Below are 60,948 nucleotides of genomic sequence, written 5' to 3'. Positions count from 1 at the left end.
CCCAGCAAAAAATAAACTTGTGCTATAGAACAGAAATAAATAAATGTAGAAAAAAAAGTTATAAAATAACAAAGTCAGAACATAGGAAGTATTAACATAAAAAAACACTTAAAGATGCAAGTGCTTAGCTACTAGCATGTTAATATCTGGTTATTTGCTATTTGAACAATAATTTAAGTAGCACAATGTTAGTACATCATTTACTTTAGTTCAGGACAGTAAGTCATAAAAATGCCATTTTTAAAATAAGCACACTTTAGGAGTGAAACTACATTAAGTATGGGGACCAAGGAATGGAGTAGTATGCGGGCAATCAGAACATCAGATAAGAAATTTGTGATTTGCCATGAGATTATATGTAGACATGTTGCAGCTATAGAAGCTGACAAGGAATTCTTTTAAACACCAAAAACATATGAGAATTATGAAAGATTCTGGGATTTTGTATGTGTAAAATATTTCACTGAATCAAGTCTCCTTTCGTGCGGTTTCCCCTTCTGCCACTTTTCCAGGGGCTCACCTCTGTCATCAGGTCCCCAGTTCTGCCTGTCTGTCCCTCTCCTACCCCTCCTTCCACCTGGTTATTCCTCCCTGCAAAAGTTCTCCCCATCCTTCCCTTCCCATTCTGATAGCAAAGAAGGTACAGCTAGGGCAGTGCCTTCAGAAGATGTTATTGAGCACGCTCAGATCGCTGGAACATACTCAGTTGCAGGAAGCAGTGTCTGGCACTACGCCTGAAACTCTTCACTCCCTTGCAAGCTGCACACAGTAGCTAGTCCAGACCAAGCCACCGTTCTCACCAGCAGGGGCTCAGAGCATCGGAGCCTCTTCTCTCATGGAATGAAAACTTCCATCCAGCACAAGGTAAGAGAAACAAAGCAACTGAACGATAGTGTCTGTGTGTGAGCTGGGGAAACGATTTATGCCCTGGGTCTTTTATGTCATTTTTAAGTGATTTAATATGTTGGGTAACTGGGGTCTCTCTAGTGCCTTGTCTCAGAATCTTAAATGTGAGGCAAATGACAACAGTTATATTTTATTAGTAATTACCACAGTGTTCTAGGCTCTGTACAGAACATATAAGTAAATGTTGACTGTGCCTCAAGGAGTTTATACTCTAAGCGCTGATTATGCATTTCTTATGCTCCCCAAATTCCCAAGGAGCTGTGTATGTGCATGCAAATAATTCATGATTAAGCCCTAAATGATCAAACTAGTTATGTCCATCCTAGGACAACCTGTGAAAATGGGCAAAGAAACCTAAATCATGAAGTCCACTGCAGGAAATGCTATTTGAAGGGTCTTTTGAGGTATTTTTATGAAGAAGAAAAAAATCAGCAATCTCTGTGTGACAGAGAGGGAAATTCTCTTCCCATCCACTCCAGCTGTTCCTTTACTCTGAACTGTTTAATAATGTACTTTCTCATTCATCTCTCTATTTTTTTCTGCAGTTTGCATTATTAGTTGCTAAATATATTGTATTTACTGACGTGTTCTTTATGCTGTAGATTTGAGACCAATTAGTGTGGTTTCCCCCAACTCTCTTCTCTGTATATAAGTAATAGAATTGTGGAAATTGATCACTATGGTAGTGGCATTTTCTGACTGCCTGAAAGTTCAGAAAAGGATTTTTTAATTTATTTTACAGTCTACTTTTCCTTTTCTACACGACCACCATGGTACTAAAGTTTTTTAAGAGACTGTGTTTAACAAACAGAAACACATATTACATTTGGATTTTTGCGACCTACAAAAGGTTCACTCTTCCTTCCCAGCCCCATAGATGCTGAAGCCAGTGGGAGTTTTTCATTGGCTGCAATGGGAGCAGGATCAGTGCCTTAAATCTGATAGAGGATGGTGTGCTATCATGGAGATTTATTTTTACAAAAACCTCCTCTCCAGAAACCAGATGAAACAACTCTGGGGGAGGAGGAACTTCTGCTGCCTTTTCATGACATTCAGGAGAAGGTCACATTCAATTTAGGTTTCAAACTGAGGGAGCTACAATGTTCTTTAACTTATTTATTAAGTTAGTCTGGATAATCTCTGTATCTATATAGTGCTTCATTCTACCTGGATTCAGTTCACAGGGGAAATACAGTAACCTTTGCTTGTCTTGTTATTTGTGGCTATAGTAATCAGGAGTGAAGAGAGAGGCTAAAAAGCATGTCGGAGTTCTGGTTAATTTCTGCACCGGGGGATAAAGTAAATCTGCAAGCCCTGGAGAGAATGAACACAGTGACATCCAAAGCCAACCTGTCCAGCAACAATAAATTCCTCATCCCAGACCTCAAGGTAAAAGCAGAAAGAGAGGATAGGGTTTGGGTGGCATAACGAACACAAACAGGGAAATCTTTCTTTTTCTTTATGGGGTACATATATTGGGAAATGGAAGAGAGTTATGCAGGGAGTCCAATGAAAATGGATCTGAGACAGAGATGATCAGGAGAGAAAAAAGAAATGGGTCTTCTGAGGTTGCCTGCATACATTTTACTTTACTGAGAGGATGTCAGCAAGGAGTGGTACATGCCAGGGGTGGCTAAACAATTAAAACTCTACAGATGCTGGTTGATCTCTGTTGCACTCTGCTCACCGTTTACCCATGCGCTTCAAGGTAGTATACCATTACACACAATAGGCTCACTAATGCAATGGGAGTAGTTAGATATATGGATACCCAGGAGTGTGTTAATGACAAACTTGACGAAGAAGAAAATAGAGTCTGTATGATAAATAAAAGGAGTACTTGTGGCAATTGGTTAGTCTCTAAGGTGCCACAAGTACTCCTTTTCTTTTTGCGAATACAGACTAACACGGCTGTTACTCTGAAACCTGTATGATAAATGTTGCTCTGAGGAAACAAAGAGTTGTACACCAAGGTGTGCACATTTAGATATGATAATGAGCTAAATCTCTCATAGATAGATAGATGATTACACTTCAAATTTCAGTCCATTATTCATCCTTATTTTTAAAGCTCTGAGTCTTATTTTGATCTCAGTTCCAGCAGTTCCAGTCACTCCAGTAAAGTCAATGGAGTTACACTAGATTTAGGAACAGATTTTTTGAGGGAGCAATCCAAGTTGACGATGTGCAGCATTTCGAAGGAGAATCTCAGAACATCTGAGAATCCAGCCCTAAATCCAGAGGAACCACTTACCATCTACAAATTGAGTTACTCCAGATTTCTACTGATGTAGTGGAGATCAGAGTCTGGCCTTCTGGCTGTTAAAACACTGAAATGAAAAACAGTTTGTGCAACACAGGACTTCTAGACTGGGGCCAGCTTTTCAAATATATAGTTACCTACTATGAGCAACATCTTCAGCTGGTGTAAATTAGCATAGGTCCCTTGGCTTCAAAGGAGATTAGTTGGTGTAAATTAATAGATCTCCTTTGAAACCAGGGGAGCTAGGCTGATTTACATCAACTGAAGATGTAGCCTATTACTTTGATTACCATATTTTTGCTAATTACACTCCGTAGCATTTTCTTCCACTCAACCCTTCTTCTCTCTTGGTATGACCCTGCAGTAAAGTCCATCATGATGATTTGGCAACATTACAATAATAGATTGAGCAACAGACTGTGATGTCATAAACATAAGATTATGACTATAGTGTGGAATCATACAAAAAGGAGAAGCTGGGCTTGGAGAAAGACACGATCTTCAGTAATAGCAAAGAAAACAGACAAGCATTGCTCAAAAGCATTTCTTTAGTATAAATACTGTTCCTCCTCCCACACCAAGTTTGTTCCTGTGTGTATGTGTTAGTCTCTTAAATGCTTACAAAAATACAGTATTTTATTAGTGAAATGTCCAGCCTATTCTATGTGATGATTCAGGAATGAAAAATAGGAAGGAGGACATCAGTGCATGATCATGAGACTAATGTATGTATTTTTTCCATTTATCATAATGCGCTTTATAGTCCCAAAATCTAAAAAGAGCACCTGCTGCTATTTTCCATTAAGCGAACAAAGTTCTACTAAGTTTGCTGGTTTTATAATTGCTAAAGAGAAGTTGGTGCTGATAAAGCTTTTAAAGCATACGCCTTGCACAGGCTTGTGTACATTTAACTTATTTATGGTCCTTTGCACAGGTGGGGACATTGGATGCTCTTGTTGGTCTCTCAGATGAGTTGGGAAAACTTGATAGCTCTGCTGAAAGGTAAAATAGATGTTATTTACTGCATACAAATGAGAAACGGACGTTGTTTTCACAGGACACAGTGTCCTTGTGTTCATCTACCCTGACTTGTCTAAACCTGGTTCTAGAACTCAACTAAAGTTGATAGGTTTGGCTAGCCTATAGTGGGTCACCACAAATAAGGGGCCAGATTCTACATTCCTTAACCAACAGGCCCACTGAAGTCAGTGGCAGTTTTGTCCAAGTAAGAGCAGCAGGACTGGGGTCCTTGTGCAGAATTTGTTTGAAAGGTAACTCTGATTAAGGCTATAGTACTAGGAAGGAAGCTCCAATGAGAAATGTAGGAGGTTTTTAAAAGCAGGTGCTCCAATGAATAAAGGATTTCTCAAAAGACTCTATTCCCTCCCCGGTAAGAGGCAGGATTTTTCAGGGGAAGGTTTGTCTAGGCAAGAAGTTTGAGTTTTCCAGGAGTCTAATTCACATTCCTCAACTCCTGCCATGCCAACACTGGTCAGATTGTTGAGCCCTTATTTCCGCAGAGGAGCAACATGTACAGAAGCAAAGAGCCATGCTGATCTCATTGGGACTCACCTTAATGAATGAGTGACCGCTCTAAGGTCTGACCTTTGGACCAAATCACACTTGCACACAGAGGGCTGCATGCATCATGAAGGGAGCAGAGAGGTTGCCTCGTTACAAGGCATTCTGTAGCACAGGGCAAGACACACATGCTCACTTATGGGCTAGTCATGCTAACCCTCTTCAGGCTGTTTTCCTAGCCCAGGTACATATTTGCTGCCTGAAGGGATTTTGTCCAGCAGCTGAAGCTGTATGCAGGGCTACCTGTGAGGGGATATGAGGGCTTCTTACAGCTACATCAGGATTAAGCCCATTAGAGCAAACTGATTCCTGGTGTAATTCTCGACTTCAGTGGAGTTACAGCAGGGCTGAATGTGGACCATTGCTTTTAATCATTATATGGTGCACATGCAGTTGTACTTCTTATGGCTGCTTCTCTAGCCTTTTCGCAAAGCAGAAGCTATTTCATGCTTAGTTCAATGATCAGTCCTCACCCGCCATTCCTGTGGTGGCAGAGGGAGTCAGATTTTCTCCCCAGAATCTTTGAAAACCTAGTCACAGCCGTCAATGTCCACAGTGGTGTGGGGTGAAGAGTGGGCAAGAAATGGGGAAGATGGTTTTCACTTTGTAGTCACCAGCGGTAACAATAGGGTACCACTTATCCAAGTGAGCCAGTGGCCAAGTTGCTACATGGTTTGGGTTTGAATGTTTGTCAAAAGCACTTAGGTCCTGATTTTCAGAGGTGCTGAGTATGCACAGCTCCCATCAACTAGAGTGAGTGCTCAGTACTTGTTAAGAGTCAGGCTCTTAGAGCTTGGGCTGTGCACTGGAGTATTTCAGTGTGTGTAGAAATACCAGGTGTCCTCATCCCTCCCCCAGCCCTTCCCTTTGTATGTCATCTCCTTGTGTTTTCCTTGTCTTAACTTAGCTCCAGATTCTGATCCCTTATCAAGTCGCACCTGACTCCACAAATGGTCCCATTGACTTCAGCAGTCCCACTTGTGAAGTAACGTGATATCCATCATCAGCAAAGGGATCAGGATCAGGCCCTTATATTATAAGGTCTTTGGGGCAGGGCCTCAGCATATCTGTTTTGTAAAACTCCTGCTTGTCAGTGGTGCTAAGCAGTACCGAAGAATTAAACTGGTTTAAATATAAGACAGATATGTACAATATCAAAGCAAAGGATGAGCAGAGAAAGATATCAGTGGATACAATTGTGGTAAGGCCTTAGCACAGTGAAATACCAAAAAAAAAAAAAAAGCAAAAAAAAGCACATGTTTTATTCACTATATAAATAGTCCGGTAGGTTTTTGAGACTAGATTGTGTAATCCAAGGGTTAATGTACCAAGCACACTTGCCTCTGTAGAAGTAAACAATGTACAGTTGGTTATTAGTGACAGGCTATGAAAATGAACTGGACATTTACATTCCTGCTCATTGAAAGGAGCTCCCTGCTGAACTGTTGTTAGATAAACAAATGCAAGAAATGCTGGTTAAAGCGAGGCAGCACAAACCTGTCAGCGCTACTTCTCACTAGGACAGCAGAGAAGGGGCAAGAGTTTTCAGGGTCTCTTGTTTCCACATACTTTTATTATTTATTTACACAGCAAGACAGAGTGTTTTTCCATGTCACTGGAAGGCAGTGTTAGGCTCTGTTACTTTCTGATTGCTCACTCCCGATACGTGCCTTTACTCAGGGATTCACCAGCATTTTTGTTCCATGGACCACTCTGTAAGGGTCTGAACACATTCACATCCACTGGTTTCAAAGACTGTTGAGGGTGTTCAACACCTTTTCAGAATCGGTTCCTGAGAGAGATCCTGACATTGACCCCTGTCCTGTCCCCATCACCTATCTCCCCCACACCCCTCTGCACTGTTCAGTTCTCATAATATTTCATCCACATCAATTGAAAAGGAGCTGCAGATCACATACCATTTCCACTGCTCTAACCTTTCCATTAGTATCCTGTGGGCCTATCTACTAACTGCTGTTTAATGCATTTGTTGCCTACAAATCCAGTGCTGGGTAGTTTTCTTTAGGTGATGACATTGCAAACTTCTTTCACATGCAACATATTTGATTCTTCAAGTTCAGGGGTTCTCAAACTTCATTTCATCGCGACCCCCTTCTGACAACAAAAATTATTACATGACCCTGAGAGGGTGGACTGAAGCCTGAGCACTGCCACCCTGGGCAGGTGGGGCAAAGGCAAAGCCTAAGCCCAATGGCTTCAGCCCCATGCAGGGGGCCTGTAACTTGAGCCCCGCCACCCAGAGCTGAAGCCCTCAGGCTTGAGCTCTGGTCCTGAGTGGCGGGGATTGAGCTTTGGCTTTAGCCCTGGGCCCCAGCAAATCTAACGCCAGAGCTAGTGACCCTATTAAAAAGGGGTCACGACCCACTTTGGGGTTCCAACCCACAGTTTGAGAACCGCTGTTCTAGACCATTATAATAGACTACAAGATGGTTATTTTGAGAGAACACAGTTCATAGGTTCTGATTCTTATTACTCAAATAAGAGGCTTCATTGAAGCGTATTTTGCTTCAGTTTTCTCCTTGGCAGTGGAGCCCAGGAGAGTATGACACCAATGCCCAGCAAAGGAGTGGTGAGGAGCCAAGTGCTGCCATCTCTCTCAAGGAGCCAGAGGGAAGAAACCTAGACTAGAGGAAATAGCTGTGTTGCTAGTGAGCTGGAGAAGACAGTAGGGGGTTCAAGGAACTGGACCACTGGCACAAGGCCTCAGCAAGATGGTTCTTTGTAGCCAGTAAGTCTCCAGATCCCTGCATATCTTGTTGAACCTTCCAGTTTAGGAGGCTGGACTTGCTGCTTTTTCTGCAAGGAGGCAAGTGAAGGGGTGGGGTGCGGAAAATCCCCAACAGAAGTAAAATTTGGAGGAAACTCTGTACGGGGAATTCTGCACTCCCCCAGCTACCTCCCATGGATATTTCTGCAGGAGAGGGGCAGTTAGGCTCGTCCCTCTGTGGGACAATACATAGGGGGTGCACCTTTGTCGTACAGTAGGATTTTGGTTTTGTCCTTAGGAAGCTTTTTAAATCTTAGTGAACTACAGAACTTGATTTAGCATCCTATGAAACTGATTTATTTTTGTTCTAGTTGCACATTTGCATTACTTTTTTTATTTCAACCACAGTTACTTTGGAATACTCAATATTTAGAAGACAATCCCTTGACCATCCTTGGAATTTTATGCACACATACATTTTTCTAGGATTAAGTCTTTATGCATCGGTGTTATGAAGTGTAGTAGATGCACATGAGGTCAAATCCTAATCCCAAAGAAATCAATTGCAAGATTCCCATAGGTTTGAATGGGGCCAGATTATAGCCTCGACTAGAGAGTATTTACAGAATACAGTGTATTTAGAAATAAGCAGTGTAGTTATGCAATATGCCATAAGTCTTTTGTTCATCATCATTTGAATTACAAATTAAAAGCCTTGCCTCAGAAATATGTTGAACAAGTACCTCCTTGTTAATCAGATAATTGTTGTAACTGTTTTATCTTCAATTAGATTCTGTCACTAACAAAAGCTTCTCTTGTTACACATAAGCGTAATAAAGAAAGTAGCACAGTACATAGGAGAGGTTATGGAGGACTCGAAAGATAAAGTCCAGGAGAATCTTCTGGCCAATGGAGGTAGGTGCTGTGAATATGAATGTTTTTATTCATTGATGCTTTCTGTATCTACGTTAGAATTTGAACAAGTAGCATTAAGACATCTGTCTTTTTTGTGGGGGAGATGCAGGAAATTCTCTAATACTGTTTTCTAAAACAGATCTTAACCCTGGTCCTACTTCCACCGATGTTAATACAAGCTTTTTCCAGTTTATTTCAGTTTCACTTCCCCTTTCCATTGTCCAGTGTCCATTTTTCATTTAAGAGAGAACTTTTATCAGCCTGGGGAGGGGAATAGAAAAGAAGGTAGGCGTCATTGTCTGACTCATGACCCCTCATGGGCTGCGTGGTTTTGAAAATGTATGGACCACTGAGCCTTAATTTGTTCTGATTGACTATCTGACTGGAATGCTAGTTTGTGACATCAGTTAGCAAAGGCATATATGCCTCTCATTCTCCACTACAATACAGAGAAAGGAGGAACTCTCTGGTAACTACAGCTTTACCTACCTGATATCATAAGTGGACACGTCAGTCTGCCTCAGAGCCAGACCATTAAAAGTCACTTCATCTAATGGAGACTAAGTGCCAATTCTGGGCAGCAGGACAGCGGACATTGTATTTGTATAATACAGTAGTCTCAATACTTCAGGGGTAAGCAGTACTTTAAGCAGTTTTCTGTACCAATAACTTATAATGGTGTTCCTGCTTGATGCATAGGGCAAAAATCCTGCTTTATTCTGTACAGGAAGAGAGAGAGCAGATGAGGGGCTTTTTCCAGGGCATGAACTTGCTACAGTACTGAAAGTGTTTTGAGATGTTCTCTTGAGGACACAGTGTGTGGCCAGGGTACTAGTCTGCCAATTACAGGGCAGGTCCAACTCCAATGCAGCAGTCAGTGGCTGTGTGGTAGCTGGATACACACACATGCTGCTCCTGTTTGGAGTGTGTTCCCTTCAGTCTTCCCTGTGCAATTCTGCCCTAGCCAGCAGCATTTGTACTCCATAGAGTGCTCTTCATTCTCAAAGCACTTTACAAATATTACAATGACCACTCCTCATTGTACCTCTGCAGTAAACATCATTCACATTTTACAGAAGGAGAAATTAAGGTTACAGGCCATGCCCAAGGCCACAGGGAGAGTCTATGCCAAAACTGGAATGAATGTTTAAGAGCTTCTAGCTCCCAGTCTTGTGCTCATATCATTAGCCTATGAGTGTCTCAGCTGTTTAGAAATGTCTGTTCTCCTCATGTTTTCTTAGGCTACCACAGACCTGTAGCGAGAAATCCTTAGATACCAGAGGAATACTTTGGCAGTCATACTCTGTGTGTTCCAATTTTAAACAAGTAGTTTAGCGTTGACTGTTTGCATTGTTTTCTTTCCAAACCCTGTAGGAACAGTGTTGGGGTTTCTCTTTTAGAAAAGCTCCTCTTGCATATAATAAATCTGCATCTGATGAGTCGAACTCTGAAAGTTTAATAATCCCACTTATTATGTTTCAGGACTGAAGAATAAAATGAAGTGTCTAAAGAGTATGTTGAGTATTGGTTGTTGCTGTGTTTTTACAAGCATGCACTTGAGTGTGTTAATGCAAATGATGGGTCTCTCAGTCTGGTTGTAGGGATACAGTGATCAGGTTACGAGGGATTTCTCAAGTAACAACCTCATAGCTCGATCACGATATCCCTATGACTTAGATAACAACAGGTTTAACCCATTGTCTTCTTTTATTTCCTCATTTTGCCCTTTTCCTCTCCTCTTCTAACAGCTCTGCATGCACAACAGACAAATGTGGGAATGAGTTGGCTGTGCAATATTTGTTACAAACGTTTAAGTTCTGATGATTAAGATAATTCATTTCTTTCTTAAACTCAGGCTAGGAGTACTTCAGCCTTTCAAAGACTATTGCGTCTTGCAAAATGGAGTCAGATTTTTGTACACTAAAGAGTTCTCCTTATACATTAGGATGTCATGCATAGACGCCAGCTAACTAATCCTCTTGACACCATCTGAGATAAATATTATCCCCACTTCACAGTGGAAGAAACGGACACCCCAAAATTAAGGACTTGCCCAAGGCCACAGAGCAAGTCAGCATCAATACTATAACACTTGAGCTCCTGCTTCCTACTCCCATTTTCAGCCCACTTGACCATACTGGGTCAAATTCTCTCTTCAGTTACACCCATGCAATCCCATTGATTTCAGCTGGATCGTGTGTGATTGACGGAAATATGGCCCAGACTTTCTGAATTCAGAGAGTTTAAGGCCAGAAGGGGCCACCAGATCATCTAGTCTGATTTCCTGTAAATCATAGGTGACAAAACACCATCCAGCCATCTCCACACCAACCCAGAATTAAACCGAAGTATTTCAGCCATCAGGAGACTAAACTATCAAAATGGCATGTGTGTCTACATGACAGTGTCTTGTCTACATTCATGCAGGGAGGGCTGGGAATAGCACAACACACTGCCTTTTTAGTTTAGCCAACAGACATATGCAGACTTCATTAGGGCAGGAGCCAGTTAGTGTTGGGCAGGTGGGGTACGCCTTTTATAAAAAGCAAAATGAATATGCTACCAGGAACACTAGCCCATCACAACAGCAGGAAATGCCTTCTTGCGGCATAATTATACGAACTTCAAAAGCTAGGGAGTGAAAATAAAGCTTTTCCAAAGGTGCTAGGCCCAAATCTGCTGTCATTTATAGCAACATTGATTCAAGGTGACTTGAAATTCAGTGGAGTTATGCCAGCTTTACAAATTATGTTCTATAGTAGAAGGAGATCAAAACTCATAGGAACAGCAAGAGGGGATAAAACAGGGGTGGAAATACATATGCATTTTGAAGAATTAAACAGTGTGGAATAAAATTATTACAGCTGAGTGACTAATTCACAGCCTTGAAGGATAATAATTTCAATAATTTCCTTGTAGGATTTATCTTATAGCCTGTCTTTTGGCTCTTGGAGTGCCAACAGCAGCTGGATTGTAAGCACTTCAGGGCAGGAAATGTCTCTTTTCTTTGTTTGTACATTGTACCCAGCACAATGAAGCCCCTAATCCCAGGTCAGACCTCAGGTGCTACCATAATATGAATATTTACTACTACTAGCAGTGATTTTCCTCAAGGATTTTTAGTATTTGAATTAATGCAATTTTTTGAGGATCTTTCTCTTACCTTTGGATAGATTCTTTACAGTTTTCTGTAAATATCTGGTATTTTGTATTGAAAGTTTGTGATGGTATTGATATTCTGTTTACTTCCTAGGTGGATAAATGTAATTCATGATCAGGAGGAGGGGCTTGCAGAAGCTCTGGAGCTTTGAATCTCAGGGATGAATAGCAGCTTAATCAGTTTTAGAAGGGGTAATGTGTGGCCCATAAGAGGAAACAAAGGCTTGCCTGGAGTGCCATTCCTACTGAATGAAGTGAGCTGTAGCTCACGAAAGCTCATGCTCAAATAAATTGGTTAGTCTCTAAGGTGCCACAAGTACTCCTTTTCTTTTTGCGAATACAGACTAACACGGCTGTTACTCTGATTCCTACTACAATTAGCACACTACAGGGACAGAGCACTGATTGCCTGGGACACACAAAATCAGTGTGTGCTGTCCCAGCTGCAAAGGTGTGGTAGATTGTTTGGCTCATTTAGTAGCTCTGGTGAGGGGTTTGGGGAATAGTGTGTCCCTGTTGTGTCAAGCAGCGTCCCATCTCAAATTATCCCAGCTCCGAGTACTGTTGCACAACAACTTTGGAAAGACTTAAAGGTCACTTTGGAAGTACTAGTGTGAGTGAAATGCAGACATAAAAAGGGTCAGAGTGACTGTGAAGTTTGAACAAATGCTTGTGGAAGCTTGTGTAGAATTTGCTACATCTATTTACTATCCAAACTAGGCTGATTGACACCGTCAGATCATTCACAGACTATGTGGGTGACTACCAGTGCTCATCTCTTTCTTCTGACCAATAGTATCAAGCTGGATACTATTTTCTCTCCTGCTGCTCAAATGCCGACTTTCTTCCAAACGCTCTTGACTGGCTAACAGACTTGCAGGTTTACAGTAACCAGCTTTCATTAGCGTTGTACCTGCTCTAAGATGATTTTGAAGTCAGTTAACCCAGTGAGGAAAAGTCACACAGAGTGTTCACTTCTGTTGCCACAGAGAGACCCTTGAGGCTATTTTATCATACTCCATAGCATATGGCTGGAACCCATAAGCTACAATAATAAGAGCGTGCATTTCCTCAGGAAGGCAATTCAGTTTGTGTGCATGTTACCTGACCTCCTTCTCCAGGAAAGCTGTCAGAAATGAGTTTTAAGAGGCATCTGAATGTGGGAAGGAAGGTGCTTTGGTGAATAGGTATTGGGGGAGGGGCATTCCAGACATAAAAAAGGAGCAGAAAAGGGGGATCCTTGGCATCACTGGCAGGTTCAGAGATGATGGAGCAGCAGAGAACACAGAAGGGGGCCAGGTTAGATATCTGGGCAGGAACCATGTGATGTGGCGTGCCCAAGGTAAAGAGAACTCTGAATTTAATGTTTTGAGTGTTTTGGCTTGTTTGCCGCAGGGAGGGGGTTGGTAAAGTCTTCTTGGAACTTCTGTCTTCCATGTGTTTTCATGAGCAATTTCCACATCATTAGTTGCAAGTAGCTCCATGTTGTATTCAGGCACACCTTGCCTAGAAACCAGGTTTCAGTTAGGTTTGTCACCTGTAAAGCATTACTTTTCGCTATGCACATGAAAGAAACAAACTCCGAAGTGACTGTAACAGACATCTTACCTCTCCAGCACAGAGGTGCATCCACTGCCTCACTTTCCCTCCAGCTGCTAAGCTGATTTGGCATGTTGGCAATTTGGCCCTTCACCTTCTCAACTAAATCTCTGTCACAGTGAGCAGAAGGGAGCCTTGTATAGTCCTGCCCCTTTTCCCAATAGGCCTTGTTGTAGGCTGTAGTCATATGATCCTTCTGGGGAACTACAGGGTCCCAGAATGCCTGTCCTCAAAGGCCAGAACTTGGAGTAGGGATGGGCTGGACCCCTTGCCTTTCCACCTTGTAACACCCACATAAGTGCAGCCTGCCTCCACACAGAGCATGCAATATAATAAACATTAATGTGCTCTTAACAGGCAAAATCCTCAACCCTGCAAACAGGGCCGGGTTAAGGTTATGAGGGGCTTAAGGCTAATGGGAGGGAAGGGCCTAAGTATGAATTACATATTGCAAAAAAAATTATGAAGTCATCAAACATTTATCTACACACATATTTATATATTATTTATTTCTGTAAAATTAACAAGTTTATTTTACTCTCATTACACTCAATTCTTCAAACAGATACTTCTGAGTAAGAGGTAGCATGGGGGATGCTATACTGTCCTTTTCTTAGGCCTCTTTCCTCCGAGGTAGTGGAGGGCCTCATCTGTCTGAGGATGAAAACTGCAGCATTCCCCATCCTGCTCACCTCTTTCAACCTGGTGCTTCTATTCTCAGCTCTTCACATGGCACAGTGCAAAGCCAAGCCCTGAAGGTGTTTCCCCCAAGCATGGACTCTACACCACACACCCTGTCTTACTCTGATTGCAGTCTAGGAGGCAGCCAGCTTTTATTATGTATAAAAAAAACTACGCAGGTGTAAAATCCACTGAGTAGAGGAAGTAGTCGTGGGGAAATTACATTGGGATTGTATTTTAGGCTGTCTTGCTCTAAAAACTGCCTCCCAATGTTGCACTGGCTGAGGACAATGAATTACTGTTTTCACATTGAACCCAAATATTATTTGTGGGATGATACCAGTTTGTGGGTCCTTTCCCCTGACTCACAGCCTCCTGCAGGCACCTATCTGTTCCCTGTAGGTCTCACTCCCCAGGTCCTCTGCTGGCCTGCTGGGGCCTTTCTCCAATATATGAACTTCGAGCTTCCTAGCCTACAGGGTTACAGTCCCAGACCTGCTGCCTGAATACTGAAGAGAGCCTTTGTCTTCCTTCTTGTCTCCAGCCTCCTCCCTCAACTCAGGCTGCCCATTATATTCCAGTAGGTCCAACTCTGAGGCCCAATCTTCTACCATGTGATCACAGGACTTATTCTCTTCTGTTGGGAAGGCAGGCTGAGCCTGGCACAGGGTGCAGCCAAACCCCAGATCCCTTAAAGGGCCAGCTCACCCCATGACAGTCCTACAATAATTTCTAAAGGTTGCCTGAACTTTTGATGGGACACGGTAGAATTCTAATGTAGCATCATGGTCTTGTCACGTCATGACACAACCTGAGGACATGTGAGCTTATCACATCGGACAACCTTGCATAAAGACAACCCTACACTGACGTAACATCAGTGTACAACTTTTCTGGGTTGACTTATGCAAAAAATTGCCTGTTTCATAACAGCATTTGACATATTGATGAGCAAAAACATTCATTTGGTTTTGTAATGTCTACTCAACCTTTGATGGTAGCGGACACTAACGATCACTGTTTTCAAAGAGGTGCATCATGGCAAGAATCTTTTTCGCTAGCTGGGAGTCACTGGTAAATTTCTGCCCCATCACAGGAAGGAGTAGAGGCTCCCATTTCTCAGTTTCAGAGTGACTCATTCATGGGGGCTGTATGCGTAACAGAATTTGCTGTGAATTTCTGACTTTGGGTCCTGGGATTGATTTATTCTTTCGTAGAAACACTGTTGCACAGCTTTGCTTCCATTAGCTTGGGAACTCTGAGTTTATGCTTGCACTGGTACACTGTCAAAGCCAAATCAGGAGTTTCTTGCTCAGTTTTGACTCACTCCTTATTCAGGTTTGACTTCAGGAGGAGTCTGACAGAGTCAAAACTGAGTAACAGTATCAGCTGTATCAGTAGCAAATTGGGTGAAATACTTCTCTCAATGCAATTCCATTAACTCCAGTGTTTGCCCGAATGATATCAGCTCCTACTGATATGATTATAAACTTCAGCCACACTTTAATAATCAAAACTGAGGTGTGTTTCATGAGCATATTTGCCTCAAATGAGAATGACTGCAAAATCTGATACTGTTGAATATCTTTTTGTCCAGAACAGGCACAGCTAATTTTATAGTGACTCTAGTTTGGTGATAGATACTAATGCCCCGATCCTCAAAAAATATTTTCCACTGGAAGTTAGGTGTTTGAATATTGTTGAGGATCTGGGTCTAATTGATTGGGAACAATTTACCTCAGTGAGGATGTATGACTTGATTATTAATTAGTTGGGCCTGTGCTACAAAGTTTAATTCTGGATCTGAACTTTTTCCAAGTTTGGGGAAAGCGGGGGCTGCAGGGGAGGATCTTGAGGGTTTTTTAGAGTTGTGCTTCTGGTTTGTGAAGTTCAGATCTGGTGCGGAGCTCTGGGGTCATTCAGAAGTGGGATTCTGGGTGAGCCCCTCTCTAATGTTAATGAAAGGTATGGCTAGTGAAGCAAGTGGAGAATAGCTCCCAAAGTTGTATTTTACTTTCAGTTTTTGAACATAGTGTAGTGGATTTCTCAGCTTGCTTGTTTCATACATATATTTGTATCTTTTCAGTTGACCTAATTAGTTACCTGACCCGGTTTGAGTGGGACATGGCCAAATATCCCATAAAGCAGCCACTGAAGAATATTTCAGAAGCATTAGCAAAGGTAAATCGTACTCACCGACTTCTAAAAAGACATCCAAATGGGAGTATCATGCTGTTGCAGTTCTCAGGGCTAGTATCAGTGTCTGGTCCTTCCCCTGTCAGAGTCAATGGAGCTTTGCCATTGAGTTGAGTAGGAGCAGAAGCGAACCGTTTGTACTGAAATAGTCAGTGTGATGTTTTCATTATGAAATAATGCTGGTGAAATCTACTCAGAATAATATATGGTGAAACCTACTCATGTCACAGGAGGATGACAATGTGCCTTAACAGCTCTTCCTGTAGGGTTGCCAACTTTCTAATCACACAAAACCAAACACCCCTGCCCCGCCCCTTCTCTGAGGCCCCCTCCTTCCCTAACTCTTCCCCACCTTCACTCACTTTCACCAGACTGGGGTAGGGGGTTGGGGTGTGGGAGGGGGTATGGGCTCTGGGCTGGGGGTGCAGGCTCTGGGGTGGGGCTGGGGATGAGAGGTTTGGGGCACAGAAGGGGCTCTGGGCTGGGCCAGGGTGTTGGGGTGTGGGGGAGGTGAGGGCCCCGGCTGGCGGTGTGGGCTTTGGGGTGGGGCAGGGATGAGGGGTTTGGGGTGCAGGAGGGGGCTCCAGGCTGGGCCAGGGGGTTCGAGTGTGGGTTGGGGCAGGGGATTGGGGTACGATGGGCGGGGGGGGCGGGGTTCCTGGCCACGTTTACCGTGGCTCCGAGGAATCGGTTGCCAGGGTCCCTTTTTGACTGCATGTTCCAGTCAAAAACCAGATGCCTGGCAACCCCATCTTCCTAGAATATTTTTATATAAGCTTCCTACTGCTTTAATCTCCTTTATTATAATACTTTTGTTATTATTATATATTACAATGTTGTTGTCCATATGGAAAATATTGTATTTTTTTCCTACAGTATTCATGGCTTTACATTAAATCAAAACACATGCAGGATGGATGAATTATTTACACTGTAAACTTCTTGGGGCAGGAGCCATCTGCTATTTTATATCACTATACTGCCTAGCACAATAGGGCCCAGATCATGGTTGAGGCCTAACGCATTGGATATAATGGGAGGGAGGTGAAATGGAGAGAGCATGGAAACAATGAATTCTGTTCACAACCACTTTTCCTATAGTTATTTTCTTAAACCCAGGTGAAGCTACCTCTTTGCAAGTGTAACACCTTTCATTAACAAACATGCCATCTGATAACTCTCTTACTTGTGCTGGTGGATGCACTGAAAATGTCATGAAAATGTACCTGTAACGAATTTAGCATTTGGTCCACCTCCAGGCATTGTGCTACTTATTTGACAGCACTGTTGACTTTGTAAACGTAAATGCAGTCAGTTTACATCAGTTGCATTTTTGCTTTTGTATTTAGCAAATCACACAAATAGAAACAGACCTGAAGTCACGAACAGCAGCGTACAACAACATTAAAGGAAATTTGCAAAGCCTGGAAAGAAAAACTGTGTATGTACAGTATGTGCCTGTGTATGTTGAGTGTTTGTGCTGGGGTGTTGTTTGTATGTATGTACTTTCCTGCCCACTTTATAAAAGTGTACATGTTCTGACAGGAATGAGTATCAGGAGTAATTGTCAGAAGTGCTGAGTGCTCACAGATCTAGCGGAAGTTAAGTGAGAATGGGGATGTCCAGTACCTCTTAAAGTCAGACCAATAGATTCCTTCTCTTTGCTTCGGCTAAAGTTCACAACTCTTATCTATAGAGGCAATGTGACTGACTTGCTTTGTAATGCATCAAAACCTAATATCATTGCATTTGTTCTGAGCATATCGCATAGTATCAGCAATAAGAGATGGGGACGTTCTACTAAGTCAACCAGTGCAATCCCATGCGATGCAGATTGTATCCTATACTTGGTTATAGAAGTCACATGCAATTGTGTTTCCATTATTTCCCCTGGGAGACCATTACACCGCTGTCTGCATCTCACTGATGATCAGCCTTCCCATTCTTAATTTCATCCTGTTACTCATAGCTACCCCCGCTTGCTTTTGTAAATGTTCTCTTTCCTCTCGTCACTGGGTTAAATAAGTTCACTCTTTAAACATGTTGAGACTATTATAAATATAAGGTATGTTGGGTTCCCTTGATTCACTACTTTTGTAATTTTCCTTAAACAAGCAATGAGATTTGACTGGCCAGCTCCATTCTTTTTAAATTCAAGTCTGCTTTTATCATCTCCCCACTGCCAATGGGAGTTAGAAAATCCTAGGTAAGGTGAATTTTAAGCAACCCATTTGAGAAGAAAACATCTGTAAACAGAACTTTTGGCGCATCTTAGAGAGTGCCAGGCAAACCCACTGTCAGTGCCAACACAAGTCTCAATGCTAATGTGAGCTCGCCTTTCCTGTGCAGGTTCTCTAGTTCCATAAACAGCCTCACAGCTGCCACTCCACACTGCTGGGACTGTTCCCAGGGAGCTGAACTGTACCAATGAAAGTTACCCAGGCCCTGTGGGAGGGGAAGTAGGGCTCCAGGAATGGAGAAAAGTGCCACATGCAATGTAGCTTAGCACTTTGGAGAATGGTTAGGATGAGAAGTAGCCAGGCATTTTTCATCTTAGTGGGTTTTTTTGTTAGTTTGTTTTATTTCTGTCAAAACCAAAATGTTAGCAGGAACTGGTCTGTTTCAATGCATTTTTTCGACACAAAACATTTTTGAAAAAAAGGTTTTGAAATTGTTGAAATGTTTCATTTTGGCATGTTTGAACAATTCCGGTTTTCCATTTGAAATGCCCTTTTGCTTTGAAATGTAAGCTAATTATAGTAAAATAGAACACAATCAAAGTCTTTTGGAGTTTCAGTTCACAAAAATTTGAGATTTTTGACTTTTTATCCAGATTTAGGATGTGAAAATTTTTCAAAATCTCAAAATTTTTGCTAGAAAGAGAAAAACTGTTTCCTGCCTAGTTCTATTTAGGATGCAGCCCCCTGCCCCCCATTGCAACAAACTGGTGGATTAGCATCTTCCCTCCCCCAACGCCCTCTTAATTGTTTGTGGCATACGCTGGCAGGGTTACTCTGTCTCTCCTTTTGGGTCTGCATTCTTTATTCCCTTCATGCCTCTCTCCTTCCCCCCCCTTGTGCTTTTGCTTTTTGTTTTATATTCATGTTTGTTCACTTGAGTTTTGCTGTGCTCCCTGGGTCTTTCCTCCCAGCCCCAACTCAGCAGAAGAGCACTTGCCGCATGGGACAGAAGATACCCATGGGTGGCTAAGTGGAGCTGGGACAGATGCTCCCAGACTAGCTGTCCCCTCTCCAATTCCTCAGAGGGATTGACCTCCAGTATGGGAAAGACAAGGCGAGAAATAACATGGCTGTGGTGGTTCTGTTTCCAGTTATATATTGAGCTGTAATAAGAGATGAAGCAAAAATATGAAGAACCTTAATGAAGGGTATAGTGAAAGCTTCAGTTCTACTCACCATCACAGACTCAGGGGCATGGAGGGTGTCTTTCTATACAGTATGTCCTGGCAATGCGGAAGGGCTGAAGGGCTTCTCTACACAAAACTTATACTGCTTTAACTAGACCTAGTTAACGTGGTACAACACTGCTAGTGTGGGCACGGTGGTACCGGGGTAATAAATATTCCCACATGAGCAGGGGAATAAACTAAACTGATATAAGGCAACTTTATATTGGTATAACTGAGTCCACACTAGGAGTTGTACTGGTATAACTCATGTAAGAAATCTCACCCCCTTACCAAAATAGATATACTAGTACAAAACCTGTGTGTAGGCGAGGCCTTTAGACATGTCAGATCTGGAACGTGCATTCCTCAGTATGTAACACTACTTCGCAGTTAGCTGTATAGCACTTGACATTTCCCAAGTGCTGTAGTCACCTGTATATGCTCCAGTCATGATTCTTTTCTTCTGATTTGTTTTATTTTAGGGGAAATCTGTTAACTCGTACTTTAGCTGATATAGTGAACAAAGAAGACTTTGTGCTGAATTCAGAATATCTCATCACTCTTCTCGTTGTAGTTCCAAAGTAAGATAAACTCATGTCTTCCCTTTCGGGGAAGGAGGGAGAGAGACAGAATGCAAGTGTGTGTGGTTTCCTTTTAAGAGGGAGGGAGGTAGTTATGAAAGTCACAGTCACAAAGTTTGGATATAGGGTTTTGGTTTGGGCCCATCTCTAAGAGTATGTCTACATGACAGCGGCTCAGCTGTGCTGCTGCTGTGTTGCACTGTGTCTACATAGTGTAGACACTTCCTACATTAACAGAAAAGGGTTTTTTCCCCCATCCATGTAGTTAATCCACTTTTCTGAGAGGTAGTAACTAGGTCAATGTAAGAATTCTTCCATCGACCTAACCACATCTACACTGGGGGTTAGGCTGATGTAACTACATTGTTCAGGATGTGAAATTTTTCACATGAAGCTAGGTCAGTCTAATTTTTGAGTGTAGACAAGGTCTAAGATACATCTAGGAACTACATAAACGTGCAATGCACATGTCACAAGTCATGCCAACTGAGAGCCCATTAAACCTTTATACCAACCCCCATCATCATGGTTTCTTTAATGACACATTGTACAGAAAAGTTATTTTAAGAAACTTTTTGAGAGTTTAAAATACTTTTACTGGGACTATTTAAAAAAAACAACCCTGTACCTGTAAAGCTGTGTGTGACACTTTGGGGTTTCCCCCAGACAGTATGGGGTTGTGTCACCATCTGCCCTGGAAACCTAACCGCTTCTGTGTTGGCTCAGAGCCCTGGTCCCAGCAGCCTGCTCGCGGCACCATGGCCTCATCCTGGCTTCCACCAGCCTGATTACTCCTTGCAGGGTGACCCAAGCAGCCCTTCCAGTCCTGGGTCTCCTCAAACACATCTCCTCTGCAGTGCTCAGCCCCTCTCACTGTAGCACTCAGTTTGCTGCTCCTTTAAAGAAACAGTGCCCAGCACCAGCTATTAGTTTGGCTGAGGTTTTTACCCCACATTTGGAAATAATGCACTGAGACGGGTGTGTAATAAAACAAGATCAAGTTTGTTAACAAAGCACATGCAGCAGTGTTATAGCTGTGTCGGTCCCAGGTTATTAGATAGCCCAGGTGGGTGAGGTAATATCTTTTATTGGACTAACTTCTGGTGGTGAGAGAGACAAGCTTTTGCGCCACACAAGCTCTCGAAAGCTTGTGTCTCTCACCAACGGAAGTTGGTCCAATAAAACTATTACCTCACCCACCTTGGTTCTTTAACAAATAACAGACATTTAAGCAATCCCCAGTAGAAGGCATTGAGATAGGAATGGTTACAAACGAACAAAAGTAAAAGTATGCCTCTAAGACTAAAACCTAACTTAATGAACTAGTTTTCTCGCCATGGTTATTCTTCCAGCATGGCTGGCCAGTTCTTAACCAGGAGCCAACAGAGAGCTCAAAGCACTCTGTTCCTTTGTCTCAGCAGGAGAAGGATGCCAGAATGGCTCTCTCTTTGCTTATATCCTCAAATTTTATCTTTCTTTTCAAAGTTAGGAAGCCTTCCTGGGGGGCTCAGCTTGGTATGTCCACCAAGGAGCTGACACCATCTTAATATTTGCAGTCTCCTCCCACTGTCATGACAATTAAGTGGTTATCTCCCCCACTCGCTAGTTTGGTGGCTTTGTTCACCTGCTCTGTAAATGCATTTCCATGGTCTCTCTTTGCTCAATTTACACTGGTGATATATTCAAGCCAGCTGGAAGCACATTCCTTAGTCTAGGGCTGGGTGCCTTAAGCCCTGCCTGCCAAGCGCAGTTGAAGAACATAGTTCCAGCACACATTTATAATTCTTTATCTGCTAACTGCACATACCCTGTGCAAGCATACTAATTGATCAGTGAGTTAGCTTTCCAGTGATATATTGCGAGACACCTTTTAAATAAACATGACGGTGGGTGGTGGGTGTACAGGCCAGCTGAGACTCAGTGCTTCACCTGGGAGCCCCTGGCCCTCTGGCTTTAGGATGCTCTTAGTGGCACATTAAGTGCATCTTTTTACCATGCTGCCAACTGGCCAAGGCTCAAAGGGAGGGGAAAAATCATTCTAAAAATACCTTGTCTAAACATCAAAATGTCACTGTGTATAGTCTGTTATCTCAGGCCCTTCCAGGGTGGGCTAGGAGTAAGTGTTGGGTCCCTTTGGGAAGCTGGGAATCTCCCCTCTCCCATGGGATAAAGCTGCTGCTTCTAGACCTTCAAGGCTGTATGATGCCAGATTTTAAAGTTGTGCTATTTTGATATTTAGAAAAACCATCACTGGAAACCTTGGTCATGCTGGGCCTCCAGCTAGAATAACTGGGTGGAGGAAGTGGGGAGGAATGCCACATGTGAGGGAATGAGGAAATGTGTGCTGGCAGGCTGATTTCTTATTCATTGATTTATTTAATGGCTGCAGTTTGAAACAGCTCTAGAGTTTGGAATGTTAGAATAAATCCTGGTGAAAGAGCTTCATTGGCAGGTGATGTGGTAATAGACTTTTGATAAGTTAATTTATAATATGCCCCGTGCAGCCTGGCATTGGCTATCACATACCCATGTATATACTTAGTAAAAATGTTTGCGCTTTTCCGTTACTTAATGCACTTTGTTTTGTGTTGCCGACAGATCAAACTATGCACAATGGCAAAAAACATATGAATCCCTCTCCGATATGGTAGTGCCTCGATCCACAAAGTGAGTGACATTCCTGAACTAGCTCCCCTGTTTGCTCCTGAGATCTCTGTGCTGTTTTCATCTTAATCCTTTGAAGTCCCTGGCTTGCAAAGGGAATAGTGCATGTAACAGAAGAGCTCCATGAGACTGTATGGAGCGACACTATCCTCTCAATCTCATTGTTGCTACTTCAATCCCTGATTAAAATGGAAGCTGCTTGGTTGTGGGAAAGTGCAGATGAATGAAAATGCTTATGTGAGCTATTTTACAATAACCTTGCTTTTCTTTTGAAATGTCTAGTGTTTCAGGTCTCTCTCCTTTTACCTTGACACCTGACTACTCAACAAACCATTTATTTTGCCTGCTATTGTTATGAAAATAGAGGAACACGTTGTTACAATAATATGGGTCAAGTTCTGTCCTGATGTAAATAGGCACATCATTAAAGCCAGTGGAGTTACAGACACTTACACAAGTGCTGCCATTTAACTGTTTCCTGATTGGGGATGGGTTAATTCAGCTTCCAAGATGTCTCTTGTAGCAGCAAAAGCCTAGTTAACCCTTACCCTGTTGGACTTACCAGGAAGTAAAAGTTCCAGTGGATAGCCAATAGCAGGAAAGTGTAGATCATGGCAGAAGAGAAGGTCCAATCCAGAGATGAAAGGCTTGGAGATGGAAGATCAGGAGGGAAGGAACCAATGGGAGCAGGAGAAAGTGGAGAAGGGCAAGTTAGGGAGTGGGCAGGAAGGGGGATTGTCTGCTACTTCCTGTCTCAAAAATATAGGTGGAGAGAAAGGAAGAAGAGGGGCAAACAGGAGCCAGAAAGAAGGAACAATAGGAGAGAAGCAAACAGACACAGACACCCACCCCCCTGGAAGGGTTCAGAAGTTTGGTCATAGGGGGCCTAGAACTGAAAGCCCAGTCCTGCTCCAGCAGAAATCAATGAACATTTTGCCGTTGCTTTCAGTAGCAGCAGATCTAAAAAAGTTCATGTTATCATTCAGTTTTGTAAATGGAAAAGAGAATTGCAACAGAAACCAGGTAATCAAAGCACAGGGCATCCTCTACGCTTGGTCACTGCAGTGCATTTCCTTCCTGCAGAATGATTGCTGAGGATGCGGAGGGAGGACTCTTCACTGTGACACTGTTTAGAAAAGTGATGGATGATTTCAAAGCCAAAGCCAGAGAAAACAGGTACTGTAGTTACTGAATAGCTCCTGCAGAGTGGGCCAGCCTCACATGGTTGCTCAGGGTGGGGAGAGGATGCAGGGAGCCCCTGCCCTGCATGAAGCAGGAGCCAAGCACAACCAGAGCCTTTACACTTCTCTAAGTGCAAGGACTGCTCACGTCTCTTGCTGCTGCTGGCTCTAGATTCACTGAGAGCAGGGAAACCCAGCAGGGTCTGTCCTATGTGGGGTGAATGTACACGGCATTCTCCAAGAGTGGCACAGGCACAGCAGTTGTCCACAACCGCCGCTCCTGGTGCTGCCCGCCTAAGGCACAATGTGTCTGGGAGAATAACTCCTGCTATGCTGAAGTGACTCCACATTGCTCTGGGGTAACAGCACCATTCAGCATGCTGTATGGTATTGGCTGGCAATTTAGAAATGCATATTATTCCAGAAGCGTATGACAGATGACTAGGCAAGTTACATGAGTGGCAGCTATTACAAGCCAATATATTTGTTTTAAGGTTCATGGTCCGAGAATTTTATTTTGATGAGAAAGAACTGAAATGTGAAAAGGAAGAAATGATTAAATTAGCTTCTGATAAGAAACAACAATATGTAAGTAACAAGTAACACTTTGATTTGACCTTCTAGTGACTGATTTGGCCCTCATCACTGTAGTATCTCAGCAGCTCACAATCATAAATGGATTTTTAGCTCACAGCGTCCCTGTAGGGTAGAAAAATCTCTTTTATACAGGGGGAAAACTGAGGCACAGGGTCGAGTCAGTGACTTGCCACTCAAGGTCACTCAAGCTTGTGGACGAGCCTGGAACCCTGTCTAGTGCCCCATCCATTAAATCATCCTTCCTACCCTACAGGCCCCCAATCATAAATGTGAATGGTTCAGAATTAGCACCAGTATCACTGCTTCCAAAGCAAGGTGAGAAACCGCAATGTTACTCTGTTTATTGCCATAGGGGCCACTACTGCGCTGGCTGAAAGTGAACTTCAGTGAAGCATTTGTGGCTTGGATTCACGTAAAAGCCCTGAGAGTTTTTGTTGAATCTGTCCTGAGGTAAGTGGGCAAATATGCAGAAGTTAAAACGAGCGGTTTATTTTCCTGTAGCAGTGTTCAGACAACTTTAGAGGGCAAGGTTCACCACTTTAGAGTTAGGAATTGCTAGAGCCACCAGCACATATAAAATTTAGATGACTGAGAGGAACAGCACTGTTGCTTGAAGGAGGCAAAAGGGTGAAAGTCACTATTCAAGTGTATTTACAGGGGAGGAGTAAAGTGAAGGCTACAGTGGGGACAGAACATGTTGTTTAATCAACTTTAGACTTCACAAGGGTGCTCCCATGCACTGTGATCAGGTGATGAGACTGCACAAGGGAAAGACACTCTGCACTGGTGGAGAGGAGTGAGCTGGTGAAGACAGGCTGATAGGAGATTGGAGAAAGAGGAGGAAGAGTTCCCAGAGAGTTTTGAAAGGAATGCAAGAGCAAAAAGTGTACGTCTGTGTATTTAAAGGTACGGCCTACCGGTGAATTTCCAGGCAATGCTGCTGCAGCCCAGCAAGAAGTCTGTAAAACGCCTGAGAGATGTTCTAAATGCAGTCTTCAAACACCTGGACGAAGTAGCAGCAGCAAGTATATTGGATGTATGTGTTCAGGCTACTGCATGAGAGACTATTGCCATTAGTTCTGAACAAGACTATAGTTGCAAGACTTTGTATCAATTTAATTAAAACCAGTGCTCAGGAAGCAGATCACATAGTACCTCATGCTCCAGGGTTTAGGCCTATCTCAAGGGGCTAGGAGATCTAGTGTGAGAGGCCTAATGGGATGTTTCATACACCTCCCTCTGAAACATCTGGCCACCATCGCGTGTTGGATCCAGGGTGGCAATTCCTGTGACCAAAAAGCCCCCCTGGTTTCTCCCCAGCCTCTGTTGGCTATTCCTAAGCAATATTTACAAAAACCTCACTTTCTTCTAATGGAGGTGAGCACAATCCCATAGTAGGGAGCAATTTACAGACAAGTGGCTAGTAGGAATCCACCCTGGAGGGTGGAGGAGGCGAAGAATTAGTTTTGAACAATTAAAAAAATTTATAAATAATAATAAATAATTTATAAATACTTCAAAAAGAATCCACAGTCAGAACTGAGCATGACTTCTCAGACAGAAAGCTTTGATTAAAGCAAATGTAGGAGTATGTTCTGTTTACTGACAGGGATGTAAAAACACAAGTGATCATATCTCAGAATAGAGTTTATTTCTAGCACCTAAGTTACTTTGTCTCCTTTTGCAGATGAGCATGGACATTCCTGGTTTACAACTGAGCAATCAAGAATACTATCCTTATGTCTATTTCAAGATCGACCTCAGTCTTCTTGATTACAGTTAATTAAAAAAAAAATTTTTAGACAAAAAAATCAAGCTTGACTTACTCATGTGCAAGTCCCCAGTGTCCCAGTAGAGTTATGCTCTTCAGCCATTAACAATCAAATTAAAATGCAGGCACCTACTTAGCTGGATAATTTTATTAGAATTCTTTTGCATCTGTAGGACAGTAATTTAAAGCAGTCAATCTACTCCACTTTGAAGGAAAGTGTTTTACTATTTTATAGTCTCTTCACTTTGTATGGTTAGAAACATGCTTCACAAGTAGGTAGTTTTTATTTATTTATTTAGTAAGTTACAAAGAGGGGATCATCATTTTTACTGGAATTTAAAATAAAATCAAAAGTTAAAGTAGTCTGGTGGGTAGTGGGTTAACTAGCAATGTACAATCAGGTTTTTGTAACAGATTTCTTACTAATCCAACAGAAAGGGAGGAAATCCTGCTCTTAACCTTAAAACCAGATGGAATAAAATTTTCAAAGGCTCCAAGTGCCTAAGTCACTTTTGAAAACACAACTTTAGAGCCCAAGGGCTTGCCTACACTTCAAATGCAGCAGCACAGCTATGCCGATGCAGCTGTGCCATTGCAGCACTGAGCGGAGATGCAACCTCTGTTGACAGGAGAGCTTCCCCCGTTGGTGTAGGTACTCCACCTGCCTGGGAAGCAGATGTGTCGATGGGAGAAGCTCTTCCGTCGACCTAGCGCTGCCTGCAGTAGGAGTCACAGAGGCACTTTAAAAAATTTTATCCCAGATCCTTTAGTTAGAATTTAATCATTACTGAAGGCCAGCATGAATCATCATCCATAGCTGGTACAGTCCATCACCTTGTCAGCGTGAAAGACTCTTTAAAGACAATATTGGGTTGGGGGTAGATTTGTAAAATTACTATTGTGAAAAGGAGCTTTCAGCTGTGCCATCTCCTTCTCTCATACACAGGTCAGTCCCATGTACAGTAATTTTGCTAGACATTGATACAAGAGGGGGCCAGCCGCAGAATAATTTGAGTACCTTTCGCCTTTTTATAATATTGATTTTACAAACAGCAGTAATTATACCAAACACCACAAGTGTAACCACCCCTGGGGTGAAACAGTAAGTATTTTAACAGTGTAAGTTGGGAAGCAAAGAACACCAGATCCAATGGAAAATGCAGGGGACATTTAAGAAGGCAGAACATAATCACCCAAGTTGGAATTGGGCCAGGATGCTGGACATAACACCTGGATTCCATTGAAGAGACCCGTCAGTATCAGTTTTAGGCCTCTCTCTAGAGAAAGCAGCTACAGCGGCACATTGACCCTTCACACTCTGGTGGGTCACTCGCTCACTACCAACTCAGAGGAAAACTGCCACCTTCTGAAATCAGCAGTACTTTTCACCAGCCTGCATTTTCCCTAGAAATCTCCCATTCAAGCAGCAACCTAGCTATCAGATGACAAGATCACCATCTGAGGTGGTACGTTGTTTCCAAGAAACTGAAAACAGGAGGAAAAGGACTAGACTAGAAAGAGCATTTTAAAGCAAGATTGTCTGGTATAATCTTCAGGCAAAGACTGTCAAGAAGTTTTATAGTGGCAGGGTAGTTTAAGAGCCTTACAGTGCCATTCCTTATGATGACTGTTGCAAAGTGAACAGTGTATCTGAACCTGGACAGCTTTAATTGTGTGCTAGTTTGTTGCTCTGTACAAGACGAATACTCTATGTCAAAAATACCTTGTTTTATTCTTTAATTGAAACAGAAGCTGGTCAGGTTCCATCTAAATGAAAAAAAAAAATCACATCTAAAACAGGTTACAGTAACATCCCCCAGAAACATTCAAAAAGCACAAACGCTATGGACAAAGTAAAAACCAAGATGTAATCAAAGATCAATGTTGTCCTCAAAATATTTGTTACACAGAATACAATCAAATTTACTGGTTACAACAATTCATAGAATTTTTGCAATGTTTTCTTGAGAGGCATACAGTTCACTGTCGCAGTGTTCCAGAGAGCTGGCCAAGTGCTACTTCTCTGTAAAAAGGCCACTGGAATATCCATTTGATTTTGAATAACGTTCCAAACTGCTGCACAAACTCTCCCAAGAAAAGAAACTTCCTGAAGATCTCACAATTCGTCTTTATCCCAGTCTTCGAGATCCACATCACTCAGATCAATGTCATCTTCAACTGGAAGCTGTGGAACCGCAAGCAGAGTTTTTGAACACCAGTGCTTGTAACACTGTTCTAATATGTGACTTGAAAAATCAATGCCCTGCTGAGGATGACAGAGGTGTCATCCAAAATAAGACTAAGTCTGGATGTACAGACAGAGCTAAAAGAAAAGGAGTACTTGTGGCACCTTAGAGACTAACACATTTATTTGAGCAAAAGCTTTCGTGAGCTACAGCTCACTTCATCGGATGCTCACGAAAGCTTACGCTCAAATAAATGTGTTAGTCTCTAAGGTGCCACTAGTACTCCTTTTCTTTTTGCGAATACAGACTAACACGGCTGCTGCTCTGAGACAGAGCTAAATGGCACTTCAGTGGAAAAAGCTGAAGCTCACATGACTAAAAGTCCCTTAGTGCATTTCAACACAGGCCCAGTGGCCACTTAACTGAGCTTGGGACCAGTACAATACATGTTGCTGGGAGTGTTTTCTACCAGGGAATTTATTTACAACACGCTATCCAGAAAGTTGGAACTTGTACGACATTGCCAAGTTCTTATTAAAACAAAGCCACACCACTGATTCTTTGGCTCCTCCCCGCCTTTTTAAAAAACAACAACCACCTTTTGCCACTGAACCCTATATAATCAAGGATTTACTGCATGCCTCAATTATCATGACTTCATTATCAATGAAAACTGTATAGCTGCGTCCCATGCAAGTGAAACTTCTGAGTTTCAAGTCACTATACTACAAAGTCAACACCCATCTAAGTTTCAGGTGCTATAGTGTAGTCACCCCTTTAGTTCACACACTAAGGTTCCCTCATAACCAGATGTTGGCAATAAATTGCGTTTCATCCTCAACAGTTTGAAATTTAATACTATTGACTAGAATATAAGACATTAACAAGGCAGAGTATAACTGTCCATGACTTCAGGTAACTAGCTATCTGGTAGGCCTGGTTAGGTTTCCTACTGTTTAAATCCTGTTGTCTCTGTAACTAGGAGATTCAACAGAGGTTTAGTTTAGAGAATGAGCATTACAATATTACCTAGCTATTCTTTATTACCAAGTGGCTATGGAGGTAAGCTTAAAAAGCAGCAGTCTGAATACTTTGTGAGGGAAACTACAAGTGTTTCACTTACTCTTGGGATAGGTATTTTGAGAAAGCATGTCCACCCTGGTTCAGTTCCTATGTCCAGTATTTCTTTATAACCTAACAAGGTGTTCATGCACCCAGCGGCGAGGTGCCTCTTACCTCACCATCTTTGCCATCCCACGGCTCGACTGTGTTAATTTTAGGGAAACCCCCACCACCTACTGGTGCAGTTGATCCACGACCGAAGGAGAGCTCCCTGGGAGAGAGGGCAGGAGGGGAAGGGGAGAAAAAAAAAACACAAAAACATTTAAGCAGTTTCCAATCTCATCCACCTCAAACACACTGTATTACTTTGTATACATTTAATAGGGAATTAGGTGTGCTACTGGATGTTTAGCTTGAATGGATCCCAATTCCACCACATCAAATAGCCCTAATTTGAGGTTCATAGATCATTAGAGAACGGTAAAAACTTTGAAGGTGACAAGAAGAATTTTTAGGGAGATCCCAAGATAAACACCAACAACCAAACTTCAAAGCATTCAACCCATAAACAGGGGAGGTTGCTTTTAAAAACAATTTATTGCCATGACTGGTCAGCTTCTGAGCACCTTTTTATAATGGATTAACCTAGTTGTGCCCCTCACAGTAAAGATGAGACAAGCCCAAAATTATTGGTTGGTTTACACATTCTGGCAACGACGTTTTTATTTTAAGATGGGCAGTAACGTTTCTTAGTTGCCAACTGCAGAAGTTCATCTCCTTCAAGTCAGAAGCCTAAATCTTTATCAGTTACAGAGTGATTCACAGGGTGAACAGCTTCTGCATTCATCTCAACCTGCTCTGCTAATTCAGTTTGTAGAAAGAGAGTGACCTTTATGAACAGCAAGCATTATTCCTTTCAGTATTTTTTTTTTCAGTGGTAAATTCACACTTATTCTGAGGTTGGCCTTCATTATCTCATTAAAGTCTACGTTTTCCTGCTCCTCTCCTCTTCGGAGGCTTAGTTTTCCTGATTTCAGCTGAACAGTTTACAGGCTTCCTATCACATTACATAAAGTCGTAAGTTTAGCATCCTGCTCAGCGTGCACTAAGAGAGCTAACTAGAGCTATTGTGACTGTACTACTTCCCTTAGACACAGCACACCAGAGCTGAAGTGTTAATGTCATCTTCTACTTTGCAAGTCCTTCTCTTTGGTAAGGTAACATGAACCTTTAATTATACAGCCCATCAATATGGTGGTTACTGTGGGATATTTGCCCTAGGAAGACTGTCCTCTGGCATCACTATTCACAGCACCTGTTGAGGTCTCACTAAAGTTGTTTTAAAACATACAAGAACTTACTAAGTTTGAGAAATGACAGACAGTTGTCATAGCCGTGCTGACCATCAGCATATGGACATTTTCTGGTATGCTTTGTGAGGCTATTACTTTTGTATTTAATAGACCTTAAATTTCATGGGTTAAACTTACATCTTTCTGCTTAAAGGAAAAAAAGATTCTGGTAGATTTCAACCCAAAACTAAATGGAAAACCCACTAAATCAGTCTAATAAACATTGGTTTAGGTCAGTGGTTCCCAAACTTTAACAACCCGTGAATCCCTTTCACTAAAATGCCCAGTCTTGTGAACCCCCTCCTAAAAATGAATATTTCCAGGGATTTTCTCCCTTACCTGAGCATAAATTATAAAAGCAGCGATCTTGGAAATATAAAGTTTGTTTTTATGACGTGCTTATTACACACTATTTATTATTTATCATTACATTATGAAAACACCAACACTCTTCCAAGACCTCACTTTCGTACCTTGTGTCACTTTGATTAAGCCTGTTATAAGACAAGGCTCCTATGTTTCATCCAGGAGTATCAGATGTGAGACAGCATGAAGGGATTTAAGAAGCCAACTCAAAGAGTTCCTCCTGCACAAGCATTCAGGTCTTGAGCAGCCCAGGCAACCAACGCTCGTTAAAACAAAGCTTAAGCTTGTTCTTCATAATCATTTTAAAAACAACACTAGTAGTCATTTAATTTTAAAAACAGAAAAAAAAAAAAAATCCACTCCCTTTCCATTTCTTGTAGAGTCTTGAAGTTTCAGTCTCCTCAGTGTGATAGATATGCTTGCTATGATCTGCAGAGCTCTTGGAAGTCCCCGGGGCTCCGGGCTGATGGCCCCATGCTGCCAGAGGTCCCTAAGGGCAGCTCTGTCTGCCATTAGGGAATTTTCCCCAAGAACGCCCTGTAACATTTCGTGAACCCCCACGGGTTCATGAACCCCAGTTTGGGAACCACTGGTTTAGGTTGATGCCTCCACAATGATTTTTTACATCCTTGTAAGTATGTACGTTATGCAGCAGATACTCTTCTGTGGTGATGGCACAGAACAGAGCTAGGGTTCACAGTGCATCAACTGGTTTGAAAGAATACTGATACAAACTCACTGGTGTTGGCAGTTGTGGGGTTTTCCATCAGAGACAAATCCCTTAACTGAGCTGCTTGCAACCAATGGACTCATACTAGTAAAGTTCATGTAAAATCATGTACTTCCTGATTCACTGAAGCTACCCAGAGCACATAATCACGATATGAAGTACTCCGGATTAAAATGAACATCTAGTATTGGTGAAGTCACTGTCTGGGAAGTCAGTTAACAAGGATGCCACAGGTGCAAAAACAACTTTTTCTGAAATGGTGTTTAGAACTTGCCATGCTTAGTGCACTCACAATCTGGTAAAAGGAGGAAAGAGTGATGGTGGCTGGAAGAGACATGGAGCACAGAAATGTTTTTGCTTTACAGTGCATTTTTAAAACTTAGGAAGAATGGTGATGGTGCAGACCTACCTTCAGACACTGGGTAAAGAAAAATTCTGCATTGGACTTCAATTATTAGCACAATCTCAGTCTATTAGAATCAAACAGTTGGGATAGGCGCCATGTCCCCCCACACTACTGCCACACTAACTACTTTGAGTATTTGGCAACTTACAGTTTAAGGGCTCGGTCTGATCCTGCAAATCCTCTGCAGAATCAGGGTCTTATGCTTTCTGACACTCCCCCTTAGCCCCATATTTTAGTTAAAAAAAGCCACTAACAACAAAAAATCCACAGCAACTTGTAATCTTATTTCCAGAGCTCCACACTCCTGAATGAATTTACACTGGCATGCCAATGTACATTGTACAATGTGTTCTGTCTCCACAGATCCAGAGACTTAGTTAAATGAACAGTTTAAATTACTTTTAAAAAAAAAAAGTTTGTACCTGAGAAATTCATTAATCCCCTGTTCACTGAAAGATCCTTTCAGGAGGGCAAATTTCATCTTCCGTGCATTGACTGCTGCCATTGCTGGGTACCCAAATCCTCCAATTCCCAATGCATTTTCAAGCTCAGACTGAGCTCCAGCCTCTGTCCACAGCCACCTTAAAAAGAAAAAAGAAAGAACCTTGAAGACAGTACTGTATTATTGCTTTTACACCAGTTTTTGGCAAGTCTGCTTTTTGCAAAAACATCCGTGTCCTTTGTAGCACTGTTCACAGGGCTTCACAGATTCCCACCGAATAAAACTGATAAAGTTTAAGGAACATTCCAAAGTTTTTGATCAGTATCATCATGGAAAACTGCACAGAGACCCTCATCTCTATTCAAGTCAGTAAGATCTAGCCGTGATGTGGAATCATGCTCTATGTGAAGAAAACTTTTCAATCTTCAACAATGACTTCTAGCCCAAGGTCCCAAAGGAGGCCCAGCCATTGAAGTCTGTACTATAGAAGTGGCTATAAACAGATGCTCCTACAAGACAGGAACCATGTTAGTGAACAAATGCTTAAGCACAGTTGAACAGTTACAGACTTGCTCTACTTCAACAGATTGCTGTGCTTTAACCTAGGCAGGCAAGGCTTACAGTGGGCTAAGTCACATACCTAAACAAGAAAAACTGTAGCCTTGAATAACGCCTGAAGCAGATTGCTGAGCAGAGAAGGGGAGTGTGATGTTTCCACTCTCCAGTTGGCTAATTCAGTTTCTCTTGCCCTTAACAAGTCCTCCACAGAAAGTGAAGCATTAGACCAGTCAGGAGTTCAAAAGGTCTCAGCACTCCCCTGAAGTCTGTCATGCCACCCCCTCTCCCTCCCATGGCCTCTTTCCCAGCAGCTGCCATGTCAGAATGCTCCCCAACACTTCCTGTGATGTCCAGCAACCTGGAGTCCACAGGTAGCCATAAGGCAACATCACCCTCCTTAGCAGACCTCTCCCTGGCTTGTGGGAAACAAAAGACACACTGGCTCAACCCAGCATGGAGGAAGGGGGAGAGAAGGAGAAAGAAAATGCCAGCTGGCCCACAGTGGGAATGTGAGGCAACACATTAACAGAGCCTGCACTTCTGAAATATAATCAGACACAACAACAGAGAAAAACCAGCCTACCAAAGTAAGGCTCCAAAGAAACCAGACATGTTTTACAGCTCAAATATTGCTTTCAACATTCAGACCTGGGAGGTATGTTTGATCTAATCTCAATGTTTAGCTGACATTAGCCTTAAGTAGTCAAAATGCACACAAGGTGAAAAAAGGATTAAATCAGTTGGTTTTCTGTCTGTTTTTTTAAACAGACCCCATTTAAAAAATTGTCAATTTGACAGAGGTATCCACTGACCTATTCACAGGGCTTTCCGTTTTACCATGCTCTTAGCTTATCTGCAAAATAGCACCGTCAGATGCAAAGCTGTGCCCATCTCTGCAAGGTATTTATGTATTTCTACAGAAAAACAAGACGCGGGATCTTCCAGAACACAGAGTAACTACCTCTCCGAATCTAATGTGGACATCTGAGGTCCTTCACACACACCCCTTTTCAAAAGAAGTGGCCAAGCCAGCAATGACACTTACCCCCACATTTTCTTTTTGTATTTGTCTGCCATTTTTAACATGACTTCCAAGTAGGAATTTCTACCTGCAGCTCCTGTTTGCCAGACAGAATTTGACAAGTTAAGGCAGGTCGTTCTTTTTCCTTAAGTGACATTATAAAGAAAAATGCTTCCTTTTATTCTACCTGTATCAAGAATATGAGGCAACACAGCAATTACACAGAGCTGGTGGGCATCGCAGGTACTCTTCACAATATTTTCATCAATAATCTGGGAGAATGAAACAAGAAACCACAGATTATAAAACACCACAGCACTCAGGTGATTAACAGTCCTGGGTGCCATAGCCTCAAACTTAGTCCTGCCTGAAAAGACAACTGCTTTGAGGGAGAAAAAAAAACCTACTTTTCCCCACGGCAACATGCCAGAAGAGACACTGGAAGCCTCCCTCTAGTCCACTAGCAGGATGCTCATCTGAAACACCATGCCCAAACCTATGAATATTCCTACCAATACTGTTGATGCTGCATATTCAGATGTGAAGGGAGATCAAATGGAGACTCAGCTGATAGGAAATAAAGTTTTATACAGCCTGTCAGCAGGCTAACTATAAAAGCTAGTGAAGTGGTTAGCAGCAACATGTGGGGAGGAGGGGGGCAGTGCAGCGGACAGAATCGCCATGGTAAAAATTTCACTGAACTGGGAACAGGTTGGGTGATTTCAGTGCCTCTGGTGGAGCCAACCACACTTGGCATGCTGCTAAATCTTCCCAAGCCAAGAGGGACTTCTAGTCTTGAGGCTCATTAGACAGACATATTGTGGTTTGTCAACAACGAAAAAAGGCCTAGTCCAACCCTGCCAATCTCCAGGGGGTGAGAGGGGTGCGTGCATTTTATAATTCTGTCAGTCACTAAGATACCATGATTTGGGGGGAGGTGAAGGGGGGAAGAGGTGTGATGCCAGGCCAGATAACTATTACTTCTGAACAACAGTTTATTTCCTGTGAAATAGACAGAATTGCACTGAAGCGGTGCAGGCACCCAACCCTGGTGAAATCTGCATGTGTGTCAGATGACATAAACCGTTGACAGTGCTGCAATGTTAATATTCTCCATGCATACCGTAAACACTTTGCTACAAAGTGCAGCTTAGTATAAGTTTGCCCAGTAGTGTCATTAGCCTCTCTGATGTCAGTTAGAAGGGAGTTTTTGTTTAAATGGCAAAGTTATTCAATTGGCCAGTCCCTCACCTCAGCACAGATTTTATCACAGGCTAAGGCACGAGGTTTGTGGAAGCTCCTTGTTAAAATAATGGCAGCACAACACACTATATAACAGGAGTCAATTTCTGCTTCTAAGTCAGTGGTTCAAATCCAGCCCACGTCAATCAAATCTAGAAGTTACCAACTGTAGGCCGTTAGACTAAGTGACATGAGTGTGGTTTCCACCCAGTCCTTCATTTACAGGTGATCCACATGACAAAGCCACCACCAGAGTCTCAGCAAAGCGGCCAAGGTTTTAGTGGAAATGGAATCTGAACTTTCATCTCACCCCCTTTCTCCAAATGAGGATTTAGATACATTGGCAAGATAGCTCATACTGCTGCCACCTTCACGGTATCTATTCCATGGATCAAGGTCTTCAGCATTCAGGACTGTCAGTCCAGCTTCTTTAATGAGCAGTACTATACACTGTAAAAAATGTAAAGCTACACCATGGACCGGGATTGTGATCTTTGGGTACTTTTGATCCAAAACAAGTTCTGCTCGTGCACCACTTTGGTCATTTCCTTTACCATCACTATTTTTCTTAAAAATAACTGCAGGGCCCAAAAGACAGGATGGAAAAGCACTCAGAGAAGTTAGGTTTGCAGAGCAGGGATACCTCTAGCAGCTCAGGTTGTGGGGCACTTTCAGAAAAAAGATCCAGAGCTCGAGCAACTATATCGGATCTTGTTCTTCCACCATCATAATCAACAGGGTCTTCCCCTTTCTGAAAGATCTTGATTGTGGGAAATCCACGGATCTGCAATAAAATATGGAAGTTATTAGTTCAAATTAACAAGAATGTTAGTGGTTGCAATGGAATACCACCATGATGTGCTCTAGATAAAGAGGGAGAGTTTTGCATCAAGACAGGGGATCTCCACACTACATTGCAGGGCTACACCCTCAGCCTAAACATTTTAAAAGGCAAGTTAGTTATTCCTTGTCTATGCTACAATTTAAAATTGGGTTAGTCAATACGTGTTAAAAACACTATTAGCTATTGTACTATCAGCATCTGTGGTGCATCAAGGGTCCAAGTTTTGACACCAGATCTCCCTAGAGGATTTAAATATCAGCAGGGCCAGCTTACTCCTCCATGCCTCTGAAGGTGAAGATCCCCTGAGTTTATTAGGGAAGAGAGGGAGGCCTGTTAAGAACTGTGGCCACCTCTACATCACATGGACCTTAAAAAACAACTCGTTTTTAATAAGTTTGTTCTAGTACCTTCACTGATTGCCAATTGATTATCAATGACTGTTGAATTACAGTGAGATTGAATTCACCCTCCACCCGCATGCTACTCAGTGATGTTTTTTCTTTCTACTTTCTTAAACTATTTTAGTATTAATGAGATATGGAAGGACACGTAATACTTTTAAAAATCAGGCCCTTAGGAGCCAAGTGTGGTTTTCAAAAGCAACTAGACACCTCACACCCATTGAAATCAATGAGTTTTATGTGCCTAGGTGCCTCTGAAAACCCCACTAGGTGCCTAAATACCTTTAAAAATCAAGAAACTTCTTTCTGGGGGAGAGCGAGCCAACGAAGCACCAAGTTCTGAGCCTGAGGTATCACATCTGTATAGCTAACATGACACCTTTGGAATTCTTTCAGCTGGAGATACCAGCTGCACTCGGATCCATGTACAAAAACTGCCAGTCTCAGAGAGGTGGTATATATTTTAGGATGGCACTTAGTAAATTACTATAGGGTGCAGTTATGCCAGACCTCGTGGAAGCAAACTGCAGGAGTCAAAGATACTTTCTCAATGGAAACATCCATATTTATTCCATCTTCTCTCAGCGTTTGGGAAAAGCAACTGATTTCCCCATGAATTGCTCAAGTCCCTTTTATACTAATATTTGTTAGTACTAAGAACTAAAAGTAAGTGTTGAGGTAAGAGTTCTTTAGGTATTACCAGGGAACGTGACCTATTAGAGAGATTGCAAACAAGGGGAGGGAATTTTCAAGCCTGCAGAGCACACTCACCCCATATCGGCTGGCTAACATCTGATTCACTGTAGCATCTACGGCTGCCAGTTTCACTTTTCCCTTGGTCTGTTCTTTCACTTCTGTGGCAGCAGCTGCCCATTCTGGCTCCAGACTGGAAAGCAACATAATGCCAATTACTAGCAGTAAAAATTGGTATTTTAGAGGCAAGTTAGTGAAACCACAACCCACAGCTTATACCTGGAGGAATGCACTCTCTCCAGAGTAGGAGCAGCTCTGGAAAAGGACTCAAGGACTACATGGAATATCTCAGGACATCTTGAATTCTGGGATTAGAAGACTCTCCTAACATAAGAAACTTTCAAAGGGCCAGATCCTGTTCCCACTGGTGGCAGGGGGAATTTTGCCCATGATTTCAAATGAAGCAGGACTGGGTCCAACAAATGCTAAAACTGCTGATGGGGGTGGGGAGGGAAGAAACACAGGTTCCCTAGTAAATTCTGGAGTGGGCAAGTTAAAGAGTAACTTGCACCATTGTCAAGACTCACATCCAATAAAACAAGAGAGACAGTTCTATTTCCAATTCAAGAAATAAGCCCGCTTACATAAACTGCAGATGACAAGCAAGTACCCATTTAAAATGATTGCCAACAGCTTCACTTACTTTTTGCAGTGTCCACACCATGGGGCATAAAACTCTACCAGCCAAACATCATCACTATTCACAACGTTCTTATCAAAGCTGTCATCAGTCAGTTCAATCACATCCTTTTTATCACCGCCTCCACTTTCTCGGCTACTCTGTAGTTCAAAAATAAAACCTGTTAAACTGGGGGAACTTTTGCATTGCTCCCTCACATAACCACACCACAGCTGCTCCAGATGTAATCACTTCCATGTGTGTGTACCTAGACATTTCTTTGCTAAATTAAAACACGTTTATCAGAAATTTCCAAGTTCAGACAATCTGAGTTTCCCATGCTAGAGCTATCCATGTTAAGAACACCCACAGAGCATACAGATTGCAGCAAACTTCTAAAGACCAATGGGAAGCAACACTATAGTCTCTGGAAAGACCAGAACTCTGATCTTAATGGCTCAAGATCTTTTGGTTCACTTTTAGAAAGAAGTCTCACTGCCAGAATATAAAGGGACACAGTCAGGTTAAAAAAAATTACCATTAAAAAAGTTCTTATCCACTTTGGTAGGTTAAGTATAAAATTTTCAGGAGATTCCTAAATCAGTTAGGTGCAAAATCATATTTGTAGAAGTGACTTAGGCACACAGGAGCCCAAATCCTGTTGAAAGTCAATGGCCTTTAGTAACTTTTGAAAATGGGGGCTGGGTACCAAGCGTTTTTGACAGTGTTACCCTATGACTTTTATGACAGGTTTCAGAGTAGCAGCCGTGTTAGTCTGTATCCGTAAAAAGAAAAGGAGGACTTGTGCGATGAAGTGAGCTGTAGCTCACGAAAGCTTATGCTCTAATAAATTTGTTAGTCTCTAAGGTGCCACAAGTCCTCCTTTTCTTTTTATGACTTTTATAGGGTTCTTATTTTTCACTGTTCTGTTTACATTTTCCACTTCAGGGCTTGGACTATGAAATAATCTCATTCATTCTGCAGCACTTAATGCTTAGCAGCTGGTCTTGTTCCTGGTTATGTTTTGCTTTCTGGCTCTCATGTTAATTTAACTAACTACTTTGAGGTCCTCAGATGGAACGTGCCACAGAATTGCAAACACTAATGAACTTAGCCTTAATACAACTCTGAGGAAGGGATGAAGGAACCCCATTTAACACATGGAGAGACAGACAAAGATTGAAGGCCAAGTCACCCCTTCCACAGGGTCTCTCTTGCGTTAGTGCTTAGAAACTTGACAAATCTCCACGTTCAGGTCTTGTCTACACTTACATTTTATAGCTCTCTAATTTGCTGGCTCTGGGGTGTGAAAAATCGCCCCCCACCCCCCCCGGGCGCAGCAAGTTTAAGCGCTTTAAAGCGCTAGTGAGGACAGGCTCCAAGTGCTGGGAGCCGCGCTCCCAGTGCTCGGAGCTATTCCCCTTCCGGAGGTGGATTACCAGGAGCGCTGGGAGACCTCTCTCCCAGCGCTCACACGTGACCACACTCACACTTCAAAGCGCTGCCCCGGGGGCACTCCCGCAGCAGCACTTTGAAGTTTCTAGTGTAGACGTAGCCGCAGTTACGCATCTCTTTGGGAGAGTAGGACTTCTCTTCTCACGGAGGGGACTGCAGGTCCTGGTTTCATGAGGCCATTGTGCACAGTGGTTGCACTGAGCGCTCCAGAGAATTGCACATCTGCTGCAGGCAAGAACTGATTGTCCAAGTTTCTTTTTAAAAAGGATTTTAGTACACCATTAACCTAATGAGGTTTATATTCAAATCACTATGTGATGCGTTAGCCAAGCTACTCCCACTGACTGCAGTGGATGTATCAAGGTAAAGAACCAGGCTGCTTTTAAAATATTGATCATATTTTTGATGATTGCCATCAGCATTTAACTTGCTCTAGTTATTAATAACTCTATTATAATATTTAGCATTAGAATGTTGTGGAGATGAAAAAAAAGTCAGCTAATACCTAAACGTTCCACTTCTACAAGTCAACAGCTGAAATGATTTTTTCCTGTCAGGAAAAAAAGTTCCTTCAAGTTGAATTACTGAATCTCTAAAAGGCTGATAGACATCCTGACTGCTCACTGGTGGACTGAGATAAACATGCCATATAAACCATTTTGGCCAATGAAGAGTTCCGCTGCAGCTGGTATACCACATCAGGGTCACATGCAACCTGGCTGTTTTCTAAACCATGTAATTCATTTTATCTTACCTTATGGGTATGTCTACACAGCAAGCAGAAACCCACAGCAGCAAGTGTCAGAGCCTGGGTCAACAGACTCCGACTCAAGTTACAGCACTAAAAATAGCTGCATAGACATTCAGGCTCGTGCTGCAGCTTGGGCTCTGAAGCCCATCTCCCTCCCTATGCTTTCTGGTTGCCATGCGGACATATCCTAAGAACGAGACTTGTGGCTTTTCTGGAATGTGCTGCCAAACAGCCCAAAGAGATAATCTTCTGTCAATCAGCTTAACCAATACTCCAAGTTCTTTCACACACTTTGCAAGTGTCGTACCAACATGAACACATAAAGTGATCCCATGCACCCTCAAGTGCTACACAGATCTTGGAGCACAAGGCTCTGATTTGCTGCAGAAGACATGAAGCCTCATCAATAAAAATAATGCATTATCCATTCCCTCAGAACTACCTGCTTTCCAGAACTATATCCTCCACTTCTGCCACTAAGACGATCCTTCACCAGTGATCGAAGAGTACTTAAAGCAGCATCAACAATAGCTTCACTTGTTCTGCCACCTGTGACACAGCAGAATAAAGAGATAAAGGGCTGAACTGTCAAATCATATTAGCACCCTATTTTACAAGCTTAGATTCAAGGCCCAATACTGCTCCGGTTGGCTTCAGTGGGCACAGGATTGGCCTTTACTGACATTTTATGTATGGTGGGACTCAATTAACTTGGGCACTAAGGTTGCACAAGTGTATTTCTTCAAAAATGCTAAAAAGCAAGGAAGTTACATGCAAGGCAATATTGATATTGAACACAATACTCTACAAGAATTAGGTCACTATCACCAGGACAGCAAACAAATACCCTCTCTAATAAATCCTCTCCGCAGTGCATGCACATCAAGAAATCAGTAATATCTTACTGCAATGCCTCGGACCTTCCAAACTTGAGCACTGCAGCGTGATTTAACTGGGAATCTGCTATTATGTTTCCATGCCATCACATCAGATGAATTACTCAACTGCAACTACTAGCAGCAGAGTTCTTTTCTGTTTGTTTCCTAAAATAACCACAATCTACATGAAAATACTTGATTATTAAGGCTGAGAGTTTGTCACAGAGGTCATGGATTTTGTGACTTTCCAAGACCTCTGTGACTTCTGCAGCAGCTGGTGCGGCTGGCCTAGAGGCCACCTGAGCAGCTTGGGTGGCCCCCCAGCCAGTCACACCTGGGGCAGTCTCAGTCTCCTCCCCACTCCAGCAGCAGGAGTTTGGGTGTGAGAGGGGACTCAGGGTTGGGGCACAGGAGGGGGTGCGGGTTCTGGGTGGCACTTACCTCGGGGGGGGGGGGGGGGAGGGCGCTCTCCCAGTAAGCAGCGACATCCCCCTCCTTCAGCTCCTAGGCAGAGGCGTGGCCAGGCAGCTCTGTGCCCTGCCTCCACCTGCAGACACCACCCCCGCAGCTCCTATTGGCTGCGGTTCCTGGCCAATGGGAGCCGACACTCAGGGCGGAGGCATCACAGAGCTGCCTGGCCACACCTCTGCCTAGGAGCTGAGGAAGGGGGATGTTGACAATTCCAGGGAGACATGGAGTCAGACAGGGAGCCTGGCAGCTCCACCAACCCACCCCACAGCGGGGGTCCCAGGCTGCACGCCCCTGCCCCCCGCAATCCACGGGCCGTCCTCCCCCAAAGATTTAGTCAGGGGTATACAGTACAAGTCATGGACAGGTCACAGGTTGTGAATTTTTGTTTACTGCCCGTGACCTGTCCATGACTTTTACTAAAAATTACTGTGAATAAAACATAGCCTTACTGATTATAGATAGCAGACATGGAATAAGCAATTTCACAATTCTTTTTATCTATCGTGCCAATCATATCACACGAGACATGAAAACACACCACACATGAAAGAGTACCACACAGCACTTACCCTGGTAATCTTCTGCTTTGTTCTTGTTGGATCCAAAAATCTTGATAGTTGGAAATCCTCGAACACCGTACTGACCACCTAGGGACTGATGCTTATCTGCATCAACCGCACCAACTTTCACAACACCCTATTTAAATTTTAAAAAGCTTCAACTGTAATTTAATGCATTTGACAGCAGGAGCCATAATGGTCAGGTGGAAAGAACCAGTGAGTAATGTACTGGGGAAGTTTGGGGCCATGGCAGCCTAGTAGTTGGGAATGGGAGACACAAAGTTATCAATTAATGGTTTTTTTGTATTAAACAAAAAGGTGTGTAGAAAGACTAAACAGCAAATTCAAAGCTCAGCAGATCACTGCATTGTCACATTTACCATACTGAAACAAATGCTAGTATGTTGCAGTTTACAGAGCTATTTCCACACACCCAACCTGTGCTAGTTCTGGGATCTAAAGGCATTCAGAGGCTTTTGGGGGAGGGGGAGTGGGGAGAAAGAGAAAGAAAAATATTTCTCAACCAGAAATCTGGATTATAAACCATTGATTTTTGATTCTATAACAGCCTTCCAAAGCAGTCATGGAAGTTTACCAGAAAAAGCAAAAACCCTTGGACAGATTATTTAGAAAAACCTGACGTTTTGCCTGTTAAAGAATTTTACTTGTCCAGGGCTAGTAGAATTTCACAAGGCTGACCTAAAGTTAGTTGTAAATTTCTAAGAGAGCTGACAAAAGCCAATTTCCCCCAACTCCAAAGCACTGCATGTGCGTGGGAAAGTTTAAACTTACTTTTAATGCTGTCGCTGCTTTCTTCCATTCAGGAGTTAGTCGTTGACAGTGACCACACCTTTTGGAAAAATAAATTTATTTTCATTCAAGTAAGTACTTGGTAAGTACTTCATTTCACAAAATACCTAAGAAATCAATGAAGTTTGAACTCTGCAAGAGTCCAGCATACGAATGTAATCTATCATTTGCTATTTGCATTTTGTGAAATGGAGTTGGGAGTTCTAGCCACATGAGGGGGGGAAGAATACCAAGTTGTGATCTCACCGTGTCACTGCAGACACCAGGAGCAAACACTGCAAAGGATTCTTACCCTGCTGACAATGATAATCTAAAAACTAGCCTCAAACAGAGATGGTGAGCTCCAACCTAGCAAGAGAACTGTATATGATAAGAACTTGGACTGCCTAGTACTGTTAAGCCTTAAAGAAAGGAGAGGGGAAATCTCAAGGGAAGTTATTCCAGTGAAGCAGAACACCCAAGCAATCCTGACTGAGGGATGATAACTGAGTAGTTTGTTTAAGCAGATCTGCACAGGAGGCATGTCAGAGAAAACTGTAAGAGTATACACATGCTCTGGTAAGCTGTGGTTTTCAGTAAGCTACTCTTCTGTTTCTGGTGTGTAAAAGACATTTTCTTCTGCAAAGAGCATACACTGAGATCTTACCTGTTTCTTATACTTCCATTATGCTTTGCCCCAGGCTAACCCTGAAGACTTTCCCTTTTTCGCTGGTTACTTTATGATAGGTTATCTTTAGTTATAATGGATTAGAACCTGGATGTGTTAACCCAACAGTGATTCACCCTTGTTAGTATGCTATTACATTTCATAGAGGAGATGAGGGACACAAAGCTTTGCCTAGAATAGTAATACAGGCTAAGTTGGGCAGCTAGGTGCGGGCATCATAACCACAAATTCAGCCTTATGCCTTCATGGCGGGGTCAGGATGGGAAAGATTGGATGCAGAGAAACTCTTCATTTAGAACACACTGCTAATCAATTATTTTTAGGGCTGCCAAACAATAAAAAAAATGAATTGCATTAATCGCAGTTTTAAATCACACTGTTACACAATAACAGAAAACCATTTATTTAAATATTTTGGGATGCTTTCTACATTTTCAAATATATTGATTTCAATTATAACACAGAATACAAAGTGTACAGTACTCACTTTATATTATTTTTATTATAAATATTTTCACTGTAGATAAGAAAAAAGAAATAGTATTTTCCAATTCATCTATACAAGTACTGTAGGGCAATCTCTTTCGTGAAAGTGCAACTTACAAATGTAGAATTTTTTTTTACATAATTGCACTCAACTGGCACGTAAATATCTTGCATATGGCACTGTTGTAGCTGGCGTTGAATGCCTGTTCTCACGTTCAGGTGTCATCGTAAAATAAGAAGTAGGCAGCATTATCTTCCATAAATGTGAACAAATTTGTCTATCTTAGCGATTGACTGAACAAAAAGTAGGACTGAGTGGACTTGTAGGCTTTAATTTTTACATTGTTTTTCACGGTAAAGAGAATGAACTATAGTACTTGTATGAAGTGAATTGAAAAATACTATTTCTTTTATTTATTTTTTCTACAGTGCAAATATTCGTAATAAAAAATATAAAGTGAGCACTGTACACTTTGTATTCAGTGTTGTAATTGAAATGAATATATTTGAAAATGTAGAAAAACATCCAAAATATTCATAATAAATTTCAATTAGTATTCTATTATTGTAGTGTGATTAAAACGGTGATTGTGATAAAATTAATTGAGTTAATTTGTTTGGAGTTAATCGCTTGAGTTAATGGTGATTGACAGCTCTAATTATTTTTCTATCTTTACTGAAGTTAATATTGAAAGTTATAAATGCAAAAAGATTTGAGCGTCTAGGCTGCAATCTAATGCACCTCTTACCAATCCAGACTAATTATTTTCCACCAATCTGTTCTATAAACCCAGGTTTATTTTGCTGGCCACAAGGCTATTGAAATGCATTGAAACCCAAGTGAGATCTGTGTGAGAGAGTGAATGGTTGGTCCAGGATTTCTAGTAAGTCACCTTTCGTATTCCTCGAAGATATAAGGGTGAGCAGGAAGTCCTTTGTTTATAGAAATTAGTCAACCCTCTTACATGCTGGCAGGACAGCATGTGCTAGGATTCTCTGACTAGCTATAATCCTTACCATGGTGCGTAAAATTCTACCAGCCATAAACTGTCGCTCTGAATGACTTCCTTGTTGAAATTTGTTGGTGTTAGCTCTATCACATCATCACTGGATGAATATAGGCTGTTAGCTGCCAGGAAGAATGTGCAGCTCACAGCTCCTAGAACAAAAAGAAAATCCAAATTATACTCTCATCAAAAATATCAACGGCTGTACTAGATTCATGGCTGAATGACCCCCCTCTCACCCCCTTTTTCTTTTAGCAGTAGGGAGAAAGAGACAGGAACACCAAATCTGCCAGAGGGAGGGGAATTGCAGCAACCCATCTCTCTCTCCTTGCCATCCTGCAGAAGCCTTCCCATGCAAAGGTCATGTGTCCAGGACTCCATGGATTTAGGTGACAGATGCTTTCTATACCACCATCTTCCAGCAAACCTGATGGAATTTATGCTGCCTCTCCAAACCTCCTCAAAGATTTTTGGCTCACATTTGGAGGCCATAGCAACTATCTGAAGGCCTGGAACAGCACAGACAGGCTAGACCTCCATGTGCATACCCTGGAGATCTGCAGAATGTCCTCACAGGTCTCAGGAAAAATGGAGGGTTGGCTGGCCACACCCCTTACCCAACATGATACAAGGACAGCATAGGCCAAAATTCTCAGATCTTTTCCCCCCAAGATAACAGGACATGTGTCTTAGTTCAATTATTTCAAGTTACACTGGTTTGGAGTCTAGGACTTGCTACATTCAATTTGGAACTAGTACCAAACAGCAGCAGCAGGAGGGGTAGGAAGGAAGGAAGGAAGGAACTCCTCTGTCCTTGCTACTGATGAGTCCTAGCACCTACAGTATTGTTTTGTTTCTCAAATGGTGGGAGGCAAACCAGAAGTTAGTCTTTGTGTCACACCTCCTGCAACAACAAACACTCTAAAATAGGGATGTAAAAGGTTAACCGATAAGCATCAGTCTTACTTACTGGTATTGGTTAACGGTTAATGATTAAACTCCGTTGCCCACTGGAGCCCAGGACTCCACTGCTGCCCCAGGCGCAGGGCCGACAGCGGAGTCCCCAGGTGCGGTGGCGGGTGGTGAAGGCCGGCAGCAGAGTCCCTGGGCACGTGGGCCGGGATCCCTGGGAGCAGAGCCCCACGTAAAATGTGAGGGTACTGCAGCACCGCCCGCACCCTCAGTTCCCCGGTGAAACGTTTAACCGTGTAACCGATTAAAATTTTAATCGGTTACACGGTTCCTTTTTTTTAAACTGCTGTTTACATCCCTACTCTAAAAGGTTCTTTGAACTCTAGAAGATTTTTCATGGTGAAAAGTTGAGCAACTCTTTTTCTTGAACTGGAGACAGTGCAGAAAAGAGCCATAAAATTATTCAAGGACTGGAAAAAATGGCTTAAGAGCGAGAGACTTAAAGAACTAAATCTGTTTAAACTTATTTAAAGATCAAGAGGTGACTTGAATACAATATATTAAGTACCTTCGTGGAGAGAAAATACTAGGTACTAAAAGGTTCTTCACAACAGAAGAGAAAAACATAACAAGAACCAATGGCTGGAAGTTAAAGGCAGATAAAAATGTGTGATGTGTTTCTAATTTGAATTTAACAGTGAGGGTGATTAACCATTGGAACAAGCTACCAAAGGAAATGGTAGATTCTCCATCTCTTGAAGTCTTTAGATGAAGACTGGCTGCCTTTCTGGAAGATCTGCCTTAGTGATTATGAAATTCTATGGCCCATGTTATAAAGGTGGTCAGACTAGGTAATAATACCACCTCTTACACAGTGCTTTCCAACAGTAGGTCTCAAAGTGCTTTACAATGGAAGTCAGTATCATTATCCCCATTTTACAGAAGGGGAAACTAAGCCATGGAGGTGAAGAGACTTGCCCAGACTCAGACTCAGACCTTATGACCAAAAGGAACCATTGTGATCATCTTCTAGTCTGACCTCCTGCACACAGCAGGCCACACAACCTCACCCACCCACTCCAGTAATAGGCACATAACCTCTGGTTGAGTTACTTAAATCCTCAAATCTTGATTTACAGACTTCATGTTACAGAGACGCCTTTTACTCTACTTCAGACCAACAAGTGACCCATGCCCCACTCGACAGAGGAAGGCAATCCCACCAGGACCCTCAGGATCTCTGCCAATCTGACCTGGAGGAAAATTCCTTTCCGACCCCAGGAAATCAGTGGCAGTGCTGGAAATATAGCACAGTTCTCCTGAGTCCCATTTCAGTGATCTCCACTCTGCCACACCGCCTTATAATGGTCCCTTCTGGCCTTAAAATCTGGGAGTTTCTTTTGAAGTAATCCTGGACCAACTTAAGTATGTTTATTCATGTTCTAGAGCAGGGGTCTCAAACTCAAATGACCACGAGGGCCACATGAGGACTAGTGCATTGGCCCGAGGGCCGCATAACTGACATCCCCCCTTGCTGCCCCCATTCCAACCCCTTCCCTGAAGTCCCCACCCTAACTCCGCCCCCTCCCCGCCCCCAGGGGGTGCAGGAGGATGCGGGGTGTGGCGGGGGCTCAGGGCAGGGAGTTGGGGTGCAGGAGGGGTGTGGGATGCGGCAGGGGGCTCAGGGCAGGGAGCTGGGGTGCAGGAGGGGTTCGGGGTGCAGGCTCTGGGGTGGCAGTGGCGCGCACTGGGGCCAGGGCAGGCTCGCTGCCTGCCTGCCTGCCCTGGCCCCGCTCTGCTCCAGGAAGCGGCCGGAACCACGTCTCTGGGGGAGGCGGAGGCACAGGGCTCCGTGTGCTGCTCTTGCAGCTCGTCCGGGTACCTCCCCCAAAGCTCCCATTGGCTGTGGTTCCCTGTTCCCGGCCAACGGGAGCTGAGGGGGGCGGTGCCTGGAAGCGAGCACAATGCACAGAACCCTCTGCCCCCCTGGGGCCACAGGGACATGGTTCCAGCCGCTTCAGGGAGTGGCACGGGGCTCACGGTGCCACGGGGTAGGCAGATGGGCGGCGGGACGCATGGGAAGGGTGGGGGTGTGCAGGAAGCTTGGCAGGCCGCACGAAAGAACCCTGCGGGCCGCATGCAACCCACATGTTTGAGATCCCTGTTCTAGAGAGTCTTTCTTCCCCTCATCCCCTTCCTAACCTCACCATAGGTGATCAACTCACACCAGTGTACTTCAGGAGTGACATGCAGCCCACATACAACCGCTCCTGCAGCATGTCAGGCTGACCTGCAGTAACAGCTGCCATTTAGGGTAAGGTAAGGCATTGAGAAAGTGAAAGAGAGCCTTAGCTGCATGGTACAGCTGCTCTTAAGAGAAAAGGAAAACTTCCCCTCAGAGCTGAGTACGCTGTATGTAGAATTACAGCAAAACTTTTTCAGGAAGTAACTCTATATCACCTAAGAGATCTGTGGCAGAATGAAGTCAAAACTAGAGCTCAATGAATTTTATTCAATAATTTCTGCCATTTCCCCCCTTTTCATAAACAGATCTTCCAATTTATCAGAAGCTTTTGTTAATCACCAAATTGTTAACAGTTCACTATGAAATCTGCCCCAAGTCATTTTCTGTTCCCAGACTGGAAGACATCGCACTAACCAAAAGTGTGATTTGCAACTTCTACAATCGCATACACAATTTGAAATTTGCCTTCAGCAAAAATTCAAGGTTAAAACTCACTTTCACACAAACAGTAATCAAACCTGGAATAGGGCTTTCAAAACTGTCATAAATATAAAGGGAAGGGTAAACCCCTTTGAAATCCCTCCTGGCCAGGGGAAAGCTCCTCTCACCTGTAAAGGGTTAAGAAGCTAAAGGTAACCTCGCTGGCACCTGACCAAAATGACCAATGAGGAGACAAGATACTTTCAAAAGCTGGGAGGAGGGAGAGAAACAAAGGGTCTGTGTCTGTCTGTATGCTGGGTCTTTGCCAGGGATAGACCAGGAATGGAGTCTTAGAACTTTTAGTAAGTAATCTAGCTAGGTATGTGTTAGATTATGATTTCTTTAAATGGCTGAGAAAAGAATTGTGCTGAATAGAATAACTATTTCTGTCTGTGTATTTTTTTGTAACTTAAGGTTTTGCCTAGAGGGGTTCTCTATGTTTTTGAATCTAATTACCCTGTAAGATATCTACCATCCTGATTTTACAGGGGGGATTTCTTTATTTCTATTTACTTCTATTTTTTATTAAAAGTCTTCTTGTAAAAAACTGAATGCTTTTTCATTGTTCTCAGATCCAAGGGTTTGGATCTGTGGTCACCTATGCAAATTGGTGAGGCTTTTTATCCAACATTTCCCAGGAAAGGGGGGGTGCAAGTGTTGGGAGGATTGTTCATTGTTCTTAAGATCCAAGGGTCTGGGTCTGTAGTCACCTAGGCAAATTGGTGAGGCTTTTTACCAAACCTTGTCCAGGAAGTGGGGTGCAAGGTTTTGGGAAGTATTTTGGGGGGAAGGACGCGTCCAAACAGCTCTTCCCCAGTAACCAGTATTAGTTTGGTGGTGGTAGCGGCCAGTCCAAGGACAACGGGTGGAATATTTTGTACCTGGGGGAAGTTTTTGACCTAAGCTGGTAAAGATAAGCTTAGGAGGTTTTTCATGCAGGTCCCCACATCTGTACCCTAGAGTTCAGAGTGGGGGAGGAACCTTGACAAAAACAAAGGGCATAATACAAAGTAAAAGGATCCCCAACACTGTCAAAACAAAATGTGCTTTACAATTTGAATTAATTATACAGAAAACAAGCCCATCCATAGTTATGACAGAATAGAAGTATAAATGTTACATAGAAACCTTCACTGTCATGACAAAAGCCACACATTGACAGGGCTAAGGAAGAAATTTCCCCTAAGGGCAGATTATTTCATGTGTCCCTTACTAAGGATTTTTGTAAAAGTCTGATTACCGTGCAGTTCATAAACTGGTGCACATGCATGACAGGTAAGACACTCCACCCTGGCCATGCATGGTGCTGTTTATTCAGCATTTCTCGCTACCTGTGAATGTTTTAAGGGACACACACTCACAAAAGCGTTGGAGGGCCAGGTTGAGTAATGGAGGTGGAAAAAAGGCCACAGAAGTATTTATTTAGTCTCTACCCTTTCTTCTTTCCCCCCATCAAAATTCTATGCTTTCTGATAAAATATCGATTTCTCACACTGGTGTGCAGGATCCTAGCTATGTGCAGCCATGTAAATAAAGCATCAAGACACTCACTGGAGATGTAAAACAGAATTCATTTAATTAGGCCTGGATTAGAGAGGGAAAAATACACAGTATGTATTTTCTACAAAAAACAAACAGGTAATCTCAAGTGTTCTACCACTGTATTTCCTACTGCAAATGATTCATCATTTTGCAACAGTTGAAGTGCACATTGTAGACAGCTTTGCTTTCTATCTTAAGAGAGCTGTCATCTCAGCACTTATTTCCTCTTCCAATATATTTGTGTTGCATTTGGTTGCGTCTCTTTGGCCATTCCCTCTTATTCATCTTGCATTTCACCTGACAGTAACTGCACATTCCTACTGGTTTCAATATGGATTTCCATTTTCCAGGATCACATCTGAATCCATATTTTGAACCTTCCCATTTAACTATCCATACTGGTTGCCTTCCTGTAATTATTATTTTGGTTAGGGGGGTATTATACATGCTTTGAGTCTTACGATATATTTTGCCGCTTATGATATACATGCTGAGTCTGAGAAATTTAGTTCTCATTTTTGATTATCCTACTCTAAAAAAATAGTCTCACTTTCTAAACTTGCTCACAATGCTTATCCCTACATGCTAAAACTTACTTACATTGTGGTCACTAGTACTCAGTAGCCTAGCTATCATTAATTCCTCACCTGTGTGTTACTTAGGATGATAGTCTCTGCTCTTGTGTGCTCTGGAGCTAGCAATTATAAGCAACTCTTTAAGATGTTAAATGATACAACTTATCAACATGATTCCATTACAACATGATGCTTCTAATAAAATGATCTGTGAGACTGCAGTGATCTGTTCATAGATCTAGTTGCTGCTTTGGCCTCCCCTCAAAGTTATGCACTCAACACTTTTTACAATTCAGGAATCCAGTAGCATAACCGTGCATTCTATGATTTGGCCTTTGCATCATGTTACATCTCACAACTTGAACCCTTATCTCCCGGAATGATCTTCTTCATGCATGGAGAATAGTCTCCTACACCTCCATTGGAAAGTGTGGCTCAACTAAGAATAAGGTTTGCTATAGATGGATACCTTGGTAAGGTTAGAAAATACACAGAGAAGTAAAATTTTTAGAATCAGAGTCCAACAATCCCATGAACTTCCACAGTTGTTCAACAGGAGCTTGGCCCAAGTTAGAACAGAACTGGGTTCTTATAAAGGGGGGGGGGGGGGGGGATTAGCTCAGTGGTTTGAGCATTGCCCTGCTAAACCCGGGGTTCTGAGTTCAATCCTTGAGGGGGCCATTTAGGGATCTGGGCCAAAAACTGGGGATTGGTCCTGCTTTGAGCAGGGGGTTGGACTAGATGACCTCCTGAGGTCCTTTCCAAGCCTGATATTCTATGAAAGGATGGAAGAGGCTCACCACTGGCTCATGTAGGCCACTCCCCCAGGAGCAAGCGCAGGATTCTTTCTTGCTATTTGCCAGGCCTAATTTTAAAATGTCTTCAGGAACAGGGCTCCTATTTTCAGAGGGGGTAGCCCTGTTAGTCTGCATCAGCAAAAACAACGAGGAGTCCTTGTGGCACCTTAGAGACTAACAGATTTATTTGCCTAAATTTGTTAGTCTCTAAGGTGCCACAAGGACTCTTCGTCATTTAGGGCTCCTACTGTTTCCCCTCAAAGATTATTCTGCAACCTAACAAATCTCCCCATTAGTTGGTTTCTTCCTTGAGCCCGAATCTATGTTCTTTCTCCATTAGCTTTGGTTACACACTTCTCCCCTCTCAGCTTGTGCCCCAGTTACTCAGACCCCCCCGCCCCAGTACACACACACAGCCCACTGCAGCGCTAGGGCCCCCCCTTCCCGCGTGGGATCTCCAGGAGCCGCCCACCGACCGAGCAGGGAGGCCTGACTCGGCCGTGAGCCTCCCCCTCTCCACAATGCCCCCCGCGGCCCGGCAGCGCTGGCCCCCGGCCCGAGAGGCAGGGACAGCCGCGCTGCGCCCGCAGGGCCCCGGGCAAGGTGGGCTCGTGCCGAGCCAAGGGTCTCACGGCTCCATTCAGAGCAGGGAGCTCGGCCAGCGATGGAGCCTCCGCCAGGGTCACCGCCCAACCAGCTCCCAGGGGAGCGCCCTGACCCCGGCCTGCCGGCCCCACGCAGGCCTCCCCCCGTGCCCCCGCCCGCCGGAGCCCGCGCTCGCAGGGCGCCTACCCAGCAAGAGGCCGCTCGCGCCGAACATCCCCATGGTGACTGGGCTGCTCCGTGTCTCGCTGGCGGGCTCGCGACCTCCCCGCAACCGGCCCCTACAATCCGCTCCCCCCCACCGCCACCACCCTGCCCACGCGGCCCCGAGTTCCCAGCCGTGGCCGCTGCTCATTGGTGCTGCCGCCGTTCTCTCATTTGCATAGCCAATAGATGGCGGCCGGGTCATTCCCAGCTGGGAGTGACAGCGTTCGGAGGGTGGAGCCCGGCGGCCCCGCTGAGCCTATGGCGGGCGCGATCGTGGCTGGGTCTGTGGTTGCAGCCTGGAGGAGCGCGTGGGGTTCCCCGCCCTGTTCTCCTCCATGTCCAGCTGCTTCCCCGGGCAGGCGGGTGGGACACGGGCAGTGCACCGCGTGAACAGCTCCCCGCTGCTAATTTGGAGGGGCCCTGTTCCTCTCCCCCTTGAACTGCCTCGCGCTGCTGGCTAGAGGGGCACTGCCCCGTGTATCCCCCAGGAACTGAAACTGGGGAGGGGGCGAGAGCAGGAGGGAGAAGGTGGGCTGTAGTCATGGCACCATAGCAAAAATTGAAAAACGTTTCGTGACCTTTTTATTAATTTTAACTCATGTTTTAAAATCATTGCATATATTAAAGTTAGCTCTACAAGCTGGCTATGAAGCAGAACAGCTACATCCTTCTTGGTTTCGTGTTACAATTTTGCACAACTCTGTTAACGAACTTTTGAATACAGTGCGTCCATCTTCAGTGGCTTCTCGTGTGTCCAGTACTTCCATTCCTTCAACTGATATGCTCATTAGTTCGTTCATATGATCAGGCAGAGGCATGGGTAACAGGTGAATGACCGGCTGGGAGAGACTGCTGCAAGCAGGGAGAGTCACGGTTGCAGTAATTTTAAGATAACAGCCAAGGATTACCCATGAGAAAGCCAGTGGGTTTTCTCAGGTTGGACTAATTTGAACTTCAATCCCAGAGTATCTTCTGTTTTTTCCAAGAGGTTCAGTCTTTTTGTTCTCTTGCTGAAAAAAGAGTATAATGAAGACATTACATTTATAGCTTTTTAAATGTCTTTTGAAGAGTCTGGCGCTCATACTAGTGCTAGTTGGAGTAGATGGCCTCTGCAGCGTGTACAGGAGAGATTAGGGTTACACTTTTCTCTGAGAAAAGCTTGTACTCCACTATGTCTTCCAGAGAAGTTTGCAGCTCCATCAAATGCACAAGCAGCCATCTGTTTGGGCTCCAATTTACAAGTATTTAACTCTTCTAAGATATGGGTTGTCACAGATGCAGCCAATGTGTCTTCTATAACCTGAACATCTAGAAATGAATCTACTGGCCTACCACTGGCATCAAGATAATGTATGCAATGACGTAATACTTGACATCCATTTGTATCGGTGCATTTATCAGCCCTTTATGCAATTTTTTTGAATGTAGTGAGAGAGTGCTTCACTTTTTCAACTGCTGAGTCTTTCACTGTTGCACCGCATGCTTCTAACCAGTCAGTTGAGTTTCTTGCAGAAAGATAGTGAACATTTGCCAGTCTTGTTCAGAGCCAGTGTCCAACTTCAGGATTAGCAAGTGACAATGCCCGTAACATTGGCCTCAAGTTTGTAGTGTGTGGTATCTCTTACTTAAATAGAAAGTAGGATGTGACAGCCATATGTTCGCATAAACTGTGTTGTGTCTCCAGCATTCTTAACAGCCTCATAAAGTACTTCTAATATTGGCTTTGACAGTGACTGGCTTATAAGACTTTCTGCATATCGATGCAGTGCAGATGGTTGGGGTTTTGTAGCCTTTTCACATAGTTTGTCAGTATTGACTTTGCAAGTTGGTCTGGAAAACCAAGCCCCTTCACATCAGTTGTAGCTTTGGGAAGCTTTCCTTCTTCATAAGCTTTTATGCAAGAGGTGCACTGGTAGCCATCTTTTGTCACTTCAATATATGGGAAAACTATGACAAACATTGGAAACTGCCTTTAGGTTTTGGAGACACTGTTTCTTCAGCAGGTTGCTGTATTTGTGCTTTGGGCTGGTCAGATATAGTATATACCACTTTAACCTTCAGATGACATATAGGTATATTCTTGGTTCTTGATGTGTTCTTTATCTTGGCTGGTTTTTGAGGCCTTTGAGTGGAAAAATTGTGGCATTGTTTTTTGTCTTTTCGTTTTCACTTGGACTTGCAACACATAAAACAGATATAAATAAATTAAATGTTTTGTTAGCATAATACAAATTTAACATAAGGATAATGTAAATTATGCCAAAACACATAACAGTTCTAGATTTCTAAAACAAAAAACATACATAAAAAATGTATTGAATTTAAATTGACTTTGGAAAAGTAAGCAGTCATGGGATAAGAAGGAAGGTCTTCTCATGAATCAGTAACTGTTAAAAGACAGGAAACAAAGGATAGGAATAAATGGTCAGTTTTCAGACGGGAGAGAGATAAATAGTGGTGTTCCTCCGAGGTCTATATTGGGGCCAGTACTATTCAACATATTCATAAATGATCTGGATAAAGGGGTAAACAGTAAGATGGCAAAATTAGCAGACGATACAAAATTATTCAAGATAGTTAAGTCCAAAGCAGGCTGCGAAGAGTTACAAAGGGATTGCACAAAATTGGGTCACTGCGCAACAAAATGGCAGATGAAATTCAAGGTTGATAAATGCAAAATAATGCACGTTGGAAACATAATCTCAACGATACATACATAAATGATGGAGTCTAAAATAGCTGTTACTGCTCAAGAAAGAGATTTCAGAGTCATTGTGGATTGTTCTCTGAAAATATCTGCTCAATGTGCAGCAACAGTCAAAAAAGCTAACAGAATGTTAAGAACCATTAGGAAAGGGATAGATAATAAGACAGAAAATATCATAATGCCGCTATATAAATCCATGGTACACCCACACCTTCAATATTGCCTGCAGTTCTGGTTGCCCCATCTCAAAAAAGATACATTGGAACTGGAAAAGGTACAGAAAAGGACAACTAAAATGATTAGGGGTATGGAACAGCTTCCATGTGAGGAGAGATTAATAAGACTGGGACTTTCCAGCTTGGAAAAGAGATGACTTAAGGGGGGATATGATAGAGGTCTATAAAATCTTGACTGGTGTGGAGAAAGTGATTAAGAAAATGTTATTTAATCCTTCATATAATACAAGAACCAGGGGTCACCAATGAAATTAATAGGCAGAAGGTTTAAAACAAACAAAAGGAAGTATTTCTTCACACAACACACAGGCAATCTGTGGAAGTCATTGCCAGGGGCTGTTGTGAAGGCCAAAAGTATAAATGGCTTCAAAAAGGAACTAGATAAGTTTATGGAGGATAGGTCCATCAATGGCTATTAGGTAGGATTGGCAGAGGTACAACAGCATGGTCTGAGTGTCCCTTGCCTCTGTTCACCAGAAGCTGGGATTGGATGACAGGGGATGGATCACTTGATGATTGCCCGTTCTGTTAATTCCCTCTGAAACACCTGGCATTGGCCACTGTAGGAAGACAGGATGCTGGGCTGGATGGACCATCGGTCTGACCCAGTATGGCCGTTCTTATGTAAAAATTAATTATGATATAATAATAAAAATGTTTAGTACAGAAACTCCCCAAGATAACAACCTCTTGAGATAGTAACAATGTGAGATAACAACCTTGACAAATAATACATTTTAAAAATCTTGGCCTACTAGGAAACATATATTTATATAAGTTTCCCAGTCACAAATCTGGCATTCTGGAGCAAAGTCACTAAAACATAGTCCAACAAACAAAGGTTCCTTTAACATCGCTGTCAAGTCTTCCTCCACCCCACCTCACTCACCGTTGTTGTCTTTGGTCACTGGAGTTCCGGAGTGCAGAGGTGCTTTCACGAGAGTTCACCTCCCATGGAGGAGGGTGGGGGGAAAAGTACCTTGCTGATTCCTCCAGCTGCTAACCGCTTGCTCTGGCCACTGTTGTTCATCATGTCACCGTTCACTCTACCGCTCCATTGCCTATGGCCCTGCACCCTCACCTTCTGCTGTCACCTACCACTATGACCTCTGCGAGTAGGTCTCTTAAGGTTCCACCCAGCTCTCAGTGATTTCAGCTCTCAGTGGGGGAACCTCACTGCTGGTGAAGGCTGGGCAAGTCTCTTCCACGGAAACACTGTCCCACAGCAGGTCTCAGCACTTAGGCCTGATTATCAGTGATTTCACCTCTAGTGGTATCCTAATAACAAAAGACTCTCAATGGTGCCTAATCAGCTCTATCTTTTAACAGGGGATAGAGGCAGGTCAAATAGTGCTGGTCACTCTTAGGGCTGGTCTACACTACCGCTTAAGTCAATCTAACTGACATCACTCAGAGGTATGATAACGACACCCCCTGAACAATGCAAGTTACAATGGCCTAAGCGCTGTCCACATTGTGCTATGTCAGTGGAAGACGCTCTCCCTCTGGCATGGCTTCCACCTCTCGCAGAGATGGAGTAGTGATGCCGACAGGAGAGTGCTCTCCCACTGGAATAGCGCGTCTTCACCAGATGCTCTACAGTGGCACAGCTGTATCAGTGCAGCTGCGTCGATGCGGCGCGGTAGTGTCGACTTGCCCTTAGGCTATGTCTACACTGCAGACCTTACAGCTGCACAGCTGAACCGCTGCAGCTGCACTGTTGTAAGGTCTCCTGTGTAGGTGCTCTGTGCCGGTGGGAGAGAGTGCGCCCACCAGCATAGCACTGTGCACACCAGCGCTTTTGTTGGTGAAAATCATGTCGGTCAGGGGTGTCTTTTTTTCACACCCCTGACAGACAAAAATTTTGCTGACATAAGTCCTAGTATAGACAAAGCCTTAGGCAGAGCCCACGCCATCAAGCAAAACACCTGTCCCCACCCTCTCTCCCCACTGGGACCTGGCCTCCAAGCCCTCTGCTTAGCGAGTGTAGTTCACCTGAGGGTGGGGGACCCCCTCAGTCAGGACAGGCTAAGCACAGTTCTGCTGCCCTTTAATTATAAAATAACAACAAACATTTAATTACCCCGGCATTCAATTCTAAACTGATTTATAACCCAACACCAGCCAGAATTGATCACTTGGGCAACACAACTGTGTTTGCTGGATACCTAGGCAGAATAGGTGTTTTCATATAAATACAATCTGGTCCTGAAGCCTTTCCCCCTCACCCACCCTAGATCATCACTAGCTGTCAAGGGAGAGCTCATTCAGACCCTGCTTGCAAATCATAATTTAAATTATTAGGTCAGCCAACATCCCTGAAACGAATGCGTCGACAGTGTCATAAAAAACACAGCTGTGTGAGGAAGCTAGTCTTGGTTCATACTTTTCAAACCTATCATGCTTTTTCAGATACACATATTTTATCATATACTGTACGTGCTTTTAAAGTGTGTATTAATGTTTCAGTTTGAATTCAAATTTCCAGCCAATGACTAAATTGGCAACACTGCATGTAACTAGTTGACCATGGGGGGGTGTCTGGGAAAATTGGTGGGGGAGTGTAGGAAATCCCTGGTACTGCCCCACTCCCTGCTCTGAACTAACCCCTGCTGCTGCCTGGAGGGGACCTGCCCCTCTGCCCCTCTGAACAGCCCCTGGAGTGGTACGAGGGCAAAATGCAAACAGATTTTTTTACCCAGCCCCTAGCCGCCCACCTGCTGAGCAGAGAAGGGGAAACTGCACATTTAGACTTTTATTCAATCAGAGAAAAAGGCCAAAGCTGAAATCTGCCTGGATTCTGCTGCTATTTAGTATCAAGTCCCCTTTTCCTGCACCAACCCCCTCTGGATTCTGACAGCATTGGTCACAATTGCTACAAAATCCCAGTTCCAGCTCCTGGATTCAGGCAAATTTTGGCCTGATGCCCCCCATGTTCAACTGCATAAATCAAGAACAACTCTAGCCTCTTCTATTGCACCAAAAACATTCTGGGCTTTGATGAATCTTGTCACATGAGCACTGAAAAATTTTTGATCCACCATTTACATCTAGGTGCATCTTGGCAATTTTTGACTCTAAATTGTTCAGTATAAATGGAAAATCAGTGTAGCTGCTCCTCCTTTACTGGAAAAAAATCTGCATTCCATTCTAATAGCACTGAAAACACACCTACATGATATCAGTTGCGTGTTCTGAGTTTTTATAAGGCTTATGGACTGTGGGGTCCAGAAGTTTTTGGTGCAGTAAGCGTTGATAGACTGTTCCTCTAACCCCTAGAATATGGGAAATTTGAGCCAAACTTTGGCTGAAGACAGCAGGATCCAGATATCAGATTGGGGTTTTTGTAGTGCTCAGGCTTGAGGATATGCTGAGGTCTGGATTTTTTTGGTAAAAGTGGCTAGTCTTGTTTTCAACTTTGATGGTACAGTTTCAGGGTTGGGCCCAAAGACAAGCAGAACTCACATAGATCTGGTGTTGAGCTTTTTCCTGCCATTGGTGATGTGCCCACAAGTAATGCTGTTAGTGCTACTTATGTTTGGCTCTCAACAGTGCTACATTATTAGCACAGTAGTGAAAATGACACCCAGACAGTATTAGCCCCAAGTTATCTCACAAATGGGGAAGCACATGGGACGGAGGCACAAGAAGTTAAGCAGCCATGATCAGAGTGGCCATCGACAGTAGAAAGATCACATCATCATTATCTGAGTAGCTATAACAAGGTGCAACCTGCAGAGCTGGCAGGGTGTAGCCTGTGATGTTCCACAGCACCAACATAAAACACTGCATGCTTGGACCTGTCATCTCTGCTGGCTACATTTCTGTATGAAAGATAAAAGGTGGTTGCTGCCTGTTTCATTTTATGTAAGTTATGTGCAGTCCACAACGGCTAGTATATTGCCAATACATCGTCTCATGGGGGAACACTGCCCTAGTTTGAAGATATGAACAAAAAGCACTGGAATATTAGGAAAAGCATAATTAATATATAAAATGAACAGGAGTTGCTGTCAAGAACTTAATGCATCCTTTCAACTGTTCCCCAGAGGAGAATTACAGTCAGGATTTCTGTAATGTTGTGCCAGCATTCAAAGAGGGCAAACAGGTTGACCTGAGTAATTAGAGGCAGGTTAAACTGACATCAATCCCACACAAAATAACAGAAAAACTAATACAAGAATCAAACAATAAAGACTTAAAGGATGGATGCATGGAAAACAGGTCTTGGCAGAGAAACCAGATTCCATTTTTTGATAAGTTTGATAACTGTGTAGATATAATAGACTTTTACAAGGCATCTTACTACTGCACAACATTCTGATTTTAAAAAGTAGCATTTTACGACGTCAGTTAAGCAAACGTTAAATGGATGAAGAACTGGCTAACTGTCAGATCTCAAAAAGTAGTTGGCAATGGGGAATCATCATCAAATAGGGATGTTTCTGATGGGGCTCCACAGGATTCAGTACTAGGCCCATTGCTAGTCAACATTTTCATCAATGATCTGGAAGTAAATACAAAATCACTGCTGATAAAATTTGCAGATGACACAAATACTGAGAGGTAAATAATGATGAGGACAGGGCAGTCATGCAGGTCAATCTGGATTGCTTGGTTAGCTGGGCCCATTCAAACAAAATGTGTTTTAATACAGCTGCATGCAAGGTCATACTGCCAGGAACAAAGAATGATGCCATGGTCACAGAATGGGAGATCATATCTTGGAAAGCAGTGACTCTGAAAAGGATCTGAAAAACTGCACGAATAATACTGTGTTTGGAGGCTAATACTTTCATAGAATAGAACAATAGAATCTTGATTTCTTAGACTACTTGGACAAAAATACGTTTGTATAATTAGGCTCGGTGGGATTCGATTTAAATAGTTGGTTGTCGGTAAACGTCAATTTCACCTGATGCACTGAGATAGAAAAAAAAATGTCCATCAGTAACAGTTGGCCAAGTGTAGCCTTCCTTGCACATATAGGGATTTGGTGTCACCAGCCCTCTGCAGCCCCACTATCAAGGCCCTGCACACTCACCAGTCGGTGGGTAAGAGGGGCACGGACATCCCTGGGCAGGAGCCGTTCAGCAGAGGTGTGACTTCCCCCGTAGCTGGGGACTCTTCCTCCTCCTGAAAAAAGAAAAGGAGTACTTGTGGCACCTTAGAGACTAACCAATTTATTTGAGCATAAGCTTTTGTGAGCTACAGCTCACTTCATCGGATGCATACTGTGGAAAGTACATAAGATCTTTTTGTACACACAAACCATGAAAAAATGGGTTTTTACCACTACAAAAGGTTTTCTCTCCCCCCACCCCACTCTCCTGCTGGTAATAGCTT

At 43.1% G+C, this 60,948-nt stretch overlaps 2 protein-coding genes across 3 annotated transcripts; one reads left to right on the top strand and one right to left on the bottom strand.

Annotated features, from left to right (window-relative positions):
• Positions 1–2,166: 2,166 nt before the first annotated feature.
• ATP6V1C2 (ATPase H+ transporting V1 subunit C2) lies at positions 2,167–26,401 on the top strand. 2 transcript variants are annotated; one of them, XM_077812522.1, is made up of 13 exons: positions 2,167–2,295; positions 4,104–4,171; positions 8,308–8,393; positions 9,876–9,905; positions 15,919–16,013; positions 17,378–17,469; positions 19,920–20,018; positions 22,617–22,685; positions 23,766–23,858; positions 24,358–24,451; positions 24,813–24,910; positions 25,367–25,496; positions 26,148–26,401. In XM_077812522.1, exons 1-13 carry the CDS (start codon positions 2,167–2,169, stop codon positions 26,241–26,243), a joined length of 1,179 nt encoding a protein of 392 aa, XP_077668648.1. In that variant the 3' UTR covers positions 26,244–26,401. The 2 variants fall into 2 exon arrangements, with proteins under 2 accessions (XP_077668648.1, XP_077668647.1); XM_077812521.1 differs by lacking the exon at positions 9,876–9,905.
• Positions 26,402–27,944: 1,543 nt separating this feature from the next.
• PDIA6 (protein disulfide isomerase family A member 6) lies at positions 27,945–52,748 on the bottom strand. The gene is made up of 13 exons (XM_077812520.1): positions 52,642–52,748; positions 45,309–45,450; positions 43,121–43,178; positions 42,338–42,464; positions 40,862–40,968; positions 38,238–38,374; positions 37,613–37,727; positions 36,240–36,380; positions 34,542–34,626; positions 34,379–34,451; positions 32,756–32,914; positions 29,654–29,750; positions 27,945–28,416 (listed from the first exon to the last, which is right to left on the bottom strand). The coding sequence occupies exons 1-13, from the start codon at positions 52,673–52,675 to the stop codon at positions 28,348–28,350; spliced, it is 1,344 nt and encodes a 447-aa protein (XP_077668646.1). The 5' UTR covers positions 52,676–52,748; the 3' UTR covers positions 27,945–28,347.
• Between the last annotated feature and the right edge of the window lie 8,200 nt (positions 52,749–60,948).

The sequence above is a fragment of the Eretmochelys imbricata genome, chromosome 3 (assembly GCF_965152235.1).
Source record: "Eretmochelys imbricata isolate rEreImb1 chromosome 3, rEreImb1.hap1, whole genome shotgun sequence".
Taxonomy (NCBI): domain Eukaryota; kingdom Metazoa; phylum Chordata; order Testudines; family Cheloniidae; genus Eretmochelys; species Eretmochelys imbricata.
This window is presented reverse-complemented; position numbering and strand designations above follow the sequence as displayed.

What these genes read in the sequence shown, in the direction of transcription:
- ATP6V1C2 (XM_077812522.1), top strand. Translation starts at nt 2,167, where the DNA reads ATGTCGGAGTTCTGGTTAATTTCTGCACCGGGGGATAAAGTAAATCTG. An exon ending in CTTCTCGTTGTAGTTCCAAA is followed by an intron (nt 20,019 to 22,616) that starts GTAAGATAAACT and finishes TGTTGCCGACAG; the next exon opens with ATCAAACTATGCACAATGGC. An exon ending in CAGCAGCAAGTATATTGGAT is followed by an intron (nt 25,497 to 26,147) that starts GTATGTGTTCAG and finishes CTCCTTTTGCAG; the next exon opens with ATGAGCATGGACATTCCTGG.
- PDIA6 (XM_077812520.1), bottom strand. Translation starts at nt 52,675, where the DNA reads ATGGGGATGTTCGGCGCGAGCGGCCTCTTGCTGG. An exon ending in TGTTAGCCAGCCGATATGGG is followed by an intron (nt 36,381 to 37,612) that starts GTGAGTGTGCTC and finishes ATTTTATTGCAG; the next exon opens with ATCCGTGGATTTCCCACAAT. An exon ending in CACAACCTGAGCTGCTAGAG is followed by an intron (nt 34,627 to 36,239) that starts GTATCCCTGCTC and finishes TCATTCTCCCAG; the next exon opens with ATTATTGATGAAAATATTGT.